This window comes from Sapajus apella, unplaced genomic scaffold, assembly GCF_009761245.1.
Source record: "Sapajus apella isolate SASKATOON/1434 unplaced genomic scaffold, GSC_monkey_1.0 scaffold2, whole genome shotgun sequence".
Lineage (NCBI taxonomy): Eukaryota > Metazoa > Chordata > Mammalia > Primates > Cebidae > Sapajus > Sapajus apella.
In genome coordinates, this window is record NW_022436942.1 from 34,068,694 (window position 1) to 34,140,782 (window position 72,089).

Here is a 72,089-nt window from a genome sequence, read left to right on the forward strand (position 1 = left end):
TGGTTTGTTTCCCCGAACCTTCTGGCAACCACTTTCTTCAGTTGTTCTTACTATCTGGTGAATACCTATTCCTAGGCTAAGTTGATAGAATTTTATTTATTTTTTCTTTTTCTTTCACAAATGAGAGGAATTAGATAGATAGAAAGACAGATAGATAGACAGATGATAGGTAGCTATAGACAAGATAGGTAGATAGATGATAGGACAGATGGATGATTGATAGATGGATAATAGATGATAGACAGATAGATAGGTGTTCAGTCACATGTTCAAGTAAAACCATATTCTACTCTTGTATTTTTGACTCGCCTTTCACAAATAACAAGAGAAGGGACCTAATACTTTTTTTCTTCTTTCCAAATGAGTGTAATTTTGAAATGAAAGGATCAAGAAGAATTTAATTTTTATTTATTTATTCATATTTATTGAGATAGGTTCTCACTCCTGTTGCCAAGGCTGGAGTGCAGTGGTACTTTCATGGCTCATTGCAGCCTCAACTTTCAGGACTCAGGTGATTCTCCCATATGAGGATAATTTTTTTGTTTTTTAGCACGGACGGGTTCTACAGTGTTGCCCAGGCTAGTTTCAAACTCCTGAGATCAAGCAATCAGCTTTCCTCAGTCTCCCAAAATGTTGAGATTACAGGCATGAGGCACTGCACCTGGCCACATTTAATATTTTGACATAGCTTTAGAAATGGTTTATTTCTATCTGATTCAGTCATTCACTTTCTTATTTGTTCGGTTCTCCTTCAGTTCACTGAATGAGCTTACTAGTGACACTATTTTTCAGATAGTGTATAAAAATAAAACTTATTTATTTCTTTTTATTTCTTCAACGTATTTCTTTAAGTTGAAGAAAGATTCTCTGTGAGACAGATTCTAATGTTTTAGATTATTTTGCTTTATGTCTTTATGAAAAATGACTGGATATGTTTAATTATTGGGCAACACGATGAAATTGTGACATGATTTGTTCTTCCAGACAAGCTTCTAATTTATCTTACATCTAATTTCAGTGTGTTTGTATTTTATTGCAAAAAAATTTTAAAAGACACAAATGCTTTTTGCTTTTATTTGTGTTTCATTTTAATTGTGCCATATGCTTCTTTCCCATTCAGAAATACAATTTCATTTTATTACTAACTTTCAAATGAGCTCATCATCTTTCCTTATACAAAGTGATAAGAAAAAGTCTTTCCTGAGAATAGAGTGGATTCCAAAAAGGGCACTCTATTTCCTAATCTGATGTGAGATGCAAATTACTAAATACACATAATATATGAATATGTAGCTCTTTGGATGGTACATTAAATATGTACATAATCATGCACTGTTCTCTGCTTTCTTCCATGTCAAGCATATGTTTTTTCCCTAATTGTCCTCCATAAAATGCAAATATTTCCCATTATAAAGCAACTGTTCTTTCCTTCTTTCAGAGAATATCTTTTTAGTATCATTCCCTTATATATACAGTGAAAGTATATACAGTAAAAGTAAAAGGCAGCTATTGCACATATATGAAAGGAAATAACAAGGATAAATGTCTCACTTGAGTCAATTGATTTTTATAACTATAGTTCATTTGTTTATAAATAACTCTGGACCATTTATAAAATCAAAAATATATTTACTCACATCTGGAAATGTGGTATTTCTAAAAACATTTGTAGCATAATAAGTTAGATAGCTTCTCTTTAAATATATGTGAAATGGATGCACAAATAATAGGATTTCTCTCTGTATCTTGTGTATGACTATAAAAAGAAATATCTGGATAAAAATATTGTTTAAAATAATTTTCATTTGTAAAATGTTATATATATGATCATATTAAAATATATCATATTAAAATACCCAGCTGCTTCTGCCTAATTCCAATATTGAAAATTAGAAAATACATAGTTTTAGGCTACAAAATGCCAAATAATATTTATATTTATTAAATACTTTTTTACAAACTATGATTTCATTTACACTTTTCACTATATTAAAAAAAAATTTTAATGTAGCAAATTTTGTAGTCAATGGAAAAAAATCTTTGTGCAGTTGCTCTGTCTATATACAGAATTGAATAATTTATGTATTGTGCCTCCTTTGTTTCTTGCTAAACTAACAGACTCTTAAGTGATATGTATTAAACAGGTCCCAGTGACCCAGCACTATGCAATAGGGTATACTAAATAAATATACACTATTTCTTATTTAGATAAGATAAAGCTTATCATTTAATGGGGAAGAAAAGAAACAAAAAGTGATGAGAAAGCGTTTTAAGTGCTCAGGAATTTAGTGCTTAATATAAATACACTAGCAATTCAGAAAAAAGAATGTTGTGAAACAGAAGTATAAGAGTCAGTCAAGGACATAATAGATGTTGTATTGAACTTACTACTCTTACCTTTATTTCTCTTATCTCCTCAACCTATTCACGTTATATCCATTCTTCATTATAAAAATCAACTCCAAGTTCATATTTGAAATCAATCTGGATTAGGTCTGTCCACTTCTCTTATCTGAGCTCCTGTTTTACTAAACATTTTAGTATTTATTGCCACATATACAATCATTTCCTGTGTGAACAATTATTTTATTTATATATGTATTTTAGCAGATATCCTCAATAATTTTCAGAAGGTCTTTTTTCCTTTTTCTTTTTCTTTTGAGGCAGGTCTAGCTCTGTCACCTAGGTTGGAGTGCAGTGGCACAATCTCAGCTCACTGCAACCTCTGCCTCCGGGGATCAGGTGATCCTTCCACCGCAGACTCCCAAGTACCTGGAATTGCAGGTATGCGCCACCACGCCAGGCTAATTTTTGTATTATTTGTAGAGATGGAGTTTCACCAAGTTACCGAGTTGGTCTTGAACTCCTGGGTGCAAGTGATCCTTCCGCTTGAGCCTCCCAAAATGCTAGGATGACAGGTGCAAACCACTGTGTCCTATTGAACTTTCATATATTAAAGATTGTTCTACATTTTACATTTCACCTTTGCCCTGCCTAGAAATTTGTGTCTATTTACTCTTCCACCAGCCAGTGACTATTTTCCATTTACTCTTTTTCATATACTTGTCAATAGTGGGAAGGAAGCATGGTTAATCCTTGCCAATTTTAAAGAAAAATAATATTTAGTTTTTGAAATTATTTTATTATTAACAAGGTTAAATATTCAGCCAATATGCTTATTAGTGGTTTCACTTTGTAGGAAAGTCTTTTAATGTATTTCACATATTTTTTACTCAATGTGTTTGTCTTTTCCTTAAAATTCAAATGTATTTAATTAATGTGTTTCTATAATTTCTTACTTTTTTAGTTTAATAATTATGATCTTTTAAAATTTAAACTTCTGTTAACATTCATGTAGTTTTTAATTGTATTCCCAGTGGAAAAAAAGTCACTGCTTTTTTAGGTATGCTTTTATTTTTTTTATTTTTCTTTGATAGTAGAACTATGTAATCAATGAGCATATATTAGGTGCTGGAAAAATATTTCTTGAACAAATATAGGAAATCAATGATCCTATTTGCTGATTACATCAACTAGCTAAAGGTCACATTTAATTGTTTCTTCCTATTGTTTTATGGAAATCTTGACCTAAGGAGTAAAAAATGTTTCAGCCTTCTTGGGACAATCCCAGTTGATAAAATATAGTGAGTTATTTGTTTTCATAACTCAAAAAGTAGTCATTATTAAATAAAAATGGCCATTTTCTGTACAAACAGAAGAATAAATATTAGACAACAATTTACATACATTGTGTGGTGATTTTCAAATTCAGGTAGAATCAAGGTCACCTCCCCTTGATATAGGGCTGGTCTTTACGACTGCAAGGAATAGGATGTGGTGAAAGTGATATTGTCTTCCAAGGATGGATTTTTTAAAAACCATGTAGTTTCAACCAATTCCTCTCAGAACATTTGTTCTGACTACCTTCAGCCTTTATGTAAAAGTCTGACAACATGGTGAGAGAGATACCTACCTGAGGATCCCTACCTGTTTGTGTTTTAGTGTCAGACATGTGACTGAAGAAGACTTAGAAATGACTCCAACCCCAGACCTTATCTGACTACAATCCTGTGAGAGACCCCACAGGAGAAATGCCCACAGCCCAGGCAAATCACAGAATTGTGAGCAAAATAAATGCTAGTTAATGTTCTAAGACGCTCACATGAGGTGTTTTTCCCTAGTAATAATCAGACCTGTGGCAAATGACTTCATAAGATAATACAATTTAAACATCATTATGTATTCTACTGAAATGTTTATGTGTGAAGGATCAAAGGCCATCTTATAACATATTGTTTTACTTGTATCAAAAGTAACCAAAAAGTAGACTTATACCCAATTCTGGAGGAAGGTAGGGAAAACTAAAACAACAGTACTTAAATTAAGCTTTTAAAGTTCTACAATTTATATTAAATTATCAAAAAATAACTACCAACTATACTTTTGTCATATTTTAAATACTTGGTCTCTTTCAAATGAGAATCTCATTTGAAGTAAATGCAGTTGGCTGTCTCTATTCATTGGTTCATCATCTGTGTATTCAATCAACTGCAGATTGAAAATATTCAGAAAAAAAATTTCACAAAGTTCCAAGCAAAACTTGAATTTTCTGTGAACTGAGTACTACAATGAGTTCACACAAATGAAGTGATATGTATGCACTGTGTTATGTATTATAAGTAATTTAGGGATGATATAAAATCTTCGTAATATATGTTGTTGATATGAAAATAATACACCCCTTTAAATGGAAGACTTGAGCATCCACAAATTTGGGTCTCCACCAGATGTCCTGAAACTAATCTTCTCATGAATATTGAGGGATGACTATATACAGAAATAGGCATACTCTTTCAAAAAAACAAATAGAAAATTTAATTGTCAAGAGCTAAAACCACATTCAATACAAATGAATATTCTTTAAATCAAATTTATATCGAAATAAAAATGAAACTAGTAATTATATAACTTTTTAATTATAAAAAGCCTTTGTCTTCCTTTTCTTTAATACACACACACACACACATATACACACACACACACACACAGATGAGAATAGAAAAGAAACTCAGCAAAATTCAAATATATCATATATTCCAGGCTTGGGTGTAACAAGGTAAAAATATCAACAAAAAAATAAGTAATTACTTTGACTCTTTCATAGTTTCTCCCATTCTCCTGATTTGTAAAATTGATCATGGTTTATAATTTAGTTTACATGTGGTTTTTCTCCTATTATTGTACAGTTCCTGACCACACAGGCCAAAAAGATTTGTGAGTATTTGCTAAAGAATGCCTTCCTGCAGTACAGTCATATTTGATCTGGTGTAAAAATATGACCTTATGTACAGCAGCATAAATGAAGAATTAATGGAAGATATTCATAATTAATGTTCTTTGTTTAATCTTACAATGAATCCATTGTCAATTATAACTCACTGCAGAAAGAATTGCAGTCAGGGAACTTTAAAAAGAAAGGAGAAGAAACAAAAGTAAGCATTTACTTTTCTTTATCCTTTTTCTCCTTATTACATTTACTTTTAATCAGCTTCTCTGCTTTGAAAACATTTAAAAATTGAATTCGAATTCATGGACCTATGAGAAAGACAATTTTGAAAGGGATAAAAATTCAAAATATATTTGGTAGGAAGAATCAAATGGTACAAAGTTCACTGATAGGATGGAACAGATGAAAAAATCCAGATAAGAATTTTTTAGGAGGGATGCAGTGGTTCATGCAGGTAATCTCAGCACTTTGGGAGGCTGAAATGGGTGGATCACCTGTAATCAAGAGTTCAAGACCAGCCTGAACAACATGGTAAAACCCTATCTCTGCTAAAAATGCAAAATTAGCTGGGCATGGTAGTGCATGCCTGTAATCCTAGTTATTTGGAGGCTAACTCAGGAGAATTGCTTGAACCTGGGAGGTGGAGGTTGCAATGAGCTCCAGCCTGGGCTACAAGAGCAAAACTCCATCACAAAAAAGAAAAAAATGAAAAGAGAAAAACAAAAAGGAAAAGAGAAAAATATAAAAAAGGAAAAGAGAAAAATATAAAAATAATAATTTTACATAATAATCAGCAAAAGGAGATAAATTTGATGAGGAAACCAATATTTTGTGGAATTTTTTAATCCTTCAAATTTTACCTCTTTCATGAATTCAAAACAACATAATCAAAACCATTGTCAACACCTGTCACACCAGGCATGCTACTTTCTCTACAGATGCAGGTTCTTCATTCCTCCCTAAATGATCTGCTTACATTCTTGTTGCTAAGAAATCACAAAGAAACTCGCATGCTTTCTCTTTAGGCCAATCAACTCTTTGCTGTTTCTCTAAATCCTGCATTTCAAATTCCAAGCCATGCAACCCTAATCTCATATATATATGTATATATTTAAAGATGGTGTTTCTCCATTATGGCCAGGCTGGTATTGGTGATCCACCCACCTCGGCCTCCCAAAGTACTAGAATTACAGGCGTGAGCCACCGCGCCTGGCTAAAATCTTATACTCCTTTTGATTATGCCATTTAATTCGGTCTTGCGTAGATAATTTTGTATTTTATGAGCACTTTCTAGGCTTTTTCTCATTTGTAAAATAAAAATAAAACAATCTTAAAGGATTTTAAATAAAACATAATACTTATATATGTATATAGTAAGTTCTATATCAATGTTATTTTTAACATAATATTAATCTTGTATAGCCATTTATATTTTGAGTATATGTCCTCCTTCAGCAAATATAAGTCATTGAAATTTTGTTGTGTTTCCAGCATATTTCTCATGGAATATGTTCAATGATAATTCACTGTCATTTTCCATGTCCAATTATATGTTCTCTATTTTTAAAGGATCTATTTGGTTGTATTTTGAACTTTGTCTCTCTTATCTCTCTATATTGTATCAAGGAATTGTGATACAAAAGATCGTCAAGCTGAATCTCTAAGTTGCACTTCAGCTTTGTAATAACCAACAAAGCAATTTCGTTAGCATCTAATTTTGTCTCCGTCTCTAAAATCATGTCTTATTGTTCAGTCTTTTACATGCTCAATTATAGAATAAGCAAAATCTCACGTATTACTGTTAGCTCCACAGAATTCTAGTTTAATCATTTGTAGCTAAATTCAGACTATAAGCATGTATTACCTTTCTTTCTTAGAAGGGGAGCTGGTAATTGATGTGGGGCCAAACAAAAAGCACAGTTTCACAGAAAGGATCTAAATTTGACAATTATACAGGGTATGTTATTTTTGATATATAGCTTTTTTTTGTCATGTAACTTCAGGAGAACTACTTAGGCTCCTCTGATTCTCACTTAACACATTATTGTAATATAATATTTCATATTTGATCATTATTGTGAAAACTACTGTGCTGAAGGACTTTTAATGGTATCTGAAACAACCTAGGCTCCCAAGATATGCATAAGTTTCCTGTCTTCACCTGGATAACTATTACAAAAACATATTGGCATTGCTTGTGATGGAATTTTTGGAATACAATAAGCCCAAGGAGATTTACACAGTGCTAAGTAACTAGATATAAAAATAATTGAATTGCTTTCATTCCCTCTTCATTCTAGGCACCTAGAAAGCAAGATGAATATCTTAACCAAGGAAACAATATGTACATGTTACTACATGAGTACATAAGGAACTTTGTCAAGAATTGGAAATGAACTCATAAACACCACACACAGTGTTAAAGCCAGCCCAAATAAATATAGAGTAGTTAAAAAACTAAAATCAGATTTTTTTCAGAGTCTTTATAATTTCTAACTTTTGTATGGCTGTATATTTTTAATCATAATGTTTTTTTTTTAGATGAAAGAAGAAAGATACATAGAAAGACTATTTGCTGAACTTGTTCCAATACTTTAATTTCAAGATGAGTCTAGGTATTTTAAATGGTTATGTGAAATAGGAAACATTTATATTATGTCTCAGAAATGTTTATAGCTTTGGAGGCAACTTACTTTTTTTTCTTAATATGGGAAAATGTTCAACTAAATTATGCTTTAAGTATTTGTGTACAAACACTAAAATCATATCTGGGACCTCATTCAAATTTCTTTGGCTACAGATATTCATTCAAGATAGTTTGGATGTTAGTGACTCATGCTTTATTGCTTTTTAAATGGTTATTTAATATAAGCTTCTTTCAATGTTTTTTGAATTCCCTATCTTCTTTACAGCTTAATCTTTATGTTTTATCAAGAATATTTATAAAGTACTGGTTATCCAAGGATTATTTCACAAAATCCATAAATTGTGTTCTTTAAAACTTTTACTTTTAAAACTTAAGAAAGTTTATGTGTATATGATTTTCTTAGACAATGCTTATGTTATTCTTTAGAGCAATTTGTAGATAAATTGATTTCCCTTTTATATAGATTCAGACCTGTTAAATACCATAGGTTGCATGTATTAGTTAAGAATTATTAAATAGTAAGTATTATTAAGTATAAAATTTTCTTCAGACTGTATTCCTGACTACATTACGAGGAAAAAAGGGAATTTGGAATCTGAATTCTGAATCTTCTTATAATTCCACTCTTTATTTCATATTGTTTTATTTAATATTGACATATTATCTCAAATCAGTTTAATCATAAAATTAATAAGGAAAAAATATCCAATGTTCATCATTTACAAATAAAACCAATTATTTATCCCAAGCCAGACATGCCACAGAAAAAGTAATAGCTAGGCTGGTTTGTATCCCTACTCAAGATTTTTAATTTCCATCACGCCTGGTATAGTAGTATATCAAATCAGTTTTTAAGAAGATAAAATACAAGTGCTGGGAGCTATACACTGAATGTTTGTGTCCCTCCAAATTTCATATGCTGAAATTCTAAATCCCAAGATGATGGTGTCAGAAGGTAGAGTTTTTGAAGATGATTAGTGCTTTTATGAAAGGAACTTCAGAGCTCCCTCGTCATTTGTACCCTGTGAAGTTACAGTGAGAAAATGATAGCCTATAAACCAAGAAATGGGCCCTCTCCTGACACGGAGTCTGTCAGTGCCTTAATCTAAGATTCCAGCCTCCACAACTGTGAGAAACACATTTCTGTCACTTATAAGTTACCCAGTCTGTGATATTTTGTTATAACAGCCTGAATGGAGTAAGATAACATAAAAATTTATGTGAAATAAAGGAGTAAATATTTGTGAAATAAAAGAAGGTGAGCCTGGCACACATAGTGTTGTATGTTTGGAGATTAAAATTAAAATATTTCTTCAAATAGATGTTGATTACTACTTTCCAGACAGTAAAGATAATTACTAAAAATGACTTAAAAAACAATTTTGATTAATACTTTAGAGGTCCCCGGGGCAGGGTGATTATGCTCTTGACTGCAATCATTTCTTTACTAGGGATTTATCTGTCAGCAGCAGTAGCTAAAGTGGGCAATTATCCCCATTAACCTCCACTAATGTTTATCATTATTGTTGTGCTAAAACATGGTTGAGGAACCCATTCAACTAAATATAAATATACATGGTCACCAATTTGACAATTTATTTACAGATAAAAGTAATGATTTATAGATTTTTCTTAATTCTTTAAATCAGTTTTAACAAAGCTTTTTAATAAAATGAATAAATTATTATAGGCAAATTTGAAGCCACTTCCAAATATTATGGATGTGACACATGTGCAAGTTCATTTTTTTCCCACAGTGTTCCTTATATCATTAATTACAGAAAATACTGCCTTTTTCTACTACTCGTATTACGGACTGACCTATGATACAATACTCTTTCCACAAAGTAATTGAGGGAGAATTTTAGAGAGCTAGTGTGGACATATAGTAATTGCTGCCTGTTTGTAGATAAGTTCCATACAGTCTGTATTGCTCACCATTGTATTCTCAGTGCATATTCCACTGCCTAGCACATAACTACAGCCCACTAAATATACGACAAATGAATTAATGAATGTTTTCCCTGTTCTCATCTGAGGCTCAAATTTTCCAAATAAATCTTCATTTTCCTGGGAGGTAGAAAAAATATTTTCTTTCACTAATCATTGTCATTTAGTTTTTAGTCCACTTTGGTAATGTTCATTCCCTAGAGCCACCTTTCTCCCTTTTCCCTTGCCTCATGCATTTGCCTGAAGACCTGTCTGTTTTTTTTTAGACAGAGTCTTGCCCTTTCGCAGTGGCACCATCTCGACTCACCTCACTGCAGCCTCCACCTCCCGGATTCAAGCGATTCCCCTGCCTCAGCCTCCAGAGTAGCTGGGACTACAGTTGAGTGCCACTATGTCTGGCTAATTTTTTGTATTTTCAGTAGAGATGGGGTTTCACTGTGTTAGCCAGGATGGTCTCCATTTCCTGACCTCATGATCTGCCCGCCTCACCCTCCCAAAGTGCTGGGATTACAAACGTGAGCCACCATGCTTGGTCAGACCTGCCTTTTGATAGGTAATCAGTGTCTGTTTCCAATCACTTAAACCTGTAATCTCTAATCTCTTTTTTATTGGCAACTCTCATTTATTATTGACAATGATAGAGGAGAAAAATACATTAAATTGATATACAAATCACATATACACAAGTCAAATGATTGTTTGCACCAAAAATCTTATTTGAGAAATTAACTGGGGTTTCTTCTCTTCCACATGTTTCCATTTATCTTGTTAGTAGTGTGACTGTGAAGGGAAAGGATAAGAAGCCCGACATAAAGAATTTACAGAAATATTGAGAGGTTGACTTTGATTACGATGTTAAGATGATCTTGACATTTTTGTTCACTCATGCATTTTCATCTATGTCTCATGTAACATTGTGGGAATTACAGTGGTTAGTTATCAAAAACACACAGATGCTCCATATAGACAGTGATACAAATAGTCCGTGTGGAGCTAAACCAACACACATCATCACTGAAACCTTGGCAATAAATGGAGGAAGATGAATACCATAAGATAATGAGATTACCTGTCACTGAGAAAAGCGTTATCAAAACTAAACTTACCAAATCCTTAAATGTTGTAATTATTTTTGTCAGATTTTTCATTTGTGATAAATAAGGAATACTAATCAGTAGTGCTATGGAAACAATACACTAACAGTTACAGTCTGGAAGAAGAGATAGCATCTGTCCCTAAAAAGAGGTAAATTCATTTTCAAATGGCTGTTTATAACTTTTACTCATTCTGGATTTGATTAATTTCTCTAAGAGCTCAGATGATGTTATAACACCTGGTACCAGAATTACTCTCAGGGCAGGTTATTCTTGGTTTGCCAAAACAATTTTTTACCCACTTGGGAGAGAAGTTGAAATCTGAAGACAATTTTGTCTTGGTAGAAACTTATTAAAAAATACAATAATTAAACTGGCTTGCAGGAGAAATCTAGAAGAATTTTGTTTTCTTCCTGTGAAGGAATGAGAAAAAAATCATTCAAAGTGATGTAGAAAAAAGAAAGGGATAATAAAGGAATCAGATGTGGAATGGGTTAGGGGAAATATAGAGAAAGCCCATTGAAGAAACATCAAGGTGGTATAATAGGAAAAACTTTCTTTTAAGCAAAGACACATACAATTCTGGGGCTGAACATCAGCAAAATGGTGGACTAGGACTCTCCATCCTTGTCCTACTGCATAAAAACCAACTTGAACAGCTATCTGAAACACACACCAAAATCCATCACAGAGCTAAGGAAACCATGTGAGAGACTACAGAACCTGAGTATAGCACAGAAATAAGAAAAAAAAAAATGCATCAAAGGGGCAGGAAAGACAGTTGTGCATTACTTGCATCACTCTTTTCTCACCTCCAGGCAGCACAGTATGGAGAGAGATACTTCTAATTGAGTGAAGGAGAACAAAGTAAGTACTAGACTTGTCTCAGATTCCACCACTGGGCCTACCACATTAGAACTCAGTGTTAGGCAGTACCCATGACCTCAGACTTCAGACCAATACCTACAGACTAAGCTTCTGGGCTGGTCCCAATGCCAAGCCAGATCCCACAAGTCCAGACTCCAGGTTTATTCAGTACACTTGGTCTCTGGGTCCACAAGGCCAAACCCAATGGCACCAGAGGACCCAGCCTCCACACTGACCCCATTGGATACAGGCTCTAGACTGACTCAGCATCAGGCCAGCCCCTGTGGTCCTTGGCTCCAGGCTTACCTCAAGTTCCAGCTCAGGAATCCCTGACATATGTCAACCCATATAGTCCCAGGCTTCAGGCCCATACCAGTGCCAGATAAACACCCCTGGTTTTATTTCCCAGTCAGGCAGCAGATTGGCACCTGCAGATACAGACTCTAGGCCTGCACAATGGTAGGCTAGTCCTTGCAGTTCCAAACTCCAGGCCAGCCCCTATAACCCCATTCTCCAGTGGAACCAGAGTACAGGCTTTCTCTAGAAGACCCAGGGTCTATGTTTGCCCCAGTGGACTCTAGCACCAGGATATCTCCCAGGAGCTCAGGCTCTAGGACTGACTCCTGTGGATCAGGTTCCAAATCCACCTCGACAACCCTAGAACTAAGGCCAGACTTTGCAGATTAACCAGCAACTAGACAATCAGCCTTTGTAAACCAAGGCTCTAGGCACCTATGGTGCCAGGCTCCACAGTAGCCCTTGTGGATCCGTTTTCCATGTGTGTCCCAGTAACAGGCTGGACCTAGGCTCCAGGCCAGTCTTCATGGCCTCAGACTCCAGAGGACCCAAAGTATAGTACTACTCCAGCAGATCTAGACTACAGGTCCACCCCAGTAGATCCTGGTGTCAGGGCAGCTACCAGAGACAGTCTGAAGTCCAATACTACCCCCACAGACTCAGTATCCAAGCCACATTAACCCCCATGGGCTCAGAACCTAGATCTGCCTGAATAGACTCAGGCTCCAGGACTACTTCAGCACTAGGTCAGCTTCTGTGAACTCGAGCTTCAGGTGTGACTCAGTGGACCCAAGCACCAGGACATTTCTAGCCTTTGACTCACCTCTATAGACTCAAGCTCAAGGTCAATCATAGAGCCAAGTTAACTGCTGCAGATTCAAGCTTTAGGACAGCCCCAGCAGATGAAGGCTCCAGGTCTACCCTCACATACTCTTGCACCAGGTCAATTTCAACAAACCTAATCAAAATATCCACTCCAGTGGGTCCAGGCTCCAAACTCAACCCAGTTTGCCCAGATAACAGGCCCACTCACCTGCTAACCCAAGCACTAACCTGCCAGCCTGAGGACCCCAGCAGCAAGCCAGCCCATGGACCACGCTAGGCAGCGTGCTCAGAATCTCTGGATGGGCTGGCTGGTAAAGGGCTTTCCCAGACACAGTCAATCTGCAGAGATGGAAATAGCTCAAAATTTCTACAATAAACAAACACTAATACTAAGCCACAAAAATCAAGAGCAATTAGGGAAACATAACACTAGCAGGGGAATAAAATAAAACACCAGTAACTGACCTTAAAGAAATGGATATTTATGAGCTCCCTGATTTAAAAAGAAATTCAACATATTTGGTTTAGTAAAGCTCAGTGAAATTCAAGACAATACAAAGAAGCAATTAAGCAAAATCAGAAAAATAATAAACAACCAAAATTAAAACAGCCAGATGCATTGAAATTGGAAAAAAAATAAAAAATAAAAAAACCCAAAAAACAAAAAAGCACCCACCAGAAATTCTAGAGCTGAAAAATAGAATAAAAGAAATGAAGAATGAACAGAGAATATCAACATCAGAACTGATCAAAGAGAAGAAAAAAGTCTGTGAAATCAAAGGCAGATTATTTGAATATATGCAGCCAGAAACAGAAATAATAATAATAAAAAGGAACAAGGAAAGCATACAGGATTTTTAGGATAGATCAAAAGAGCAAATATTTGAGTTATTGGAGACAAGGAGAAATGAGAAATAAAGAGAAGAAGGCTTATTTAAATAAATAATAGCAGAAAATTTTACAAATCTGGGAAAATATATTAATATCTAGATACAGAAAAGTCAGAAGTCTTCAATCATATTCAATAAAAAGAAGTTTAAACCAGAACAAATTATAATCAAACTGTCCAAAATCAAAAACAAAAAGAGAATCCTAAAAGCAAAAAAAGGGATAAGTAAATTACAAATCAGGGAGTTTTGATAAGGCTAGACAAGTAGTTCTCAGTAGAAACTTTATAGGCCCAGAGAGAGTGGAATAATATATTCAAAGTGCTAAAGGATATAAACCGTCACCAGGTATACACTAACAGAAAGATGTCCTTCAAAAACAAAGGAGAGATGAAGATGTTCCAAAACAAAAGCTAAAACTGTCACCAACAGGCCTGTCTTATAAGAAATGCTAAAGGGAATTCTTTAACCTGAAAGAATAGGATGCTATTAATAATTAGTGACACAATGAAAGTAGAAAATTCACTGATGAAGGTGAGTACCCAATCAAATTTAGAATATTCTAATATTATAATAATGACATATCTTTAGTATGAAGGCTAACAAACTACTAAAAATAATTACAGTCATACTAATTTGCTAAGGGACAAACAATATTTAAAAATATAAATTGTGACATCACAAATGTAAAATGTGAAGGGAGTGAAGTAACAGTGTTGAGTTTTCTTATTTAATCAAAGTTAAGTTGTTGTCAACTTAAAATTATTTGCCATAACTATGTTTTATATAAACCTTATGGTAACCACAAAGCAAAACCTATAGTAGATACACAAAAGATAAAAAGTAAGAAAGCAAAGTGTATACTAGAAAAAGCACCTAATTACAAAGGAAAACAGCAATAAGAGGAAGATAGAAACAAAGGTAGCAATCAGAAAATATTTAATGAAATGGCAACTGTGCGTCCTTACCTATCAATAACTACTTTGAATGTATATTAGTTACATTATTCAGTCAAAAGACACAGAGTGACTGAATGGATTACAATAAAAGGATCCAACTATATCCCGCCTGCAAGGACTCACTTCACCTTTAAGAACACACATAAACAAAAAGTAAAAGAATAGAAAAAGATGTTCTATGCCAATGAAAACATAAAGAGAGCAGGACTAGCTATAATTCTGCCAGATAAAATAGCAAAAAATTGTAAAACAAAATAAAGAAGGTCATTATATATAAGAATAAAGGGGGCAAAAAAGAGCACATAACAATTATAAATATATACTCATGTAACATTGAAGCACTTAAATATATAAAGCAAATATTTGTAGATTTGAAAGGAAAGATAAACTGTAATACAATAATGGCAGGGGACTTCAATACGCCACTTTCAGTAAAGGAGAGATTATCCAGACAGAAAATCAATAAGGAAACATTGATCTTAAATGACACTTTAGACCAAATGAACCTAAAGAACTTTCTATCCAACAACAGCAGAATATACAACCTTCTCAAGTGCAAAATAAATAAATAAATAAATCAGATCATGTCCTTTGTAGGAACATGGATAGAGCTGGAGGCCATTACCCTAGCAAACTAATGTGGAAACAGAAAACCAAATACTTCATGTTCTCACTCATAAGCTGGACCTAAATGATGAAAATACATGGACACACAGAGGGGAACAACAGACATTGAGGTCTACCAGAGCGTTCAGGATGGCAGGAGGATCAGGAAAAATAATTCATGTGTACTAGGCTTAGAAACTGGATGATGAAATAATCTGCAGCAACAAACCCCTATGACACAAGTTTGTCTATATAATATACCTGAATCTAAAATAAAAGTTTAAAAAAGGCACACATATCAAAAAACGTATCCCATGTTCAAAGATTAGAAGAGTTTATATTGTTAAAATGTTCATACTACCCAAAGCTATCTATAGATTTAATATAATCCCTATTAAAATCCCAACAATAGTTTTCAGAGAAATGGAAAAGACAATCTTAAAATTTGCATGAAATCACAAAAGATTCCAAATAGCAAAAGCAATCCTGAGCAATAAAACCAGAAGCTAAAGGCATTACACTACTTGACTTCAAAATATACTATAAAGCTGTAGTAATAAAAACAACATGGTACTGGCACAAAAACAGACATATAAGCCAATGGAACACAATAGAGAGCCTAGAAAGAAATCCAAGCATTTATCATCAAATGATATTTTGACAAAGATTCCAGGAACACAACACTATAAAAGAAGAGTCTCTTCAGTAATTTAGGTTGTGACAACTGTATGTCTACATGCAGAAGAATAAAATTAGACTCTCATACCAAATATAAACTCAAAATTGACCAGATATTTAAATGTAAGACGTGAAACTGTAAAAATACTAGAAGAAAACATGGGATATAAGCTTCATGGCATTAGTCTGGACAATGAGTTTTTGAATATGACCTCAAAAGTATAAGCCACAAAAGTAAACCAATAGGGCTATATTAAACCAAAAATTTTCTGCACAATAAAGGAAACAAATCAAAAAAGTGAAAAGACAATTTCCAGAATGGGAAAAAAAATTGTAAATCATGTATTTGATAAAAGATTAATATCCAAAACATATAAAGAACTTAACTCTATAACAAGAAAACAACCCTATTTAAAAATGGGCTAAAAGCCAGGCGTGGTGACTCATGCCTGTAATCCCAGCACTTTGGGAGGCCAAAGCAGGCGGATCATGAGGCCAAGAGACTGAGACCATCCTGGCCAACATGGTGAAATCCCGTCTCTACTAAAATACAAAAATCAGCTGGGCGTGGTGGCAGGTGCCTGTAGTCCCAGCCGCTCGGGAGGCTGAGTCAGGAGAATTGCTTGAAGCCGGGAGGAAGAGGTTGCAGTGAGCCAAGATTGGGCCACTGCACTCCAGCCTGGCACCTGGCAAAGGAGTGAGACTCTGTCTAAGAAAAAAAAAAAATGGGCTAAATACCTGAATAAGTATTTCTCAAAATAAGACATTTGAATGGCCAACAATTATATGAAAAACTGCTCCATATCACTAATAATCAGAGGAATAAAATTTAAACCACAATGAGATACAACCTCAGAACTGTTAAGATAGATTTTAACAAAATATGAAAGATAAATATTGACAAGGCTATGGAGAAAGAGAACACTTGCATACTGTTGATGGTAATGTCAATTATGAAAAAAATATGGAAATTTCTCAAAAATTAACAATTGAACTATCGTATAATTCAACAATTCTACTTCTGGGTATATATCCAAGGGAAATGAAATGAGGGTGTGCAAGAGACATCTGTACCTCCATGTTCATTGCATCACTATTTATGATAGCCAAGGTATGGAATCAACCTAAGTGGCCATCAGTGGGTGCATGGATAAAATATGTGGTATATATACAAATGAGATACTCTTCAGCCTTAAAATGGAAGGAATTTATGTGTATTCATTTGTAATAACATCAATAAACAGAGGACATCATGTTAGTTAGAATATGCCCAGCACAGAAAGACTTCATGATCTCACTTACATGTGGAATCTAAAAAAGTTGATCTCGTAGAAGCGGAGTAGAGTGATGGTTACCAAGGGCTAAAGAGTTTGGTGGGTTTAGGAGATGTTGTTCAAAGGATACAAAATTTCAATTAATTAAGAAGTCTATTGTACAACATAGTGATTATGGTTAATAAAATATATTCTTGAAAATCTCTGAGCAGGTTTTAAGTGTTATCTCTACAAAAAATTGTAAGTATGTTAGATAATGCATATGTTAATTAACTCAATTTAGTATTCCACATTGTTTATATATTTCAATACATCATGGTTTACATAATAAATATATATAATTTTATAATTAATTAAAAATTAATGAGTTTTAAAAAATATTCTGTTGGGGCATAATGAGAGCCTCTCCACATATAAACATCAATATTCAAATATTGATTTTATTTGTATGTTTTCTTGTTTTTGAGGTTGAAAGTCTCATGTCTTCATTGATGTAGTGTGCAACTGGGACATCAGGAATAGTCGTAGTAATTACTATTAATTACTAAATACTAATTTGCATTGACTAAACTATAAAAGGACAGGCCAAGAAAGTTGGAGAATATATAAGAAAACATGTATTTTAAATATTCAAATTTTATTTCACCGTTAATACTCAGACTTCTAAATATATAACTCAGAAAAGTTACAGAATACATCATTTTGCGCAATCTGATAATAATCAATTTTCTTAGTTGCCTTTCTAAAATAGGTATGACTTAGTTACAGAAAAGTAAAAGGAACATTTAACTGTTTGTCTAGATGTACACACACACACGTGCACTCACACACACACACACACACACACATAAATATACGTATACATATATGAAGAAAATTCCATTTTGGAGGAAAATTAGGTATTTGAGGAAATGATAACCCATACTTAAGAAATAAAAAAGTTTTCGTTAAAATCATATTTCAGTCAAAAAATTAATTTCGTTTTTTAAATATGGTCCATCATCTCTTCAACTACCTAATTTCCCCCCAAAATGGAATTTTTCAATAATTAACATATGTGTAAATGTATTTGTGTGTGTTTGCATGTGTAGTGTGTGTGTGTATACTTAGATAGATAAATGTTCCTTTTACTTTTCTGTTACTAAGTCATACCTATTTTAGAAAGGCAACTAAGAAAATTAATTTTCAATAGATTGCCCAAATAATGTATTCTATAACTTTTCTGAGTTATATCTTTAGTAGTCTGAGTATTGACCAAGTATGCTAAATATTGTTAGCACAGGTACTGAGTAAAAAATTTTATTGTTTCAAAAGGAAGATACATTGGTTTTCTCTTCTACTTTTTTGTTGAGAATTAACATGACTAAAATATGTCATATGATTTTATTCAACTTGTCTGACGCATTAGTAGTGGTTGAGAAATCAGTCTGAGAGCAGGATTAAATTGCCTGATTAGACCCCACTGGAAGAAAAACATGTTTGACTGTCTGAGTTCCCAGGAAGCAGGTTCTGAGAATTTAGTACTCGGAATGTTTACTAGGAAGGGTTTTGAGGATGAATAACTTAGGAAGGAAGGTGAAGATAGGATGGAACAAAGGGAGAAACTGAGTTATGATAAATTTCCAATCACTGTGGAAAGGGTGAAGGCTGAAATAACCTCCAGGATTTGTCCCATCTTGCCTCATGTGGCTGTGCCCTTATACCCAACCTTTATCAAGCATCAGACTTGGTCTGTCCCTGAAAGAGCTTTACCTTGGGCAAGGTGGCTTTCTATTTGCTACTGAGAAATGAAGGCTGTCCACTAACATCATTCCCAGTATTGGAGCCAATTCTCCCCATGAAAGGCAGGTTTGTGAAGATCCTGGACAACAAAATAAAAATATTTTTGTGAAGTTGTTTTGTTTTAATTTGGTTTTGTTTGTTTTTCAATTTTACCTCATTCCTATTGCAGTAAAATCACAATGTGAGATCTACCCCTTTCTCTCTCTCTCTTTTTTTTTTTTTTTAAATAGGGTCAGGCTCTGTCGTCCCAGCTGGTGTATGCACAGGGCTCACTGCAGCATCGACCTCCAAGACCCAAGTGATTCTCCTCCCTCAACCTCCTGAGTAGCTGAGACCACAGGCACGCAGCACCTTGCCCAGATGTATTTATTTTACTTATTTTTATTTTTTGTTGAGACGGGTTTTCACTGTATTGCCCAGGCTAGGCTCAAACTCATGGGCTCAAGCAGTCTTCCCACCTCAGTCTCCCAAAGAAATGAAATTACAGGCATGAGCTTTCGCACCCAGCCATGGTTAAATATTCTTAACAAATATTTAAGCACTGAATACAGTATTGCTAACTAAAGGCATAATGTTGCACAGTATATCTCTAGAACTTACTCATCTTGTATAACTGAAAGTTTACACCCATTGAACAGCAGCTTCTCACTCCTCATTTCCCCATGTGCCCAGACCCTGGCAACCATCATTCTAACTTCCCGCTTGGAATCATGCAAGTTTGTTGTTCTGTAACTGGCTTATTCCACTTAGCATAATGTCCTCCAGATTCATCCTTCTTGTTGCGTGTGGCAGGATTTCATTAGTTTTGAAAACTGAATAATATTTTTTGTATATTATACAATGTTCTCTTTATTCATTTGTCAATGGGCATTTAGTGTATAATCATATATTGACTATTGTAAACAGTGTGCAAAGAACACAGGAATACCAATATTTCCTTGAGAGAGTCATTCCATTTCCTTTGGATATATACTCAGAAGTAGAATTGCTGGATCACATGCTAGTTCTATTTTTAACTTTTGGAGGAAACTCCACACTATTTTTTCATAATGGCTGAACCATGTTTACATTTCTACCAATAACCAATAGTATAACAGTGTTCTAATTTCTTCACATTGTTGTTAGCACATATCCTTTGTCTTTTTGATAATAGCTATTCTAACAGGTATAATAAGTTGAGATCTCATGGTAGCTTTGATTTTCATTTCCTTGATTATTAGTGATTTGGAATTTCCTTCTATATACTGTTGTCCATGTGTATGTCCTCTTTGGAGATGCCTATCTATGTTTTTTTCCCCATTTTCTAACCAGGTTATTTGTTTATTTGCTATTAAATTGTTTGAGTTCCTTAATATTTTTATTATTAACCCCTTACCAGATGTATAATTTACAAATCTATTCTCTCAATTCCTAGATTGTCACCTTGCTTGGTTATTTTCTTTTCTGTGGAGATCTTTTTTTGTTTCTGTAATCCTATCTGTCTATTTTTACTTTTGTTGCTTGTGCTTTTGACGTCGTATTCAATAAATCATTACTAAAACAAATGTCATGAGGCTTTTCCCCCATGTTTTATTCTAGGAGTTTATAGTTTCAGGTCTTACTTTTAAATCTTTAATCTATTTGGAGTTTTTTTATGTGTGCATACGTTGTGTGTACAATGTAAAGACAGGGTACAATTTCATTATTTTGCATGTAATATCCATTTTTCCCAGTACCATTTATTGGAGAGTGGATATTATACCCTAATCAAGTGGGATTTATCCCTGAGATATAAGCATGGTTCAACATATGTAAATCAATTAATATGATATACCACATTAGCAGAATGAAGGATAAAATTCACATGATTCTCTCAATAGATGCAGAAAAGCATTTGACAAAATCTAACATATTTTCATGATAAAAACTCTCAATAAACAAGAATAGAAGGAATTTACCTGTGGGAAATTCTTGTTTATTAGGAATTTTTATTCTTTCTATTCTTGTTTATTAAGAGTTTTTAATCATGAAAATATGTTGGATTTTTCATAAGTGGCCTTTATACTCAATGGTGAAAACCTGAAAACTTTTCTTCAATATAAAGAACAAAACAATGATGCCTATTTTGCTACATCTATCCAACATACTACTAGAAATCTTACTTGGAGCAATTCAGCAAAGGAAAAGAAATATAAAGATTCCAAATCAGAAAGGAAGAAGTAAAATTATCTTAGTTTATAGATGACATAATCTTACATTTAAAAAATCCTAAAGAATTCTCACATACAAACACAAACTGTAGAATTGACAAATTCAGTAAAGTTGCAAGATACAAAATCAACATGCAAATATCAGTTGTATTTTTACATACTAATAATGAACTATCTGAAACTGAAATTAAGAAAAACAATCCAACTTATCGTAACATTGAAAATAATGAAATACTTAGAAATGAACTAACTCAAGGTGAAAAACTTAAACACAGAAGACTACAAAACATTGATGAAAGAGTTCAAGACACACGTAAATAGAAAGACAACCTGTGTTTATGATTTGGAGTGATTGCCATTATTAAAATGATCATACTACTCAAAGCTATCCATAGATTCAATTCAATTCCTATAAAAATCCCATGGCATGTTTTATAGAAATAAAAAGCAATCATAAAATTTAAAATTTATATGGAACTATAAATAAACCTCTAATAGGCAAAGTAATCCAAAGAAAGAACAAAGCTGAAAGCAACACACTTCTCAATTTCAAAACATATAATCTTCAGTAATTAACACTATATGATATTGGCATAAACATGAACATGCAGACCAATAGAACAGAACACAAAGCCCAGAAGTAAACCTATGAATATATGGTCAATAGATCTTTAACAAGGATGCCAAGAGCACACAATGGGGAAAATATAGTCTCTTCAAACAAATGTTGTTGAAAAAACCAGATGTCCAGGTGTAAAGTAATATAACCATTTCCATGCTGCATCAAGTTGGTCATTTTATTAAAAAAATTACTGTCATTTGCATAGATATCAATGACATTTACCTCTTGTGCAGTGTGACAATGTCTATTTTTCACAGTTGTTTGATGATGATTTTTTAAGCTGAAAACGTAGCAATTTGTCGTGGTAATCCATTTCCAAATATTCTAGCAAATTGTAGATGTCGAAGAGACTGTCTTAAAGAATTTCGGAGCTGAGTTGTCTTTTCCCTAACACTAGCAATGACCATTTCAACTCCGATGCCTAGAGTTATGATGTTCACTTGCTCACAATTTACTCCATTCTCCTGCATACTTCTCACTCACAACACAATTGATGCTTACATTTCCTCTACCATCCCCCAAGGCTCTACTCTCTCCATGACTGGGTACAGATCTGGTACTGAGGAACTTCTACATTGTTTCAAAAGTCTGTGGAAATTCTATCTGAGCAACTAGAACATTATTTCCATTAGGAATCATGTGTCTTTTACTTCTTCCATCCTCCCTAATGCTCACTTAATCATTGACTTTCAATTGTATGTAATATAATGATAAATTGAATATGAAAAAATTACGATCTTCAAATAAAATCCTAGGCCTATGTCTACCACCAAGTGTAAAATTTGCCATTTCTGATTGTATAAATATGTCTTAACCTTAAAGAATCAAGGGCTCCAGGGGATCCGTAAGTTCTGGTATTGAGAAGAGTCAAGAAAGGCATATCTCATTAAGGGCCCAGTGAAAAGGTGAGAGCATCATTATCATATTGCAAATTTAGAACCTAATGTAAAGTTGAATTTTAAAAACAGAGTCATGGCTGGGCGCGGGAGCTCACACCTGTAATCCCAGCACTTTGGAAGGCCAAGGCAGGGGGATTGCTTGGGCCTGGGAGGCAGGGGTTGCAGTGAGCCATGATTGATCATGCCACTACACTCCAGCCTTGGCAACAGAGTGAGATGCTGAAAAGAAAGAAAGAAAGAGAAAGAGAGAGAGAAAGAGAAAGAAAGAAGGAGAAAGAAAGAAAGAAAGAAAGAAAGAAAGAAAGAAAGAAAGAAGGAAAGAAAGAAAGAGAGAAGAAAGAAAGAGAGAGAGAGAGAGACAGGGAAGGAGGGAGGAAAAGAAAGGAAGGACGGAAAGAGGTAGGGGAGAGCAAAAGGAAGGAAGGAAGGAAGGAAGGAAGGAAGGAAGGACGGACGGACCAGGGTCAAGAGTTTGAAGGTAAATAATGAAACCAGGTTTTCAGAGGCAATGGATCATTTAAACCTAGGATTTAGACAAGACACGACCCAAAATAATGTCTGTAAAGAACAACCATAGTATAATGATACTACAGTCCTAAAACTTAACAGCCCAAAACATGCCATTTTGGTGACTGCAAAATTCTATATTCAGCCATTTTTCAGTACAAATTAGTTCTATATTTTTCTATGAGAAATTCAACGATTATGCTTGTGAGGTGGAACTAATATTACTAAATGTCTTCCATATGCTTAACACTTTATACATGGCATTTCAATGAATTATTTCATTAGCTTTATGGCATAGGGTTTATTAACTCAATTTTAAAGAGAAAAAAACAGATTCAGGGAGGTAAAGCAATTTACCAACACTAAGAAGATCGGCAATGAAAACTTTGACCAACTCGAAACTACGCTTCATTTCCACTACCGTAGGGTGTCTATCTATGAAGGATATTATCTCAAAGGACAAAGTATATTGATCTTTGTTTATTGCCAGGCAGATACCCACCCACACAAGTCATGGGTGCTTCAGGTCCCATGTCTCAATGTGTATGTGTTTGTTTATTTATTCTAATCTGAGACTGAAATACTAATTTCTATTTTTTTGCTTTGGAATGCCTCTTCTCAGCATTGGTGTTGTGTGTCCTCTACAGTGCACTGTGTTACAGGGTGCCTGATGCTTCTTGATTCTTCAGGCATATATAAAAATGAGAACAATAAGTATGGCCAAACAAATAATTAATGTTAAAACAAACCATTATGAGACTTAATATGACCTGAATATACTGGACAACAGTTTAAACAAATATTTTTAGAAGAACCAAGAGCAAGCTGGGCAGCTACCTCTTCTAACTCCTTCTTTCATGTTAGCGCCTTTTATTGTCCCCCAGCTGATTTTGTATTCAGCTATAAAGTCACAGGTATTCAGCCATTATCTAGGTATTCCCCAGCCCCTGAATTGCCTTAGAGATGCCTGTTAGATCTGTCATAACATGAACACAGATAGAATGTAGGTAATAAATCGAGATTGAAATTGGTTAAAAATAGCACTCTTGTGCTGCAATAATGTCAGCTCATTTCTTTCTCAGCAACTATAGATTACAATTCCCTGAAAATACAATAAAAAATAAATGTCATTCTGTAGAAACTTTGGGAAATGGCTAAATCTTCACAAAGCAAATGTTTCTAAAGAAACCCTGTGGGCACAGTCAGCCTTATAGAAAAGAAAACAATTTGATCCAGATTCTTTTTATAGATGCTCACCATAGGAAAGGGATTATTCCTGCTACCACATGCTCACCTGGGATCAGAGAAGACTAGAATTTGCTAACAGGCTCTGTTACAGATGGATATATTTCTTTCTTGCATTTTTACAATGAGACTGTTTTTATATGGTGGAAATACTCCAAATGTAAACAAAGAAAAATTAAGCTGAAAACTGCTAATGCTAAGTTTAGGGCTTGCGGAAAATATCAGCTAGTGAAGAACAGCTGCCAGAATAAGACACTTGTGCTCATAGAGATGATTTTTCTTACAAATTTGAAAGAAATTATAATGATGAATCATAAGCCCTGCTATAAATAAATTATGACCGCAAATTGCCAGATACAGAAATATTCTCATTAAACTCCATTGTCTTTGAAGACAAAATTGCCTCATTTATTATTTCAGTAGACTCAAGCCAATTTAGAACAATTAAAGCCTGAATTATCAAACATGCTTGATATGCACTGAAAATACATTAGAAGAGAAACAGGTGCTGTTTCAATCTAATATGATCAATCACTATCTACTATAAGAAGCATGCCACTTTATTGTGGAAGAAATTTAGAGTGTCTCATTGAATGAATGCCAATTTCCAATCAGCCAAGGACAATGTGGGATCAGTCTATGCCAACTAGTTCATGCAATCATTTATTAATTAATTCATTTATTCAATCAATCCTTCCACATGTGTATACAGATTACATGCCAGGCAACTGGTCAAGCATGGTGGAAAACCAAAAAGATTAGAGAAACATTGTAATTTAAACTCATGTGTGTTCTCCAGGAGAGCAGAAATGGCATTTAAACTCATGTGTATTCTCTAGGAGAGTAGAAATGGTACTCCAATAAAGGCAATGTAAGGGTGAAATTGAGTTGCACATGTAGTGTCTAGAAGTTGGTAGGAAGAAAACTATATTCTGATTGGAGAGGACAGGGAAATCTATGAGACATTAAACATGAGGTTAACTGGCATCCGATAACTATATGATTACTACATATAGATATTAAGGAAGAATACTTCATGTGGAATAAAGAGTGAGACACTGGGCAAAGAGGGTGTAATAGTGAAGAGTTTAGAGCAGATGGAGCATTAAAGAAAGTTGTGGTAGATAAGGCTAAAAAAATCGGAGCAAGATTGGAAGTTTGTCTAACAAGATTGTCTAGCAATATCCTTTGTCTCTTCTGACTTTGGTTACTTGAAACTTCTCTCATATTGGTACTATTCACTTATGCCAGAAATGTCTCACGTAAATTACACATTTCAGGAAATTATATTTTTAAACATTTTATTATATATTTTCTATATTATTAATATTTATTTATATGGTATTCTGCCTCTGACATTCTCCAGATTTACTTTGCCATTTTTCTTAGACTGACATCTAAGTACACTAATTTTCAGATTTACATTACAAAACATTTACATTAATTTTATGTCAAAAATTAGAAAAATTAAATGAGATCGGTAACATAGAAATAGACACATTACACACAAAACTGACACAAGTAGAAATAAAAAGGCTTAATAATTCTAGAACCATTTAAGAAGTTTTAGTATGTATAACCAAACAAATAAAACAATTAACAAATGCACCTCCTGGTCAGATGTTTTATCAGTAAGTTCTATCAAACTTTCAAAGAATAAATGTTTTTCACAATATGTTAAAATATGTCAGAGAAAAAGAAAATTGCAAAGATTTTGTAATTTATTATATAAACTCAACCCAATCTTAATCAAAACCTGATAAGAACAATATAAGAAAAATATATGCCAGCAAATGCAGCAGTATATGCAAATATGCTACATCATGTTCAGTTGTGTTTATCACAGATATTTGAGGTTGATATCGTGTTCTACATTGAATAAATGAAATGTATTGCATTAACAAATTAATGAGAAAAATATCATATTGAAAAGTTATATAGTAAAATTCATAATCCATTCATAATACAATTTCCTGATAAACTGGAAATGCCATTTAACTTCCTCAATCTGATAAAGGCATGCACAAAATCTTACAGCAAAAATAAAAATTAAATGTTGGATTATTTTCTTTCTTAGAGTTAGGTATAAGTCAAGTATTTTTGCTTTTACCATTTCTGTTTAACATGTTACTGAAGAACTGAGATTTTCTAATACGCACAAAAAAAGATTGACAAGAAATAAAAAATTCTGTAATTGTGTAAGTAGTATTTCAAAAGAAGATATATATATATATATATATATATATATATACACATACATATATGTGTACTTTATCAGGCATGCAAGATTTTATATTCATATCTAAAACTTAACTGGCCCAATGATTTAGAAATAAAAGGAAAATCACCATTTAAGATAGCAGAAAAATATCATGTATCTAGAAATAATGAAACATTTACATTAAATATATATACTTTGTTGACATAGAAGATATCAATAAATGGGGAATTATGCTATGTCAACGAATTAACGTATTCAATGTTTAATGGGATGAGACATTTTTTTCAAATTGCTTTATAATCACAGAATCTGTGAAATGTGTAGAGTTGGTGGTGGTGGGGATTTATACATTTATAGGGAATTCAGAGGACAAAATAGATAGAAGTCCTGCTTGAAGTCCAGTAGAAAAGAGAATCTGAAGAGAAAACTTAATTACTAATGCTCAATTGGGAGTGTGATTTTCAGGGGAAAAAATAAGGAAATAAAGATTTGAAGCAGAAAAATAAAAGGGGAGCAATTATATTATGTTGCATTCTCAAGATGTCCACTGCTTCACAAGGAGACAGTCACTTGGCCACACAGGATGTTTGAAGAGGTTGTAAAGAAACACTACACCTCAGAAGTCCATGCAAGATTGCAATGGAGAAGGACTTCATCAGCTGAGTCCCATCTCTGATGTGTTATTGACCAAGTTTGGTGTTATAATGAGTTACCCTGGCCTCTTTGGCAGCTGATGGGAAAGTCTTACTTCATATCTTGTCACACTGCACTCACACCAAAATGAAGAATAGTGGGAGAAGCCAGGGACTCCAGGTGTTGATCTTAGTGAAGAATGTAGCTGGCTCTCACAGGGTCTGTCTACTGCTTTGGAGTCAGGCTGGAACAAGCATCTCGGTGCCCAGGAGACAGGTGTACCTGATAGAATCCAAGGTAGCATTGAAGATGCTTATAACAAAGTGGGAATGTTTTACCAGATAGCAAGATTTAATATCGAGCTCTAGTGGTTACCATCTAATGGCATTGGGAGAGAAAGTAGGCCAAAGGAACAAAACAGAAGGCCCTGAAGTAAAACCAGGCATATATTGGAATTATTTACGACAAACAATTCTGTAGTATTGGCAATGCTCATTGTATTGATATTGGTATCAGTTACAATAGTATTGATTTTACTTGTTACACTCTATCTGTAAAATTGATTTTACTTGGTAAATTGTGTTTGCATACTATAATCAGTAAAAAATTAATATGAAATAAATGCAACTGTTTCTGTCAAACATATACATTGTCTTTCTACTTCCAAATTTAAAAAATAAATTTGTCTATACTTTAAAAATATCCTTCAGGGATTTTTATTAGGTTTGCTTTGAATCTATAGGTCAGCGTAGAAAAAACAAAAGCAAGTCTTCCAATTCATGAACCCATTTCTTTCTTTCCATTTATTTGGTTTGTTTTTGATTTCTTTCTTAGGTGTTTTACATTTTTCACAATACAGATTCTATAAATATATTATTCAATATGTGCTTCAGTATTTCACCTTCTGATGTCACTGTAAATATTATTATTTTATAATTTTAAATTTCAAATGTTCATTGCTAGTATGTAGATATATAATTGATGTCTGTAAATTAAACTTGCATCCTGTCACCATGCTAAACTCACTTATTAATTCTAGGAACTTCTTTTGCAAATACTATGTCATTTTTCTAAGTATGCAATCACGCAGTTTGTGAATAGAGACAGATTTATTTTTTCTGTTCTCATTTGTTTTCCAACAATCCCCGGGAAAACATAATTTTTATTATTTTAAGTTCAAATGTGTTGGTTTCAGCATTAGATTAAAAGAAACTAAAAATATCTTTTAAAGATTATCTTAAGAGTATTTAATTTATCACAAATACCAGGTGCTATACCTCTAAGTACAGTATCACCTCTAAGCCTGTTATCTCGGACCCTCTACGACAATCTAGGTAACACAATTCTCCAGTACTTAATTTCCTGGACTGGCTAGCAGCTCATCTTTGCTTGTATGCCATATCATCTTGATAGTTTTCACTATTTTTTATTTTTAACTTGCCCACTATCTTTTATCCTCACTATATAGATGGTGACCAACCACCGTTTTCCCAGACAATTCCTGTTTTATCCTTGATAGTCCTAAGTCTTTGAAAACAAAACAAAACGAAACAAACCAACCTCAGTCCCACACAAACTGGGACTTTGGTCATCCTTGAAATAGAATAATATGTATCTTAAGAAAATACTGTTCCTACTATGAAAAATCACATCTAATATTTCTAGAAATACTATTGCAAACATTTTAAAGTGTAGTGAATATGAAACACTGCTCATCAGTCTTAACTGTTTTAACACTTTAAAATCAGATTTCAACTATTTTAGAGGTCTCCCTCTGTAATTTGGATATATTACCACATTTAAACATCATTTCTATAAACACTTTAGATAAAACAAAAATATTATCATTTATATGACAACCTTATTTATATACAAACACAAATATTTAGTGCATCCTTCACCTGGTAATACAGAAAATTTTCATTTTTCTTCACAAAAATCTCTGTACACTGCCCTGGAAATAGCTACACAAGTTATCATAGAAAGAGCTGGCATTCAGACAAATGTATCTGCCATTTATCACATCTCATTGAGAAATGAGCTTCATTAAACCCTACTGACTTTGCCTTCTGATATGTTCCATCATGTTTACCTCCTTCTTCCTGCTGTGAGAAACAACTAAACAGTATGTTCACTTTTAAGGCTCCCAGAACACTCAGCAAGAAGTAGAAATCTAAGGTCTTCTGTAGTACTAATTTTGATTTATGTAATGGAGAGAGATTTTTTAATACTAGATTAACTACTTCTCACTACAGGGTGTAGAAGATGCCTTTGTTCAGAAATGACATTATCAACTATGACAAGAAATAGGGAAAAGATTCTATAAATGATTCAGTGGAATATGTGATAATATAAAAATAAGGTAATAATATATTACTAAGTGAAAAAAAACAGATTATAAAACAATATATAAATTGTGTTCTTGCTTTTTAAAGTGTACTAAGTCTGGGAGAAAATTCACCTAAATGTTGGGTGATGTGATATAACTGGAGATTTTTACTAACTTTATTTTGCTTCTCTATTTTAAAATGTTCTGTAATTCATACACATTTTATATAAAAATCACTCAACTAACCAAATTATAAAAATTACTAGTTTCTGCATATTTGTATGACTAATATAAAAGCAATATTGTGTCATCTAAATTTCACCGGACAGCCAACCCGGTGACTAACAAGTTCTGGCTGTAGCACTTACTATGTAACAATGTATTCAACCTTCATCAGCTTTAGATTTTTCCTTTGCAGAATGGAATCAAAATGTCTCATATGGCTTCTGGAAATATGAAATGAGATTATATTCACAAAGATACTTCAAAAACTTAGCTGATATATAAATATCCAATTGTGTTTTAAAATAATAGTTATGCTAGCCTGGGCACTGTGGCTCACTCCTGTAATCTCAGCAGTTTGGGAGGCCGAGGCAGGTGGATCATTTGAGGTCAGGGGTTCTAGAGCAGCCTGATGACACATGCCTGTAATCCCAGCTACAGAGACTGAGGCAGGAGAACCCCTTAAGCCCTGGAGGCAGAGGTTGCATTAAGCCGAGATTCGCCATCTTTGCCTGGGTGACAGAGTAAGACTCCATCTCAATAAATAAATAAATAGAAAAAAATTAATAATATTGTGATTTTACAGTTTTTAAGCTCTAGTTAATGTTCTTAGGCTAAGATTTTAAGCTTACCGCTGGTTGGTTTCCGTATTTGAAAGAAAAAAATTAAACTATGTTAAAATACAGAAAATTTTATATAAACTGTCTTTAGTCAGATCCTTAGTGGATCGTAATATGTTCTCTATAACATGTAATTGTATGCTTTTTGAAAAATGTAAGTGATATTTTCAAATAATTATTTTTCCTAGCATTAATAGATTTTCTATATTGATTATATAAGTAAATAAATGTCTCTAAGATCTATATGGTTTTTAAACAAAAATCAGATCAATTTAGAAATTTTTATACAACAGGTTAGAAAAAAAGTCTAGAAATTTGATATATATTCTCCAAGTTTTAAAAACTTATTGTCTTAAAAGCCAACTATACAATTTTCCCACATTTGTGTTCTTTGGAACTACTGGTAGAGATTGAGATAGCTGTGTCATTTGTCTAATGTTTATGTGTTCAGCTCTGAGTGGAGATGCAATGCAGATTTGGTTCATAAATATTTAGGAAAACTGTTTTTGAGAATTTGATCATGAGAACACTGAATACCTAAATATTTTAAATTCAGGTTGATTTCACTGCTTATAGCCATAATGTCTTCACCTTGTGTCTATTTCAGCTTGTAATATTCTACATTTATAGCAAAAATTTTATCTTTCTCTGATCTTATATTTAGATTTCCCTAGTTATTTAATTGGTCACTAACATGTGTTTGCATTCACAGACCCAAAGTATTTTACTAAGTGTGAGAACATAAAGTAACAGAATATTAGGTATCTGCCATTAATAAGTCACAACTCTATAAAACTGTTAGATTTCCCCATATAGTTAAGGGGAAAATATCCTAGAGATTTTCTTTTCTTTTCTTTTCTCTTTTTGGCAGTCTATTGTTATCAATTCAGTACTTTGTAAAACTTCAGGCCTCATCTTCTCTCCCATTATTCACCTTTCTACAGAATACACATATAGCCCTGGTTGTGTTAGGTCTAATTTAGGTTCTCCACTTACTCATCTGGCACTAATTCTAAATCCCTTATGCAGAAGAAAGCTGTGCCAAATAGAGGTATTGGAAGATGCTAAAGTCCCAAGAAGAGTTTAAATGTGGTCTGTAAGCCTCGTTCACTAAAGGCAATTTTTAGCAGTATTTTCTTAGATATCCACCAATTAACAAATATTGAGGGCTGTGTTGTCTTGTGTCTTGATGTTTATACAAATGTAAATCAGCTCAATAACTGAAGTAAACTCTTTCCACGTTGTAAAGAGTTCTTTCTGATTAAGGTCATGTTACTAACACAAGGTAAAGCAATACACGTCAGATTTCTTTGGGGCAAACAGTAAAGTGTTTCACCCAACTACCTGTATCTCTTAATATTTAGCAGAATTTTTATGATACAAAGTACATTTACACACTGTCCTGAAATCCTTCACCTGCACTAATTTTTACCCTTTGGTAATGCGCCATTTGATTCTCTGTCATGCTTAAAATAGAATTGCAATGAAAAGGAACAAACATGGTCAGAGTTAATGAGCTACTACTTGGGTATTTAGCGTAAAGAGACTTCAAGACTTAAGGGAATAAAAGAAAATACACATAAAAACTTTTAATAGCAACATAATTTTACTTGTTCACAAATATTTTCTTGTTCATAGAAAGTTTTTTGGATGCCACATTATTGCTTCTTTGAAAATAAAACCCTTTCTCTTTTTCCTGGACCTGTCTCATAGTCTATTTCCTTGCAGTACTATGTGTTCACCCCTCTTCATATTGGAATGTATGTCTTTCAGTAACATCAATAGAATACATATACAAGACTCATTATAGATCCAGAAAGTAAAAAATATCAACATTCACAGCTGTATTTCCTGTGCCTAGAACAATGCCTGGCACCTAGCTGAATAATGGGCTAATCACAATGCATTTGACTTGAAAAATCAAATATCACCTCTTGTACTTGAGTGATATTACATAAATCGTTCAAATTCAATAAATGTATTTTCTGTGAAAGTGAAGCTTACAAATATCTTGTATGTTTAGTTTTTCATCAACATGTGCTCATACTTTTTATTGTAATTTTTAATTTAAGTGTTCCCTTGGGTTGTGCCTGCTCAGCTTTATTCATTGCCTGTTCCACTGGAAATATTGGGTTTTATGAATTAATCATATTATTCATAAAGTTTTGCATAGTTTTAATAGATTCTTCTAAAATCAGTACAGTTTCCTTTTGCAATTCAACTCTCAAGTCTGACCTACTCTATCTAAAAAAATCCTTTCTGAGTGCCCCATTCAAAATCACTTTTCTAAGCTATTTTGGCAAAATCTTATCACTTCATGGAATAAGTAGGCAAGTCAGGGACATTTTTCTCACTGTTAAACCTTCGCGATGAGGGCTTATACATAATATTAATAATCTCTTTGCAAAGAAAGACCTCGATATAAAATGAACAGTTTTTAAATATAAATTAAATTTGTTTAAAACTTTAAAAATAGTTAAAATATTAATCTTTTGTCAGCTTTATAAATCATTATTTAATCATTTAACTCACAGAATTTGTGCAAATTTGGCTAACACTATGTCCTACGCATTTTATAAAATACAAAACATGCATGTATCAGAATTATTTGAACCATGTGTAAACAATGGAAAAATCCCCTTTCAACTGTTAGAGGCTGGTATCTTCTGTGTTCTACACAAAGGCAGCCAGGTCTTAAGACCCAGGTCCAGGAAATAATCACGTCTTTACTGACCCCCGAGTTTCAACGTCTAAAAATGTACCCTTTGAGACTCTTAGTTAACAGTTTCTATGACATTCATCTTTTACTCCTGATAGGGATAAGTTATAACATGCAATAAAGTCTGTGTTACATGCCATAGGTATACACAGATCTCATGGTATCTGTAGGGAACCAGACCTAATCACCCGTGGGTACCCCGAGTTCAGCGGGACAAAAAAATGAGAAAAAAGATTAAAAAAGAAAGTGGGACCAGGGGGCCATCACTTTATTACTTTGGAGGAGACAGTGAAGGCCCCAAACTCTGATGATCCACACTATTTATTGATTACAATCACTTTGATCTACAGGGTAGGGGTGGAGTGATGGTGGGGAGAGGGTGACGTGATGGTGGAGTGAATCAGTGAGCCAGAGCTGAATCAGTGAGCTGGAACAGGTGTGTCATCCTAAGAATTGATTACAGCGGCAGTTTGGGAGTTTCACAAAACAAGAACATGTGGTTATCTTTAGCTTATTATCTACGTACAGCTGGTGGAACGCGGACCTTACAAGAAGCCTACAAATCTGGCTACATCATAGTGCTACGAAGGGGTTTTAAGTCCTTGAGCACAGTGTTTATGGTAACAGAGCCTGGGTCACCCTGCACTGGAACATGAGGCATGGAGAGGCCTTCCTCCTCAGAGGCCTCCTGCAGCCTTCTGCTGTTTTTTGTTCCTTGTTTATGTGTTACTCATAACCAATTTATGTAGGCACTCTGCAAGTCCTTTCTCCTTTGCTGCTTTTCCCTACAGGTATCTTTTCATATTTTGTTGTAGAGAGAGAGACCAGGAAGATAAAGAATATTTATACATGATGGGATTTAAAGAATGCCAATAAAAGTGCCAGAGCATCCATAGAAGGAAAAGCTTAAGTCTAATGGGCAATATCATAGGGTCATCTGAGCCTAGCAATGAAGAACAGGCCTGGAAATGATTAATGAACACTGTAGGAGGTATGCCAGAAGAATCTCAAGTTTAGAAGGAGGAAGTGGTGCAAATAAAATCACAGAGGTGTGAAAGAATCACAGACCACATTTAAAAAAAGAAAAAAAAAAACAAGTTGTCCAATTTAAAGAAAACAGCACAGGAGAAGCTGAAAAATAAAGTAACCAAATCATATTCAACAGTGTGTGCCTTCTGTAAATCAGAAGAAAAAATAACTGTTTGGGTATTGCATATAAGTATCTCTTTACTAAGACATCCACAAGTTAATGCAAGAAATGTTGTGAAGGGGAAAAAAAAGGCCTGTATATGAAACAGGTCAGATGATTGCATTGTATTTGGAAAAGCCTTCATTCATAAGCCTTCATTCTGGAAAGTTTCATTCAGCTTGAAGTAAGAGACAAGGTGGAAAGCAACAAAGACTGGAAGGTATGAAAACAAGCTTGTGCACTGCCAGAGAGTGAAGACATGTATGTAAATGCCGAAAGGGGTTAAAACAGAGGAAGACTGGATATGTTAGAATAATTGCACCAATTCTGTACATACTCAACCATCCAGTATAATCAGAAGTACAGAAATAGGATTATATCAGGAAAAATCATTTGCAAATGACAGTACGCAAGAAGCATCCTGTCACTTGTATAAATAAGGTTTGTCAGTTTCAAACATTGATTCCTCTGACAGATTATTAAATAAACCAACAAATAATACAATTAAAGACAAAAGGGGACATAATATGTTTAATAGTATATAAAATAGCTATTGGCAAAAATGAAAGTGCAACTCAACTAATTAAATGCAGGTACAATTACCCTAAATCCCCTACTAGATGAAAGAATAGATAATTTTCAGGTCAGAATGGCATTAAGATAAAACCCAGGCCCAACTACACATACCAGAGCCATATTCATAAGCACGATGCCTGACTCTCAGCTTTCCAAACCTAGTTTTTTCTAAAACTAGTGAACAGGAGTGTCAGTGAGTTAGAGAAGTTCTTCCCTATGCTATCATTACATAAATTTATGTAAAACTGCTCTTTGCATGAACTAAATTACTAAAAGAGAAAAATCTCAGAATGCCACAATTAAGAATAAAATTCTAAAAGTACATATACTATAAAATGTTCAATCAATATAAAATGAAAATTAAACATTTTTACATATGTAAATATGTGTTCAACTTTGTAAAAATTTGAGGTTTATGGTGGGGACTTATTTAAACACTGAAAATTAGAAAAGGAAAAATATGTTTATCTGCAGGAACTTGTTCAGCTTTACTGGTATTTAATTTTCAAATTATGCTAACAATAGAATCTACCTATAAACCACTAAAGCATTAATACAATAAACTATCACTAAAGAAGGGAAAAGAAAAGGACACTTTCAAGAATAAAAATAACTCTAAATTGTATAATAATTGTGTAAGAAACAAATTTTCCAACTACTCTACATTGTAGAGGCAATTCTAGAAATGGTAACATCAAGGTAAATTCATAATGCCCGATAATATGCATTTTTACCCAGTACTTATTTTGTTTAATAAATCCCTTAAAATGAATATCAACCGATATATTTCATATATTATATAGAGGTGTATTTCTTTGAAAAAAATTGCCATAAATATAGTAGTATGATTACTTATATGAGGTGGAATATTTTTGGTTTCATAAGCTAAACATTAAAAATGTCCAGTTAATAGTTGCTCTTTTAATATTTAAAATTTATATATTTCCTCCATATTGAAACAAATTCTTAACTAGTGAAATTGAATTTGGGGGGATATACTAGTACAAGGAGAGAAGGAAGAGCATAGGAGTTGTTACATTTCAATAAAGGACATGCAGGTAACCAACATCTGCAAAGATGTTTTGGATTATCAGTAATTCTGTAAACACCAGCCAATTTATTGTTTTTTTTAACTTGCAGATTGAGATATATTGCAACACAATTTGTGTTCTTATGCAAACTGTGTACATTTATCATAAACAGACAATATAGAAGTCTAAATGAACTCTGTGATGCCAGACCACCTGGGTTTAAGTCCTGGCTCTGCAAATAACAAGCTGTGTAACCTTAGGCACGATGCCCTGCCAAACCATATCAGTGTCGAGACAAATGGAAAAATGTGTATCCCCATACATACTTACCTAAATATCCTCTTTTATTTTGAACCACGTGGACAAAGTTAATACAAGCTCACTAAATGTATTCACTAAGAAGTTAATACAAGCTCACTAAATATGTTATAAAATATATTTTTTTAAAAAGGCACTACAGGGTACTTACTATGACTAGAGCTTGCAGGCCTGGAAGTTGTGGTTGAGTCAGTGAGTGAGTGTTGAGTGAATGTAAAGGCCTAGGACATGACTGTACACTACTGAAGACTTTATGAACACTGTACACTTAGGTTACACTAAATTTGTTTACATTTTTCTTTCTTCAATAATAAACTAAACTTAGCCTGCAGTAACTATTTTACATTATAAACTTTTCAAAGTTGTTTAACATTTTGACTTTTGTAATAACTAGCTTAAAACACAAATATTATACTGCAGTATAAAAATATTTTCTTCCTTTATGTACTTATTATAAAAGCTGTTTTGGTAATTTTTAATATTTTTATAACATTTTTGTCAAAAATTAGGATGCCAACATACACATTAGCATAGTCATACACAGGGTCATAATTATCAATATCATAATTTTCCACCTCCATACTGTGTCCCACTGAAAGGTCTTCAGAAGCAGTAATACTTATGGAGCTCATCTCCTATGACAACAGTGCCTTCTTCTAGAATACCTCCTGAAGGATAGCCTGAGGCTGTTTTATAACTAAATTTTTTTAGTAAATAGATGTATACTCTAACCTAATGATAAAAAGTGGAATATAGTAAATACATAAAGTGGTATTATAGCCACTATTATCAAATATGATATACTGTACATGACTGTATGTGCTGTACTTTTATGCAACTGGAAATGCAATAGATTTGTTTACATCCACATATATGGATATGGCCTCTCCAGGTTTCTGATTAAATCCCCAGTTCCTCTATCTGTTATTCTTGAACATAGTGTTCACTGCTGCTGTCACAGGTCCTGGACCAACAGCAAAATGTTTGGGGACTTGCTGTCTCCTTCCCTCCCCTTGCTCGCACCCACAATGGATGTGAAATGCCCTCTCATGTTAGTACCCTGCTTGCTTTTCCTCCTAGATGCTGAGGAAGTAGGTGGCCATCGAAAATGACTGTGTTCAACAGACAAGTGTTCTTGCTATTTCCACCACATCTGCAGTGACTTCCTCCACTGAAGTATTGAACCTTTTAAAGTCATCCATGAGGGTTGGAATCAACTTCTTCCAAACTCCTCATAGGAGTAATATTTTGACCTCCTCCCATAAATGACAGATTTTCTGAATGTCATCTAAAATGGCAATTTTTTTCCCAAAGGTTTTCAACTTCCTTTACCTAGATCCATCAGAGGAATCACTGTAGCAGTTACAGCTTTAATAAATGTATTTTAAAAATGATTCTTGAAAGTCAAAATTACTCCTTAACTGCGGGCTACAGAAGAGCTGTTGTGTTAGCATCTTTTTTTAATATATATTTTTAAAACAAAATCAACACTTCACTAATTAAAACATTTCATAACAGAAAGCAACTTGGAAAACAGAAATCTCAGCTCCAGGGCAAAAGCAAACACTTGAGGATGAAGGTGGGCCAGAATCAAAGGCCAAAAGCAGGTTAAGTGCTAGGTGGTAATGGAGTCATGGGGAGGGGAGACTTCAAAACTATGCAGAATGTTGGTTAATGGCTAGAACTTTGGGAGACCTCGCAGGTAACCACAGGGCAAGCAGTCCATTCACAAAGTGGGTACATGTTGATTCCTTCTGTGAGTCTTTGAGGATGCTTGCAGAAGGTCACAGCTCAGGCGGTGCTGGGGGATGAGCTGTGCTATTTCTGCCTGCTCTTCTTGGGGGAAAGGGCTTGGAGCATAAAACTCTGGCATCAAGGCACGCCTAAGGCTAGCAGGGCTAGGAGTGGAGACAGATCTCAGGCCCAAAAACTCAGGGGAAGAGGAAAAGGAACTCTGCCCAGGAATCTTGGTTGGGGAGGAGGAGGGACTTGTGCCAGGAGACCTACTTGAGGAGGGGGAGGAGGAGGGGGAGCTCTCATCCCACTGCTGAGGGATGGGAAGGAAGTACCTCCCAGGGGGTGAGGGTGAGGAGGCACGCATATGGACTGCATGCCAAACAGGTGGGGAAGGACTGCTTGGCACCTCAGGATCAGGAGGGCCTGAGCTGCTCTGAAAGGCAAGCCTTCGTAAGCCAGCCCCACAGGAAGGATTCTCATTAGCTGGCCCAGACAGAGAGAGGCGGCTGAGAAGGGCTGAACTTCGCCGGGTGGAATGGCTCCGGCTCCGGCTCTGGAGGCCAGTACCTGGCATCATGCTGGTGCTGCAACAAGCTGGGGTTGACCTTGCTGTGCGGCCGCGAAGGGTACGTCCTCGCGGAGGACTTGGCCCGGATGTGCGGCCTCAGAGGGCAGGGCCTGACCCGGAAGCAACTCTGAGGAAAGCGTGGCTGCAGTGATTAGGGCCTTGCGCAGATGCACAGCCTGGGGGAGCAGGGCTTGGCACAGGTGCACGGCCTCGGCGAGCAGGGTCAAGCACAGATGCATGGCCTTGGCGAGCAGGGTCTGGTGCAGATGTACGGCCTCCATGAGCAGCGTTTGGCGCAGATTCAGGGCTTAGGAGAGCAGGGTCTAGATGAATGGCACCTGGTGGAAAAACAAGGCCTGGCGGGGCGGTGCAGCGTCGGAAGACAGGGCCTGGGCCAGATGCACGTCTGTGGAGAGCAGAGGCTGGCAGGGCGATGTGGCTTTGGCTAGCAGGCTTTGCCTCAGAGGCAAGGCTTAGGAGTGCAGGGCCTGGCTGGGTTGCCTGACTCGAAGTAGAAGCCTGGGAACGGCGACGGCTACTGGGCTGGGACCCTGGAGAAGATGGCGGCAAAAGCCCAGGTAACAGACGCTGCCTTGGAGGCTTCTGAGCCCAGGCAGCCTGGTCGCGGCAGGGCTGCTTCCTACGACATTTGTTCCAGGGGCTCTTGGTCCCGGCGGGGTGCTCGTCAGCGTGGCCAATGGCCTTTGGGGGTGGCTCCACAGCAGCCCGGCTGCCCCCCTCAAGCACCTCACATCCAAGGTCTTCTTGAGGACTGCAGCAGGCCTGGAGGTCAGAATGCCTCTCCGCACGAACAGCCATGATGGGCAGCCCCGGGTTCTCATCGGTGGTGAAAATGGCGGCACCGGGGGTAGCTGCAGCAAAAGAACTGACTCTGCTGCTGCTCAGGGCGACGCCGCCCAAGGGAGACGCGTGGCTGGAGACCGTGGGAACGGAGGCAGCAGGATCTTGATTCCCAGTCCTGCCGGCATACCCTGAGGCAGGGGCGGCTTTGTTGTTTGGTCCTCCCAGTACCTTGTCCTCCTGGTGCTTCTGCTCCGTTTCCATGTTGGACTGGGTGACCGTAATGCCAAGTTCTCCCCTAGAAAGCAAGGAGCGCGGCTGTTACTCCTTGTACGTTTTCTGCATGGCCACCTACGGCGAGGGGGACCCCACCAACAGTGCCCAGGACTTCTACGATTGGTTCCAGGAAACGGACGTGGATCTCTCTGGGGTCAAGTTCGAGGTATTTGGTCTTGGGAACAAGACCTATGAGCACTTCAATGCCATGAGCAAGTACGTGGACAAGCGGCTGGAGCAGCTGGGCGCCCAGCACATCTTTGAGCTGGGCTTGGGCGACGACGATGGGAACTTGGAAGTGGACTTAATCCCCTGGCGAGAGCATTTCTGGCCAGCCGTGTGCGAGCACTTTGGGGTGGAAGCTACTGGTGAGGAATCCAGCATTCGCCAGTATGAGGTTGTGGTCCACAGTGACATAGACGCGGCCAAGGTGTACGTGGGGGAGACTGGCTGGCTGAAGAGCCACGGGAACCAGAAGACCCCCTTTGATGCCAAGAATCCGTTCCTGGCTGTAGTCACCACCAACCGGAAGCTGAACCGGGGAACCGAGCACCACCTCATGCACCTGGAATTGGTCATCTCGGACTCCAAAATCAGGTATGAATCTGTGCACCACATGGCCGTGTACATTTTTTTTTTTTTCTCACGAGGAAAATGATGATCCTCCCACCCCAGCCAAAATAATTCACACACACTTCAGGTGATCTCTGCTGGAAAGCAAGGCCTCTAGAGAGGATATCACTTTTAAGGTCTCATCAGTCAGTTGCACCTGAGAGTGAATAAGTTTATCAGATTCTTCCTGAGAACTGGTTTTTCAGAGAAAGGGTAAGTGGTTGCACATAAAAAGGCGCTTAGCTCCTGGCCAGAGCAGGCCAGGGAAGGGAGGGGAGAACAAAGCAGAGAGACGGGGCACGTGGAAGATACACGGCAGCTCCTTCCCAGTCTGGCCAAAGGGCCTCGATGGCTGGGCACAGGTCCCAGGGACCAAGATAGGTGGGCCCAGGCCTCGGTGATGGAGACATTATAGACACTCAGAGGCACTTGCTGCAAGCCAATGAGACAGGTGACTCCGGAGTTCTTGAAGACGCCCTGCCCCATTCTGGATGGGAACAGGAAGGAGCAGATGCTTCTGGCCAGGACATAGGCCCCATAGTGCTGATGTGCACCTGTGCTGTGTCCTGGGCAGAGGACTGCAGTGTAGTGACACAATCATAGCTCACTGCAACCTTGAACTCCTGGGTTCAAGTGATTTTCCTGCCCCAGTCTCCCTGTCAGCTGGGACTACATACGTGTACCACCATGCTTGCCTTTTTTTTTTTTTTTTTTTTTTTTTTTAAATAAGTCCTCACTATGTTGCCCAAGTTGTTCTCAAAATCCTGGCCTCAAGCAGTTTCCTCACCTCAGCCTCCCAAAACGTTGGGATTACAGGCATGAGACACCACACCTATCCTGGAGTAGCACTTTTACTTTCCAACAAGAATTTTCCCTTTGCATTCACAACTTGACTGCTTTGACAAGAAGCCTAACTTTCAGCCCATCCTGACTTTCAACATGCCTTCCTCACTAAGCTTAGTCATTTCTAGCTTTTGATTTAAAGTGACAGCCATGTGGCTCTTCCTTTCACTTGAACAGAGTCATTGTAGAGTTATTAATTGCCCCCCCTTTTTTAAAATTGTTGTTTTAATATTTGCTACTACCACCAAGATCTGCACCTGCCGTGGTTCTACTCAGGTCCATGTTCTATTAAGGGTCACTGCAGTGGCCCTTCTACTCATCTTGGTATAGCATCTTTAAGCTTGGGAGGCCTGGGCACTATTCCGCCCTTCCTGCTCTAGTCCCTCTATCAGCAATGGCTGCATATTGGCTCAACTTCTCAGCATCCATTTTCAGGGGCAGTGGAGTATTCAGATGAGTTGTTACACATTCCTTAGTGGATTCTGACTTCCATGGTCACTATACTTTTGTATAATCAACTATCTTAATTCAGTATTGTTGTGTCACAGGGAATAGGGAAACCTGAAGTTAAGGAAAGACATGGAGCAATCTAGTCTGTGAGCAATCAGAACACACACAACATTTATCAATTAAGTTTGCTGCCTTATATGGGCATGTTTTGTGGTGCCACAAAACTATTAAAATAGTAACATCAAAATCACTGATCACAAATCACCATAACAGATAAAATGGCAATGGAAGTTTAAAATATTATAAGAATTACCAAAATGCAAAGACCTATGAACTTGTTTGAGTCATGGTTGTCAAAAACCTTCAATTTGTTAAATATGCAATATGTGCATGGTGAAATAAAGCAAAGCACAATAAAAACAAATATGCCTGTATACACTATGTATATCCCCACATATAATATGCATCTATATATAATAAATGTACATATGTGTTATATACCTACAAATATACATGGTGAATATATATCCCTGAATTGCCAAATCTGTTTTCACATCATTGTGAACCCTCATAAACATGCCCAGCAGGGAGTCATGGTGGCTGTGTAGACCCAGAAACAGAGTTCATTAAAAACAACTGTTCCATTTGCAAATAATACTGGGTCATAAGACAAATAAATAATAACAACCTGCCCATATTTAAAATTTTGACATCTTCTCATGGATTTTTTTTTAATTTTTATTTTTAAAATTCATTGCATTAAATATTATTTACCTTGATTACTGAGTTTTTGGCACCTCTCCTAAAAAATTAACTCATTTATTTTAAAATTATTGTCATTGTATATATTTATGGGGTACAACATGATTTTTTCGTACATGTATACCTAATGGAATAGTTACATCAAAGCAAATAACATATTCTTCACCTTATAAACATCATTTCTGTGGTTAGAACATTTAAAATCTACTTTCTTAGCACTTTTCAAGTATGTAGCACATTATTATTAACTATAGTCACTCTGCTCTATAACAAAATAAATGTCCAGAACTTAATCATTTTGTTTAACTGAATCTTTGTGTATTTTGACCAATCCCTCTTTGCCCTCAGCCCCGGTAACCATATCCTACTCTTTTGAGTTCAACTTTTTCATATTCTACGTAAAAGTGAGATCATAGAGTATTTTTTTTTCTGTGCCTAGCTTATTTTACTTAGCATAATATCCTCCAGTTCCATCCATAGTATCTCAAATAGCAAGATTCAATTTGTTCTAATGCTGAATCTGTTCCATTTTTTGTACACATCCCATTTTCTTTATCCATTTTATCCATAAGGAGATACTTAGTTACTTGCCATATCTTGGCTATGAATTAATAATAATTTGCTGTTATAAATAATTCTGCAATGAACATGAGGCTGTATATACCTCTGTGACATAACTGATTTCATTTTCTTGGGATACATACCCAGAAGTGGAATTGCTAGATTATGTGGTAGTTCTATTTTTAATTTATGAGAAACCTCCATACTGCTTTTCATAATGGCTGAACTAATTTACATTCCCACAAACAGTGTGCAAGGGTTCCCCTTTCTCTACATCCTTGCCAATATTTTTGTATTTTAATAAATGCTTTTCTCACAGGTGTGAAGTGGTATCTCATTATGGTTTTAATTTGCATTCCCCTGATGATTAGTGATGTGGAACATTTTTTCATAAACCTATTGGCCTTTTGATTCTCTTCTTTTGAAAAATATTTATTCAGGTTCTGTGCCAATTTTTTAATCAGTTTGTTTTCTTGCTATTGAGTTATTTGAGTTCTTTATATATTTTTATATTAACCCTTTATCAGATATATGGTTGATATCATTAGAATATTTGTCCCCATCCAAATATCATATTGATATGTAGTCCCCAATGTTGGAGTTGGACCCTGGTGGCAGGTGTTTGGATCATTGGGCAGAATCTCTTATGAATGGCTTGGGCTATCCTTTTGGTGATAAGTGAGCTCTAGCTCTGAGTTCAGATGAGATCTAGTCATTTAAAAGTGTGCAACAGCTCCTGGCCACTCTTTTTCTCACTTGCTACTGCCTTTAGTTGTTCCTGCTCCTTTGCCTTCCACCATGATTGTATGCTTCCTGAGGCCTCCCCAGAGGCCAGCCAGATACCAGCACCAGACTTCCTATAAAGCTTGCAGAACTGTGAGCCAATTAAATCCCCTTTCTTTATAAATTACCCAGTCTCAGATATTTCTTTAGAGCAATGCAAACTAATACAATGGTTTACAAATACTTTCCCCTCTTATGCAGGTTATCTCATTAATAGGTTGTTGATTGTTTCCTTTGCTGCACAGAAGCTCTTTAGTTTGATATAATCCCATTGTTTTAATTTTCCTTTTGTTGTCTGTGCTTTTATGAACATATTCAATAAATCTTTGCCAAGACCAAAATCATGGAGATTTTCCTCTACATTTTTGTCTGGAATTTTTATAATTTTAGGTCTTACATTTTTTAATTGATTTTTTATATGGGGTGAGTTTCATCCTTTTGCATGTGGTTATCTAGTTTACCCACCACCATTTATTAAAGAGACTGTTCTTTCCCCATTGTATGTTGTTGGCACTTTATCAGAGATCAGTTGACCTTAGAATGTGGGTTTACTTCTGGGTTCTCAATTCTTTTCTATTTGTCTGTTTTTGTGCCACTACCATGTTGTTTTGATTATTATAGCTTTCTAGTTGATTTTGAGATCAGTTGGTGTGATATCTCCAGCTTTGTTTTTTTGGAAAACATTTTTGAGCATGGAGGGTCTTTTCTGGCTCCATAGAAATTTTAGAATTGCTCTTTCTATTTCTGCCCAAAAGTGATACTGGGACTTTTTTGGATTGCACTGAACTTAGAGGTCACTTTGGGTTTCATAAAAATTTTTGCACTAGATTTAAGTGCTTCACCTTCCTTACCTTCATCTTGGCCCTAATAAGTTATATACTGCTCTGTGCCTTCGTTTCTCCACCTAAAACTGCATCGTTTCTTATAAAGCACTTAGAACAGTATCTGCCGGCACACGTTAAGTACATAAAAGATGTTATTGTTATTATTATCATTGCCATTAACCTTTTTATCTTACATATACTATAGTTTTTAGAAAATATAATTTTTCTAAGTAATATCTTCCTGGACATCTACATCCACTAGAGAAATGGCTTGAGGTAGTGTGAACCACAAAGCAAAGATTAGGATTTCACTGGTTTAATAAGAAAATATACCCATTCTTAACATGTCATTATCATGGCTAAGAAACAGATTTTAGAATATTTGATTTTCATTAAGGCTCCTTAGCCATAGAGCCTGGCAATAATCAGTTTCTCCTTTTGATAACATTCTTTGAATTTGTTCCTTTTCAATATTCTTAAAGAATATGTTGACTCAATTATTATTTCTATGATGTAAAGATGCTGGAGAAAGGGGTGTGAAAGCAAGAAAATGACAGACTGAAAGAAGGTAGTCAAGGTCTGGTGCTTCTTCTAAGCAAGAAGCACCTAACTACCCCTTGCTCCCCCTGGGAGCCCAGCTTAGTGATGTCAGAGCCTGACCATGCCTCTATGATAGGAATTAGAATTCAAGTCCCTTCCCTATTGGGAAAACAGGCTCTCTGTACTTGTGATTATCAGCATGACAGGAACACTTTGTGTTATGTCAATAAGATGTTATTTTTCCAACAGCTTCAACAGGGAAATATATTATTCTTAAAAACTTAGACGTAAATGAAAGTGCTATTTATGTTTTCTGGCAGACCTTATTTCTCTATTTATTTGCACTTTGAGTAGCAGAGTTCCCTTTCATGAATATTCTAATCAGATTGAAGATATCATCCATAGCAGAGAGTTCCCACAAATGGAAGTATCAGGTATAGCAGAGCAACAAATATCTGCCTTTGGCACCAGGTAAAAGTTCTGTTTTTCACCAGTAGTTCCAATGCATCTTGGGTACTCATATCAAGAACCTCAGACAATTTTAAACAGAGAAGAGGTGTCATGTTTTGCCTCCACATTTGCTGTTATATCAGGCTGAGTTTCATAGTTTCTGGCTGTTCTCTCAGTAATTAGTTCATTTAAATATATGAAAAATGTAAATTAGGATTCTACTGTTTCTAAAAGAATGAGCTAACTTTGTGAATGACTGACTAAATGAATGATCCACTGACAGAAAGAGTACAAAATATCTGACATGTTTTCTTATTTTTGACACCCCCCCCCCAGTTAATCTTCCATGCCAATAAAACTTGCTCAGTGAAAAAGACAGTTTTTTTCACTGGTAAAAATAAAATTAACCTAAAATGTCACTGGAACATTTTTGAACTGGGGAAAGCATGCCAGCTTGAAGAAACTTTTTTCTGTCGAATATTTGGTTAGGAGAAATGACAGAACCAGCCAATACTGAAAAGTTCCACATTTAAAAATAATAGAATAAATGTTCTAAAAATATGAAAGTGTATCAGTTACCTTTAAATAATCATTAAACAATTAGCCATTTATATTACAGTCACTCAGTACAGATCTTAAAGAATATACGCCCTATTGATAATGCTTAATACTGTTTCTTGGACTGTGGCAGATAATGACTTGAGATTTCAAAGCATAAGAAATTCTATAGAAGACTATACATGTTTTATCTTCCTTACTCATTTAAGGTAAAAAGAAAAAATGTACACACTGCTTTCCATGTGACCAAAATACACTTTGAGGATTCGGTGATAATTATATCATAATTATGTCCTCATTTGAACTGTAGTCCAAAGGAAGGGACATCTAGGCCATCACAGGGCCACTGAATAAGTGCTGTGTTAGACCTAAGGAAAACCTAGCCTTGGAATGAGAAGATAAGGAAAGCTTTTTTGGTATATGTGGTGTCTAGAAGAATCATAACAAATGAGGAGTTAATTATAATTCTTCATAAGTAGATAAGAATATCCTTAAAAATTTCAAACTGTGTAAAATATGCCAAATTGTGGTACCTGTTATAATTAACAGATCCTTTTAAGAAAAATGAATCCAAACCACTTCTCTATGTTACAGTTTGTGACTGAAGGGTAACCATTTCTTGGGCTCTTACCTTGTCACCTGCCTAGCCTTAAAGGTTGACCTCTATAATAGCAATATAATAAGTAAATCATATTAGTGCTCTTTAAAAAAGTAAAAGATTGAAAGTTTTGGCTGAAGTCCAAAGAATGCCTTGAGAATGTCAGAGGTAGATAGAAGATACAGATAATTTGAGGTTCTAAGGAAACAGGTAATGGCAGTAGACTCTCCCTGTAGATACCATGTTGAAGATGTGGCAGTCAAGAGTAATAGGGAAGTAACTACATTAGAGGAAGAGAAGCAGATTGGAAAAACAATTCCTAAGCCAAAGGCATAAAAAAGGAAGAAAAATCCTGGTTCCAAGATCTTAGCTATGGGTCTAGTTTCAGCCTCCATAAGACCTCTCCCTTTAAATCTTTCACATTTCTTGAATCCCTGCCTTTCTTACTGATCACTGAAGTAGTTTTCCATCATTTAAAATAATATGTGTGTCTGTCCCTAGCAGTCAAATAGAACTAACTGCAACAGAAGTTATCAATCTTGTTTATAGTCCACAGAAAAATGTTTTAAGATCCCAAAATTATTCATAACAATTTAGTAAAAATACTTCTCAAGGAAGAGAGGGGAACATTAAACCAGTAAATATGTGGGACAAGACTACGTAACTTAAATATTAAGTAAAATTATTGGTATTCAATTGTATTTATAAAGAGAAGAGGAAACACGTCTCTTGCTAACATCCTGCTGTGCACACTGACATTTAAATGGATGTGGAAGAGCCGCGTGTCTGCATTGAGTTCCTGCTCACTAATCAAAACCGCTGTGCATCACCTCAGAAAATGGCTCTGCAGTCCTTCAGGCCAATCTACATAACTTTATCAGTTTTCACGGTTAAGTGACTCAGAGCAGATCCTTTCCCTAGTCATTTTAGAGTCTTCATTGAGTTTCTCTTTTTAGTAGACATAGTCAGGCCCACTCTGTGATGCTTCATTATTCAGTATAAGAAAACAGTGATCAAGCAACTCATGTGTTGGGCCTCTCCATAGGCTATCTTATTTAATCTTAACAGTTTCTCGGTGAACTTAGGTTACCCTTTCTCAGCAGATAAGAATACTGAGATCAGAAATTTGCCCAAAGGTCACACCATTGGGATTTGAGCTCAAGTTTGTCTGACTCCAGATCACCTATTACATGCCGTCATCCAAACCCATGAAGATATTTTCTGTTCTCACTCTTGGTTTGACCCCCAACTGAATATTTTACCTGAAACACTAGAGACAAGGGCACCAAGAACTTCAGATGCCACAGAGGTTCAGACGGGTACAACCATGATACTGAAGAAGAAACAGTTAAAAAACAGACTAGATAATGGCTAACTGTTCTCAGTAGACTCTTCTGGTATGATTTGTCTATTGTTTTTTATAGAAATTCTCATCTAAGAAGTTAATATTCATAATCTAACAGAAGTCATTGGCCAGTCACAAGTTAAAAAACGCATATCTTACTTAACATTCAGCCTTTTCCTTTCCTTTTTTAAGTAGAGGGGAAAAAGAATAGGGAAGTTTTTCTCCTCCACTTTTCCCATTTTACATGGACAATATCCTTATGTTTGTTTCTCATTATCCACAAAGTTGGGCTGGGGGCAGCCAGGGGCGAGATGATTAATCTTGTTCCAGCCTATCTTGAAATCCCACTGTTCTAGTTAGTTATTGCTGTGTAAAAAAAGTTTCAAAGCTTAGTTACATTTTTTTAAAAATCCACTTTATTAGGCTTACAATTCTGTGGGTCAAGAATTTTGTCAGGGTTCAGTGAAGACGGCTTGTCTTTGTGCTGTGATGTCTGGGCTTCAGCCAGGGTAGTTCAGTTGTCAGAATATGGTGGAAAACCATGTGTCTTGGACTCAATACTCTTCCATGTGGCATCTGCTGGGTCTGGAATGTCCAGAATGGCTTCTTTACATTCGTAACTAATGTCTAGACTTGGATGTCAAAACAACTGGCAGTTAATCAGTATTGTTTTCTCTAAAAAAAAATGATCATCCTCACATTTCACATGGCTGTTTTGGATTTCCTCATAGCATGGAGGTCTCAGGGTGGTCAGACTGCTGATGTGGTATCACTTTTCAAGAGACAAGAAGTAAAATCTAGTAAGTTCTTAAGGTCTGAGTGCAAAAATGCGTGAGGTATCATTTCTTTTTCCTGTTAGGCAAAGCAGTCACAGAACACACTCAGGTACGAAGAGAGATCCCATGGACTATACCTCTCACTGGGAGGGACATAAAAAATGCATCTACCACACCTTATCTCCTGCATCTTTCCTCTCCATTCCACCTGTGTCACTATTAGCATGAAGTCTTTATTTAATGAATACTGTTAATTATTTTTTAAAGACCTACTCTGTGCTACCTACTGTGCTTATGTAATAAGGAAGCAAATAACATGCATAATAGTGGTTCTACTCCCTACTAACTTGCTGTGAAAAAAAAAAAAACTTAGTAACTAAGCAATTCAATTCTTCTCTGATCCATTTTTGTCAGTTGTAATAAATGTATGTCACAGAGATGTTTTGACCATCAACGTGAAATAAGACAGGTAAATTGCCTAACACAGTACCTGAAACAGACAGTGAAGAGTCAAATTTCCCTTTCCTCAATTAAGATAATTGTGGTTAATGTATGTAGTTTAGATATGCATGTAAGTGTTTTAAGGGAAGAGAAAAAATGAAAGTAAAATTCTATTCTGTCAATGCCAGTAGCATAACAGAAATAGAGTATTTCATGCTCCATTCCTGGGAATAGTGGAGTAGTGATGGATTGGTTTATTTTGGGACATTGAGAACCTAGCAAGTCTACCATCATTTAACAGGGGAAACAAAGAAGCAACTTGGGAAAATTACTCAAATAGTAATAATTAGTTAGGCCTAATGCACTGCTTTGTCCTATACATGGTTCTCTTCTCATTTATGGAAGTCTTATATTATAGCAATGTTTGATCATAAATGAGTACAAACATTTAAACATTTTTACACAATATTATTACCATTTAAAAAATAAGGCTTCCATTAAATTCACTTTTGTTTTACATTCTATATACTTATCATAGCATTTTGCACACTGTAAGTACTCAATAATTAATTGATCAAACAAATCAAGGGGTAATAGTAACAGTAGAGAATAATATAGGGATTTTGAATTTTTAGTATATGTTCAGTACAATGCTTGTTCCTTTTAACAATAGGTACTATAATGTAACCAAGTTAATTAATATTTTAAAAATTTAGGTGTATTAGAAATTTCTCTCTTAAAGGGAAAAAAGAGGTTAAATCTAGACATGTCTAAACAGAGGTCAGTTGACAATATGCTAGGAATATTAAGAAGGAATCCCTTCCATTGTTGGGCATGCACTAGCTGTAATTATATACAAAAATAACAATGCATTAAGTGCTGGAAAAATAATCCTGGCTTGTAAATATCTAAAATAAATTACGTGAAAAATTATCCTTTTATTTAACTAAAACGTAGTTGACTTATCAAAAACAAGATGATTAATGTACAAGAAACTGCTAAAAGCCTTGAAATAACTATATTCCAATTACAGAAATATGATCATGACTTTAAAATACAAATAGAGTTGCATATAATCAAAGGATGTTATGGCAGTGTTTTCTATTTGAATCCACATTTTCAGAAACCAGGTCAACTGTGCCTAGGAGCTTTTCTATTAAGTCCAAAGGAACTTACTTAAATCTGTCATTGTTAGTTTTCATTAGTGAAAAATGCCTTAATCTGCTGTTCACTTACCTTTAGATAAACTATCCACATGCTGCCAAAACTATATATATTGAAATTTATATATATAGAAATATCTATAATCCTAAACAGAAGATTAATGTACACCTTTGAAAAACAATAACAAAATGGAAACAAAAGTTTATGAAACATTTTATGTGACCATGATACCTAACAAATCAAACACTATGATTACTAAGTGCAAACTCCATTTAATAATACAAGAAAAGTGTCTTTTATTGATAATACACATAATTTGGTTTCCTTGGCTATATAGAACAAAATTCAACCATTATACTCCCTTCTAGACATCAAGAAGAAAAATAATGTGGCCTGAAATTGATTCCTGAAAGGCAAAAGGGAAACCTAACATCTGAATGAACAACAAAAAAATTAAAATAAAAAATGTATAAACATTGGTGTTATAACAAAGATGGACTGAATTGTGAGCCACTATCCACTTAGTGGCTAAAACCATTTGAACCCTATGTTCTTAAAATGGAGACAATCATTCCACTGAATTGCAAGCTAATTTAGAGATTATAATGTAATAAAATAAGTGAGATATAACTATGTAAAATATTGATTATGTTGTTGGAAAAACTAGACCAATATATGTAAAAAAATTTTTAAATGTAGAATAGTTTGTTATTCAGTGCTAAACTATCTGGTACAGATTTTAGGTGTCTAGAAATTCAAGGAAAGGAAGGATTAATGTAGCATAACATGATTTTTCAAGACTGCAGAGGTTTGAACACTGAGTCCTAAAGGATAATTAGGATTTGGAAAGGAAGAAAGATTAAAAGAAATGCTTTTATGCATTTTCTCGATGGAAAGACTATATGGGAAAAAAAGAAGGTAAATAATTTTATTGTGTACAATGTGTTGGTTTTCTTATCAGTAAACTAGCAATCAATTGAATAAAATTGTTTTGAAAATTTAAAGTAATAATGTGCATAAAGAATTCATATTAAGCCTGACACATTAGCTGAAGAACTTAAATAAAATACTTTTTAAACGTACACCTATAAACTTAAAAAGGAAAGCTTAACAAGAGTTTGTCAGTTAAAAATTAAATTAATACACGCAAACAGAGTTAACTGATTGCTACACACTGAAAAAGCAAATATGTGTTCTATTAGGTAGCTTAGTTTCTGTTCCTGGAAGTGACAGAAACTATTTGGTTACTTATTAAGGGGAATAGGAAGCAATTTCTTACTGTGTGGAAGTTGATGAGATGAATTCCTACTAACTCTTCTTTCAATTTTTCATTCTTCAAGTTAGCATGGCTCTATAATGGATTAACTTGAGGTTTCTGAAAAAGATGAACCATCCTTTATCTCTAGACTATAATAAGAAAACTGTAATTCTTATTGTTATGAACTTCCTCAGAAACTTGCAAATTTTTTGCTGAACTTTGACTATGTGTGTATATGCATGTGTAGGAGTGAGTGTGTGAGTTGTGGTTTTTTTAAGAATACTGATTGTCTGAATGGGCTGAATATACTTTTCGCAGAAAGAAATTTACTAACTTTATTTTTATACTTACAAAAGAGAAGTTTTTCCAATAAAAGCTTAGTGTATATTATTATAGTGTCAAGTAATTAATAATCCACTATGGAAAAGATCTTAAACAATACTTTTGTTAAATTAATTTGAAATGTATATAAAAAGAATGTTCTAGACTAAAAAAATCTACATTTTTTTTCTTTAAAGGGCCAGATGGTAAATATTTTAGGCTCTGTGGGCCATATGGGCTCTGTTGCAGCTACTGAACTCAGCCATAGCCAGTTGTAGAAAACACACAGATGAATGGGTATAGTAATGTTACAATAAAGCCTTACTTACAAAAGCAGGTTATAAACAGGACGAATTTGGTACACAAGCCTTAGTTAAGCAACTCCTGTTCTAGGAGCACAGTTGAAAATATTTCTTACATAAATTAAATGGCTTCTCAGCTTCATAGTTTTAAAAGTTGTCTACAAAATCCCCAAGGATTTTTGAGGAGAGGTGTTCTCTTTAGACACTTGCATACCAAGGCCGCAGGGTTATTTCTGTGATAAGCTAAGACTCCATTTTTAGAAGTAAATGCTTATCTAAGTCTGCAGAAACTTCTTTAGAAACATGACTCTCACAATTAGACAACATGAAGAAAGAAAAACACAGCTGGATAAGATACTCTGGACTAGTAATCAATAGAATTGCTGGTTATATCCTGTGAGGACAATAGATCTTAATTTAGTTTCATTCTCTTTTCCTCTTTTCACACTATATAGTATATATTAAATATGTCATTGCTCAGAATCACATAGTAGACATATATTTTTTGAGGATGATTTAATTGTTATAATTTAAACCTTTCATATGTCAAACAATCTTTAAAGCTCCCTTATCCTACATTTTTTTTGTCATGAGAATTTATAATATCTCTTTCTGTCCCTCCTGACAGAGAACCACAGGCTACCAGGATCTTAGTAAAAGCTTTCTCAGTGTGATGAGGTAGAATTTTTATTTGAACTAAAAATAAGGTCTCATTGAATAGAGCATATTGAATAGGATAAAGAAAATCTTTCTCTCACTTCTGGACAAGAAAAATATTTTAATGTTATATACTTCTGTCATTTGAAATTATATTATTGCATCTTAGAAATATATTAACCAATTGTCTGCTCTTGACACAAAGATTTTTTCCAATTATTTGCTATTTCTAATAATGTTATGATGAATATTTAAGAACGAATCTGTGAGTACTTAGGAAAATTCCTGGAAAATATGTCCAACTAGTATTTTGAGGTTTTTTTCTCAAAACTTTGGGTCAATCTGGGATATTATTGTTTTAATTAAATTTGCCATTTTGATATGCAATAGTAGTATAATTCAATGTTGTTTTAACCTATAGTTTATAAAGTTTAAACATTTTGATGTTTATTTGCCATTTGTATTTAATCATTTAAAATTTATTATTTCAACCAATATTTGTCATTGTCTACTTTTGCTAGATACATTAGAGGATATTTGAGAATACAAGATTTATGTCCTCTAAGAACTTAACTTATGATATATATGTGTCTGTCAATCAGTTAATGGACCTTTACTGAAGGTTTTCAAGGCACTGAGTATATAGAAATGAAGTAAACAGAAAAAGACTTTGTCCCAAAGAGAAAGGAGAAAGATATTAACTAAATATGTTAATTTATAATACATGTTTTAGATATTAATTATTTGAAAAAACAAAAGAAATAGGACAGAGACTTATAAGGAAGTTTAGAGGAGGAATCTTGTTTACTTACATGGGCCTAATGAGGTAGCATTGAAGTTAAGACCTCAGTGACAAAAGGAAAGTCATGGTGTTCAAATCTATCTGGAGGGTCTTTAAACCTGAAGTAAAAGCAGTTATAAAAGGTCGTGATATAGGAATGAATTCACTGTCCCAGAGGATCGAGAAAACAATCAATGAAGCTAGAGTATGAAGAATAAAGCTGTGAGTAGAGGGAAATGAAATCATGCAGGATCATGCAGGATTGTAAGCAGCCTCAACTTGATAGGCCTATAGTTATAATGATGTATTTGGGGAACAAGCAGATTTTCTTAATAACCAAAATGAGTGGTACATCTGTGATGAGACTGAAGAATGAAGGGAACCAATTTCCCTGAGAACAGATGTGACTGAGACACCTTTCTGAGGGGTTGGAGTTGATGAGAGTAAAGGTAGAGGTTCAAGTGGCATAAGAATTAGCTTATGGGTACAGAATATGAGCATCTTTGATCAGGTCTTCAAACAAAAGTTATGTAACCTTCAAATAATTCACAAAAGCAATAATCATCTGATGGTGATACCAGGACTCTCGTTTTGTGGTGAAAACATCTACAACCCTTAGTACCAAAAACAATTTAGGCTTTTCTTCATTCGTTATTTACTAAAAGTCACTGAAGCATTTAGCAGACAATGCTGAGTGCTAGAATTATAAAACGAAGAAGAGCTAATCCCCTTCCTCAAGAAATTTATTGTTGGATAGAAAGAGGCAGAATATATATTTTTAATTTGTATGTAGATTAAGTACAACTAATTATGTGTAATTTTGTAAAGTATTAATCACCTTTGTTTATTCTAAGATCAATGTTCTCAATTTTAGTATTTCAAAAACTCCAAAATACTGTGATTTTTACTAAGTCAGTACAGAATTCTGCATTGCATTCTGGGCTAGTTAATAGCATCAAGAAGCTAATGAAGTGTGTATTTATGAAAGGGACCTTTGTGCAATAGGAATTCTAAGACAAATCTTAAACACACCTGAATAAGGGCCTAGGTTCTTCAGCCCATTCCCTCTCCTTACAATGCAAATGTCCCCTTACGTTATTTAAGGATGGCTTGGTTGATCTCTATTCAGAGCAAACTAAGTAAAGTTGTTGGACTAAGTAAACGTATGTTGGACATGTCAGAAGTCATCAGGTTTTGTCATGCACTCATTTTATGACAGGTCCAGGCCACAGACACGAAGTTTGGCAAAAATCTTATAAATTATAGCTGTGCTGAAGCCTACAGCAATGATTCTTAACTCAGTCTCACCTTCCACATATTCTTGCAAAAATAAAAATGATACAGTGACATAACACAGGAATGTAAAATGCAGTTTCTTCAAAGTCTAAGTACCAAGCATCCAATAGTAGTCTTAGATTTTTTAAGAATCTGTTTTATTTTCCTTCCCAACAAACCTAAAACTGTCACTATCCATAGAAAACCATGTTATATTATGTAAATGCTTTTCTTTAACAGCCTTAATTTTGTAGTCCCAGCACAGTTTTTATTTCACAAATTTTTATCCCAAAAAGATGTGACACCAAGTCATTCTTTGTCTCATTATGAGTAATGATTTCATAATCTTGAGATTCTAAATGAAAATGTTTTGCATTATTTAGTCTAATTTGTAAGAGGGCAAGTAGGAAAGGACTATCATTATTCAGGAGACTAATTTATTTCTCTACACCACTAATTCAGAAAAATCTTTCTATGTTAACTGTTTAGGTCAACCAAGAGACTCTTTTCAGATGTTTGATTACAATGACACTAAAGATGTTAATATAAATCTAATCTCAACCTGGAAGAAAAATCTTTTTTGATAAAGGCCTTTAGGTTTTACCCTAGACAGTGTGACATAAGAATCTGTGTTTAACTGGTAGATTAAACTTTCACCCTTAGATAAGAATTTATGTTAATTTGTATAGCTTCATTTAAAAGATCATTATGGTTTGTTTGCAATTATAGTTTGCAAATAAAAAAACTCTAATTTTTTAGCTATTTTTAAAATTACCAGTTTTCTTCATCTTTTTAAATTATCAGTCATATATTTTAATTAAGCTTCAAAAATTATATATTCTTTCTATAAAAAGTATGCCAATAAATGACTAACTTTAGTCTACCAAGAAAGATGAATTTCTCTTTTCATCACCTATTGTTACAGGATGCCTTCTATAGACAAAGATTTTTAAATCATCCAGTTCCAAAACTCCTTAAGAAAAAAAGCATTTCAGTTAAAATAAACAATCTTTGAAATCTAGTACTGAAAGCACAGCTATTTAGTGAGTATTGTGTGAATAAATGTGAAATAATATAAGTAGTTCTAATTTTCCAGTATTGTTAACCAACAGCCTCCATTCTTCCATTCTTGATTTTGAGATAATGGCTTCCATATAAATAGTATCCTCAGTCAGGGGAACAGTTTAAATGGGTACAACAGTATTCTCATAAATGGCATTGAAGAGAACAAATTATGTGTTCATTCTGAAGGATTGTATGCCGAAACAATAGTATAGACTTGGATTTGATCTGCTTCAAAATGAAAAAAACCTTCCAAAGAAAAATACTTCCAAATAGCTTCACCTTTTTTGATGCAGCCACATAAATAAAAACAGTAGTATGGAAAACAATTTAATTTTAAAAAGAAAATAATTATTTTGCACTTTGGTTATGTTAGGGAAACTGCCACTTTGCTGGTAACAACCAACCTGGATAAAATATGAAACAGTGCTTTAAACATTCTGGAGAAAAGAGGAAACACATGAGGAAACCATGATACTCAGGCTGTCTTTCTGTCTAAAGCCACATTCTAGAATATAAGGCATACAATGGGAATCCAAGCAGAGCATGGTTGTATCACTAAATTTAGGATATACAGAATCAATTATGAGGAGGCTGAGGCAGCTATTGTGCAAAGTAGAGAAATGGAGAGGAGAGAAATGTGCAGAGAAGAAAGTTCCAGAAGTTTGCATAGGGGTTCCTTGAGTCTTTGAAAGAATAATAAGCTGTGTATGCTGAAGGTTAAGTTCACTGAAGCACAGCAAAAAAGTACCATGGAACTGTAAACTGAATACTCCCAAAGCTCTCAGAGGATGGAAAGATGCTCGGGTTTTAAGTAGCTAGAAAGGAAAAACTCTAATAAACATCTAAGTGTTCATTAGAAACCCAGAAATTATGCCTTAGCAATAAAGTAGTATTAGAAGTTATAGCTATTCTATATGTATCCTAACAAAGGTTAAAATTCTCAAAAAAGCAAGTTGATCCACAATTAGCTTAAAACAAGAACATCCCAAATCTTTCAAGAAAAATAAAATCCAGACATTAATGTTTACATTAATGACTTAATGTTTACAATATCCAGCAAGTAATAAAACCTTATTAGTAGACTAAAAGCAGGAAAATGTGATCGGTAGCCAGACCAGTCAACTAATAGAAACAGACTCACAAGTGACTAAGATGGTTTAAGTAACAGAAAAGGATTTTTAATGATAAAAAAATTGCTTAATAATATAAAGAAGAAAATGCATATAATGAGAAGCAAAAAATATTTTAAAAGACCCAAATGGAACTTCTGAAGATGAAAAATGTAATATCTAAAAAAAAGAAAGATAGATTTAATATCAAATTATACACTACAGAGGAAAGAAAATACTATCCAAACCAAAAATTAGAGAAAAAAGACTTAAAGAAATCAATGGAGCCTCAGTGACATGTAGGACGATATCAAGCAGTTTAAAATACAAATGGTGGGAGAGGAGAGAGATAAAGAAATACTGAAAGAAATAATAGACAAAAAAGTTTTATATTTAGACGAACAAGAGTTAGAATTCTGTCAACCTCAGAAACAATACAAACCAGAAAAAAAAATCATTATTAAATGCTGCAGAAAAGCAATCTGTCAAATTAGAATTCCATACCTAAAACGATATAGGCTTAAATGAAAGTGAGACCAGGCATGATCACTCACACCTATAATCCCAGAACTTTGGGAAGCTGAGGTGGATGATCCCCTGAGCCCAGGAGTTCGAGACTAGCCTGGAAACACAATAGGATATCTCTTTACAAAAATTTAAAAATTAGCTGGATGTGGTGGTGCTTACCTGCAGTCTTACCTACTCTAGAGGCTGAGGCAAGAGAAAGGCTTGAGGATAGGAGGTCAAGGCTGCAGTAAGCTGTAGTTGTGCTACTGTACTCCAGTGTAGGAAACCTTGTTAAAAGATAGAAGAAAGAAAGGAAAAGAAAGAAAGAGAGAAAGGAAGGAAGGGAAGGTGAGGAAGTAAGGAAGGAAAAGTAAAGAAGGAGAAGGATGAGGAGGGAGAGGAGGAGGTGGAGAAGGAGAGGAAGGAGGAGGGAAAGAGGAAGGGGAGAAGGAAGGAAGGAAAGAAAAGAAAGTAAAGAAGAAGGAGGAGGTTGAGGAGGGAGAGGAGGAGGAGAAGGAGAGGTAGAGAAAGGAAAGGGGAAGGATGGAAGGAAGGAAGGGGAAGGAAGGGAGGGAGGGACAGAAGGAGAAAGAAAGAAAAAAGAGGGAAAAAATACAATACAATGAAATAAACTTCACAAAAAGAACAAAAAAGGAAAAAAATTGAGAGTATTTCTAGCTAAAAGACTTGAACTGTAACATATTTTAAAAGAATTCTTCTGGCAGAAGAAACATAGTTCTGCATTTTTAAAAAAAAGCAGGACTACATAAAGGAACTGAGAGTATCAAAAATGGTAATTATGTTGGTATGTTAATAAATAAAGATTTTTGTTGTCTAAAATTTATTTAAAATATAAACATTTGTTACTTTGTACAGATACTCAGTTACTTCAAAAGTTATTAACTGGAAATTGGAAATAGATTGTTTAGTTTGGAAAAGTTAAGCCTTCAGTATCAGAAGGACCAAGCAAAATCTGACTTCATTGAGTCAATCAGGAATATTCGAATTGGAGAAAAAGTAAAAGAAAAAAAATAAGACATTGGAATTTGAAAACTTTTTAAACTGAAATTCAAGGCTCTCTATAACATGGCCTGAAACTAAATAGTTATTCCTATTTCCCAACATGTTATAGAGGATCCAAGGCAGTCGAACTGCCTTCTGTATTTTTTTTTTATGATTATAGTTTCTCAGAATTTCTTGATGCTGTCTGTCACGACCTCAAATGAAACTTTCCCTAACTCAATTTTAATTATTTCTGTTTAGCCCAAACATACTCATTATTTGAAGTCTTTCTCAAAAGTAACTTCCTCCATGGAGCCTTTCTTAATTCTCCTTGACAAAAATAATAATTTCTTGCTTTGAACCTCCATGATACATTGCATGAAACATTTCCCACACGACTTGAGTTTAGTGTAGGTTGTTTATGTGCGTAGGTCCTATTCATGATTAACTATAAGCAAAGGTCGTACTTGTTTACTATGATATCATCTATATCATACAAGATAAAAGGATTGAACATTTGCTGAGAACCTACTATGTATCTTTATGAAGTTAATAATTTGAAAAATGCTCATATTCATCATAACTGAAAGAAACAGTTATTACTATGTCTTTTTTTAAATGATTAACTTTCCCATTTAGAAAAAAAAGTTCAGCTCGTATACAATTTTACATAAGCACACTTTGAGGCTGAAGCAAACTGACTATCAATGTGAAAATAAAATATAAAAGCTGTTCTTGTGGTTATTTCTAAACAGAGCTAACATTAGAATTGTCTAAATCATCACAATCATCTATTTTGGAAAGATAGGATTCATCAAATGAGTCTTTGGCCAACAAGTGTTCTAGAATGATGCTAACATCACATGTAGGAATGCTGCATTTTCTAGCATTTGACATTTTCAATGATTGAGATATATATTTTGTAAATGGAAATACCACTACTAAAAACAGAATGCTATAAGTAGAATGTCTTTTGTTTCCAAAGTCGATATACTAGAGTGATGCAAAAATAATAATAAAAGCAAGATATTTCGTGTCAAAATTATCTTGGGGTCAATGCTGCAGCCACAAGCACTGCTGGCAAGTATTCTCAGGGCACACTGGAAAAAGGTAAAATTAAAACTGTGTAACTTATCCAAGATCACATAAACAGTAACAGCAAACCTACAAGAATAAGCCAGAGTTCTATTAATATCCAAAGCATATATTTGTTTAACTAAATACATAGGTAATTGTTAAATGTAAATAGAAACTGAAGTCGAAACCAGTAAGTTGCTAAAGTATTACATGTTTCAAAAAAAGAAAGATAGAGAAGGGAGTGAGACAATGAAAGATAGAAACAGAGAGATAGGGAGGGAAGGAGGGAGAGAAGGAGGGAAGGAAGGAAGGAAGGTGGGAGAGAGAGAAGAAAGGGAAGGAAGGAGCTAGCATGTATTTGAAGCAGAAATTCTAAGTATTTTGGTTTAGAACACTGCATACAGAACACCCAAGGAAGTACAAGAGAATAAATCAGAGTAAATTTCAGTACATTATAAAGAGAGCTATCTTTAGAACCATAGCAAAATTACTAATAAAAATGATTATCTTGAAGGGATAAAATTGCTAACTTGGAATTCTTAGAGTTACAGGAAGTAACTTCAATAAAGCATGTCTTGAATTGCTGTTGGCAACTCTGAAAGTAATTTTATATACCTTATAATGCCTGAACAAGGAAATACATTTATTTCAAGGAGATCAGGGTTCTTTAATATGTGTTGCTTATGTATATAACTAAAGATATAGTCTAGGAACCAAAATGATGATGATGATGACATAATTTTTTATATATCATTATTTAATAAAGTTCCTTGGTTATACCCAAATGTGTCAAGAACACTGCTATGAAGCTTCAAAGAATATTGTGGTCTTGCTCAATGACAGTGATTTTTGAGATGAATAAGGCCATGGCCTCTACCTGGATGGGGAACCTACGGTTTGTGACAGGTGTCTCGCATACATACATACAAGGTAAATCTAATTACAAATATCTCTGAATTTTGTGAAAGAACAATAAAAAATTAGTGGTTTCACTTATATATATGTCGTTTTAATGAATATATTTCATGACCTAATGAAATAGTTATATAACTATTAACATAATTCAAAAAGTAGAATGGACAGTTGTTACCAACTTCCATTTTTATAACTGTTATGGATGTGCAACTCACTCATCACTGGCACTTTGTAAAAATTGTGTGATGTGTTTAAGCCTATAGAATTAATATCTAAAAGATGTATACATCTTGTGAAAATACATATTTAAATCTGTCTCTGAAAAATATTCAGGGAGTTTTACTGACATGCAATGTTAGTATATTAAAAAAGTTTTAGAACAGGCACAGTGGTTCATGTCTATAACCTAGCACTTTGGGAGGCCAAGACTGTCAGATTACTTGAGGTCAGCAGTTTGAGCTGACTCAAACATGGTGTCCTACCCCTACCATCTTGTACGCATTGTTGAGAACATTCAGGTCTTTGACTTTAAACTGAGTGATGAGGAGATGGCAACCATACTCAGCTTCAACAGAAACTGGAGGGCCTGTAACATACAGCATTCCGTTCATTTGGAGGAACATCCCTTCAATGCTGAATATTGAGGTTGACTCTCCTGGTGACATTACATAGGGGATTCTCTCTCTTCGCTGAAGTGTGACTATCTCCACTCAAGTCCTATTTTAGCCAAGCTTATCTGAGGTCACAGTGAAGTTGGTCCTGTTGTAGGCCAGAATCGAGGTGCTGTTTTAGATATTTATTTCTGTATGTTCAACTAGGATCAGAATATCACAGAAAAGCATGGCTTGAATGAACAAGTGACAATGTTTTCCACTTATGTGATCTCAACAAATGTTTGTCAAGCAACAGAAATTCTGCCAGCACTGAGGGTGTAAAGACAGATAATAAAAAATAATTATCATAGCACTGAGGGTGTAAAGACAAACAATAAAAAATAATTATCATTAAAAAAAAAGTAACGACTCAAAGTAAGGTAAGTGAACAAATACATTTTACCCAGTAGGAGCTCAACCAGAGAGACCCCCCCACCCAGGTGGCACTGAAGGAAATCAGATGCAGACACCCAAATAGAACAGCAAAGTGAGTCTATTGGCTGGTGAAGGGCCGGGGGGTTTGTGGGGGGTGGGGGACAACAGTCTTCCAAACTGAGAGCCTCAGGGGCTAAAGCATTCCAGGCTGAAGGCCCTGAGTAGATTCTGATCCACTTATTTATTCTCTCTGAACAAGTGATTATTATTAACAAACAGATGTTCTGTATTTTCTCATAACGCAAAAATATACCAAGTAGGCAGCTGCTACCCACTTACCACTGATTACAGACAAACTAAAAGGTATTCTCCGCAAGGGAGCCACAGGGGCAGGGGCAGATAGCTCAAATAATTGTTTTAACTGGTGTATGATATTTATACATTGTCCTGCCACTTTGGAATGGTTTTCCGCTTGCGGGTGGAGGGCGGGAGGGGGCATTGGCTAGGTTTTCCTTGCCATTGTTCTTCCTAGAAAACAATATGTTCTGTCATACACTCAGCATTCAATACTCATAAACTTAATATTTCTCAACAACATTTTGTTATTGAGGACAAATTAATGGGCAGGCTAGGAAAAGCAATAATTATGGATGCAAAAGGGAATGCTGGAGTAAAATACAAGTCAACTTTTTCATTTGGTATTTTGTAACTAACTAGCTGTAGCACTTAAGGGTAAAACCAATCTGATAAAGCCTAGGATTTAGCAGTATATTTTATGGAGCTTGGATCTGGAACTTTGGGATTATTCCATATTTTGAAAAAGTGTAATTACATGTAAATCACTACAGGTGGTATAGTAGGTGTCAGGTCAGGATTAAACAACTAAATGAGTATTAAAAATATAATTAAGGGCAACATAAAATGTGTTGGTTATTTTTGTTTGTTTGTTGGAGTGTTCTAAATCAATAGTCCAGGTCATGTAAAATAAAGTTACTGGGAAAGACTCCAAATGACATTCTCGTTTTCTATTCCTGGATTGGAAATGTTGAAGCTGAGCTATGTATTTAATCATGTCTGCTTCTTTCCATGAATAAGAGAGTAGCATAAAGAATGCAGCTTTCTTGGAGTTAATGAAAAAGCAGAACAATCAAAGAAAGCAACCCTGTCAGGGGGCAGCTCAGGTTCCTCGGATCTAAGCAGGAAACAGTAAGCAACTACAGTGTCACCATCCCCAGTTTCAGGAAACACAGCATATTACCAATGACCCCAAGGATGATAATACAGGCCCTCCAGGTGACATAAGTCCTTGTGTAAAGAAAATATAACCTTGCCTTCAGTAAAATAGTCTGTTTTTTTGATTAGCCTTTTAACTATTTGATACATACTATACCTACTGAGATGTGGTTATAAAAGCAACAAATTCTGGATTTTCTGAGTCAGTGCCAAATTAAAAGACTTTGGCCCATTAGTTGGTGTGATCACCCTAGAGTTAGATTGAGAAAATAAAGTCCACTTCCACCTGACATCATTGGGTATTAAAACATTCCAACCACAATTCAGACAAGAGCAGAGAAAAGAAAAGGTTTTCCTAGAATTTCTAAGTCTCACCTAAATTTCAACTTCTTAAAATAAAGGATTCAGGATTTGAAACATCAAAGAAATCTGGTATCAAAGAACCTAGCAGAAAATACAGGGGTGTTTTGTTTTGTTTTGTTTTGCTTTTGCTTGTTTAGTTTTAGGTAAGGGAAATTTGAAGGTGATAGATTAAGCTTAGACACATCTGTGGAATGTCTGGCGTGAGACTGGTGTAGCTATCCATCTAAATTACTAGAATGATCTTGTTCCTCATCTTTGGAGCAGTCAGAAATGATCCTAAAATGACCATCAGGATTTAGATAGATATAGTATAGATGCACTGCTCTTATTTCCTCCATCGCTTGCTATATTGTATACAGCGACTATGTGTGTGTATAAACCTTCTCAGAATCTCCCCCACTACACTGCAAACTTCTTTAAAGTAGGAATGCAATTTTAAATATTTGATGATATAAAACATGACATGGAATCGTCACATAATAAATGCATGATTATTACATTAATATATTTATACTTCATGAATGAATATTATTCTCAAGACAAGAAAAGTAAAAAAAACAAAAAAAAAAACAAAAAAAATCAGTTACATTGGTTTTAGCTAACATTCATTAATACCTTGGTAAAGAAGATAAAATCAAATGGAAAGAAAGTTGAGTTGGGCTAATTCATTTTTCTAGCTTGCGTGTAAGAAGCAGTGGGGGCATAGATTTGGAATGTTTGCCTAGCAACTTTTTTTACCAATAAATTTTCAGGATTTGTGTGTGTGTGTGTGTGTGTGTGTGTGTGTGTGTGTGTGTGTGTGTAAACAGATTCTGAATCTGTTGCTCAGGCTGGAGCACAGTGGTGTGATCACAGCTCACTGCAACCTCTTCCTCCTGGGTTCAAGTGATTCTCATGCCTCAGTCTCCCAACCAGCTGGAATTACATGCATGCACTACCACACACAGCTAATTTTTGAATGTTTAGTAGAGACAGGGTTTACCATCTTGGCCAGGCTAGCATCAAACTCCTGGTCTCAAGTGATCCACCTGCCTCCCCCACCAAAAGTGCTGAGATTATAGGCATGAGCCACTGCACCTCGCCCAAATAAGGAAAGGTCTTGAAAACAAACTTGAAAAAAATGATTCTAAAACATTGTTGTACAGAACGTAGTTTTTAACTCAGATCCGTTGGTTTTTGATTATTTAATTCAATTTCTTAATATGATTCACAGCTAGTTGTGGCTTACTTGGCTGGCCTTTGAACATCATAGAACAAGCAATATTCTCCATTTGCTTTAGTACAAGCAAAACTTTGCATAGCCACACACAATGATAAAGAGATAAAGCTGTCAACTTTCTAAAGGAACACTGAACAGAAAAGCATATATAAAATACACAGAGAAAGGACCTATTTGTCTGAAACCAGGTTAAGTTATGGGGAAAAGCCATATGAAGAAAAGATAGTCACTCTTGATGATCTTGGCACTTGATGATGCTGGGACCTTATTGTATCCAATGTAATTAGTTGTTACTTCTCCACTCAAAAGCTGAGAAATTTGTATTGCCTTTACCAAGTCATGGCCTTCAGACTGGCTGTTTCTGACAGACTTCTTTACCCAGGGATAATAAATATTAGCGCTGGTGGCATTTTAAACAGTGACTGATTTATCAACAATTACAATTTGGGATATGTCATAAACAAAATGTTTAATTCTATACTTCTTGAAAAAATGGAAGCTCAGATAGCACTGGGTGATGTCACTTGGAGCTTAGTATTAGCCACTTCCCTTAGACAAGAGAGACATGTACCCAATATATACAATCCCAGTCACTCCTAAATGATAAAACACTTATCATGTAATAACTATTTTCAGTAACACAAAAGGTAGAGGTGGGTTAAAGCAGTGGTGTGCCAGAGCCAGCTTGTACTGACTGGCTCAGGAGAAACTGTGTGTGCATTTCTTCCCAATTTCAAGGTCAATGGCATCATGCTGGCAGCTTGAATTCAGCAATAATGAGCATACTTGCATGACAGAAATCTGAAAATATTGTCAATCAAATTTTCCATCCAAGCTTAGGTAGTATCTGTTAAACATTAACCAGCACAGTGCTGGATTAAGGTAAAATGTAGAACACATACCCACATGAAAGGGACAGCTGTGTTTAACAAAGCCACTTTGTTAAGTGCCTTATAAAACAAAATCATAATCCACAATAAAAATATATTGACTCTATCATGATCAACCTCTACTTGTCTTTTAAACATGATAGCAAATGATCCATTTGAACCATACTGAACTATTTGTCATTTCTAAGATGGGACAACTTTATTTTCCTCTTGATTTCTTTATAATTATTGTACCCCTTTTCTGGAATAACCTTGACATCTTGTTAATCCAGTCAATGCCTGCTTGTCTTCTATGATTTCAACTCAGGTATGTTATCTTCTACTGAGATACTTCTTTAACTGCTGTAAAGGCACATTTCTGTGCCCCATATCTGTGCTTCCTAGCATGAAGCATGTTCTAATAGTGTACAATATTTGGCAATTGCCTGTTTTTCTCTTCCCTCTGCTGGACATTGTGCTACTTGAGAATATAGCTTTCCCTTTTATTTATTTATTTTGGTTATGTCCTTCTGTCACAGGATTCTACCAGCCTGGATCCTATGCCTGCCAAGTTTTTGAGACATTATATACCTATGCTTTGAGACATTATATACTTGCTTGTTATAGCCATGAGCGCTTTCTGTTTCTTGACTGAAATGTGGCTCCCAAGCCTGAAACATCAGGGAGAAAGTGTAGTGAAGGAAAGAAAAGCAGAGAAGAGAACCAAGAGCCAGTATGGTTCACCAAGGTCATAAGGCTCTTGATTACTGACTGAATCAGGACTATAGTCCAATGCTATTAGCAACAAATTATTCCTTATGCTGGGTCTCAGCTGCTTTCCTTTTTTTTTTTTTTTAATGCAAGTAATCAAACTTTTTATCCCTAATACTAAACATTCTAGAACAGGTATTATTTATATACTTATTGAAGGCACAGTTTTTCAGTAACAATCCTAGATAGCTAGTGTCACTATTTAACACCTTTAATCTCTAATTATGATGAGTCCATTTTGACCTTTTCTGGGGTTCCTCAGAGACTCCCTATTATCATCTTATCATTAAGATTTATTAGTATAATTTCATTTACAAACCGCCTTGTTCATTTTATTTTGGAGCACATGTTCAAACTGGCATCTTCTCCAGCTGCAATCAATGTACATAATAATGCCACAGCTCCTTGATTAGTTTAAGAACATTTTTTTTTTTGTCTACAAATAGGAAGACATTTTAACGTTTATGATGATGGCACATTTCCAGTGATGCTGCATAATTCACCTGCAGTTCTTAGTGTCTTGGTTGTCTCATATTGATCGTTAAAAATAAACTTCTTGATATTGCAAACTAAGAAGTGGTTCTAAAGAAAAGAAGGTTAAAACCACGGATGGTGCAATATAGATGCCCGATATTTTATTACAATAACTCTGAGTATTACAATGAATGTAATGAAGAAAAACTTAAAGTGTTGGCCTTAAGAAGTTAGATAACCTCTGGCAGGTGTTTCTTACAGTGACTGTTGTTGATTTCCGATTCCAGATTGTTGTTTTTCCTCTTTTGCTGTTCTGAACTTGAAAAAAAAAGTCTTGGAAATTCTTATAAATAACTTTCATGATCTCTAAGAACAATTTATTGCTTAAAGATGAATGTTTTCAAGATAATTGTTATATAGATTTGGTTATGAGAAATTAATAAAAATTGCTCCAAATAAATTTAATATATGTCATTTATATGAAGTCTTTATCAACTTCTAAAATATTGCTTTAAGTATTTTTATTTATATTAAAATATATAGTTTGTCTTTATTGGAAATATTTCCCTAATTTTGTTTCCATATAATTACTTTTATTATTGTAATTTTTGTTTTAACATTTACTTAGCACTCATTGATCAAGTGCATGTAACAAAGCAAAGTTTCTCTAAATCTCCATTGAATTTGGCTGTGCTCTATTCCTGCCTTTCTAGCTTCTGAGACAAAAGTGTCTAAAAATTTTAATTGTAGTTATTCTGAAAATGGGGTAACTTTTAAAAGTTCTTTCACATAAAAATCCTAAATAAAACACATAAATAAACTCTCAGAAAACCCCCTCAAGTTTTTAGCACTTTTAAAAATTTATTTCCTTGATATAAATTGTTAGTTTTAGGTAGATTAAAACAACCTGTTAGAAAGTGTCGTCAGGTGTGGTGGCTTACCCCTGTAATTTCAGCATTGTGGGAGGCCGTAGTGGGCAGATCACATTAGGTCAGAAGTTTGAGACCAGCCTAGCCAACATGGTAAAACCCTGTATCTACTAAAAATATAAAAACTAGCTAGGCATGGTAGCAGGTGTCTGTAATCCCAGCTGCTCAGTAGGCTGAGGCAAGAGAATTGCTTGAACCTGAGAAGATGAATGTTTTCAAGATAATGGTTATATAGATTTGGTTATGAGAAATTAATAAGTCAAGGTGGTGCCACCACACTCCAGCCTGGGTGACAACAAGACTCCATCTCAAAAAAAGAGAGAAAATTGAATAGACTGACTTTACATATAATTGCACTGTTCTATTTAAAGATATTTTAAATAATTTTTAGCAGAATTTTCACCACAGCATGTCCATGATATATCAGGAAGGAGAAATGAGGTAAGTGTTCCTCAAAGTGACAGTTATAAGTGACTAAGACATAGGAAGATGAATCACTTGGTCATCATATTGATCTGAATTCTGGAAGGACATAGATCACAAATTTGAAGGAGAAAGCAATGTATTTCTGCAAATGGATAGTCCTTAAAGTCCCTAAAATGCTTCTTCTGGAAATAAATGGGGCACAAAAGAGGATGCTTTACTCTAAAGCAGTCTCTCCTTCAATCTTGGCAGATTTCCAAGTTTTCGAGACTTGACCATCATCTTAGATCAGAGTGGCTTTAAGGGGACAGTCAATGGGATATTCACTGGATGTAAAATCAGAGGATTTTGGTTTGAAAGCAAGTCTTTTCTCTTACCGACTTTTTGACTTTGAGCAAATCACATAACATCTCAAAGTATTAATGGTCATATTATCTCTGAATGACCTATGTATATACATATAAGTCAAGAATGTAAGCAGTGAATTGCTTTACTGCCATATTCTATGAAACAACCAGTTGTTAGGTGATATTCATTCATTTATTCATTCAACTACAGTGTTATGTTTTAAGTAATCTACCAAGTAGAGGATACTGATATCCATAAAATACAATCCCCTAATTCCAAGACACGTATAGTCCAGAAAGGGTTTTAGACTCAACTCATTGTGGTTCACAGATGTAGTTTGTCTGCTAGCATGTTTATTTAAAGTTGGAATTGGAAGGCCTTTTAATACCATCTCCAGTTAGTCTTATGCTCAACCTCTCCTTTTCTTGCATTAACCTGCTTTAGTCAAACAAAGGCCACATAATGTAGGTACTCTCTTTAGTCAAATAAATTTCCCAGTGAATATGCTTTGTTTATGTTTCAGTTTGATACTAAAGCACTATTCGAGAAAGTGTTTCTCCATGCAAGCTGTTGGAATAACATCCATAAGAATTCAGCCATTCTTATTTGTATATTTGTTCAAAATGTTCCTTTTCCCCCATGTTACTTCTAGAATCATGTATATGCGTAAATGTTTCTTAGATTTACTTTGCTACATTATAGTTTTGCCAAAAGATATCCCGGCCAAACAGAATATGCTTTTCTTACCTCATTCTGAGGCTTCTACTTCCCACAAACTAAACATGTAAATTAGATCCTATTAGGTTGGTGCAAAAGTAATTGTGGTTTATGCCATGTAAGCAACCTATGTTAGTGGACTATTCCAGTCTTGACTAGTTGCTCTCTTTTCTGAATTTCTGTAATATTCTGAATGCCTATATCACCCATTTGGGAATGTAACTACATTTGGAGACATTTCTTTAGCTATTTCATGTCAGCATATCTTTTTAAAATGTTATTTTTTGAAAACAGAAATTGGGTCTTAAATTCTCTTGCTTCTAGACCTTCTCCCAATGAAATCTTGGTGAAATAAATTAACAAATGAGTGAAAGATGACACAGCTCAATATGTGACTTCCAAAACATAGATCTAGTTATATTTATGGTATAATAATATAAAATGCAAACTAGCATATATATAGTAAAAATTATTCTGCTTATTTCATCTTTAAACAGAAGCATATAAAGATAACACACACACACACACACACACACACACACACACACACACACACAGAGAGACATATATATATCTCAAGACCCAAACCAATTTTCTAGTAATCAACTTAGTGACTTACACTAATAATTAGAATAATATTATCTGTGGTGCTATATTACACATTTGCTTCCATAGAGCACTATCCTTATGTTCTCATGTACTTGATAACCTCTTGATTTTATATATATAAAGTAATTTTCATTGGGCTGTGTCTCTATATAGCCATGCTTATACTTTTCTGCAAATAAAGCCTATTGTGAGAAATGGTATGAAAACCCAAAGAATATTACCTTCATAGTTTCAAATAATGCCTAGCTATGTAGTCTGCTGCCCTCTGAGTTTCCATCTAATTCCTAGGAGACCGCAGTCCATTACTTTGATGTGCATGATTTTTGGACTACATTTTACCATACTTAGGTAGGTCAGTTTTCCTTTGCGGTTTTATACTGTGCAGGACTGACCTTTTTTTTTTTATTTTTGCACATTTATTTTCCTTATATTTTCTTTAATGACCCACTGCATGCTGTCCATTCTCAGAGTGACTTCCAAGCAGAAAAATATAGATTTGGGATGTATGTCTTATAACTACCCCCCAATGAAGTGATCTTTTATGTGTGAACTAAAAGTTATCAGAAAGCAAAGATTGTTATTGAAAGAGGACTAGACTTCAAATTAGAAGACCAAAAGGATCATAAGAAGGCATTCAGTTTTGTCAATTAATAACTATATGACTTCAGTTGAGTTTGGTAGAGTTTTGAACTTAATTTCCTTATCCATGTAATGGGATAATAATAATAATGCTAGCACCTTCTATGGGAAGTTGGTACAATTAAATGAAATTTTTAAATGAAGAGGTTTGCAAATATTTAGCATTACAAAAAATGTACATAGTACAACTCCTAGACATGAAGAACAATGACCAAAGCCTTATATTTGGCACCATCTGTTCTTAGAAATCCCCAGGATGAGCCACACAGAATAAGAGTTGAGTGTACTGACTGACCTATAGGACTATGCAAAGTCAAAATGCAGTTCTTCATAGACAAAAAAGCCAAGTTAGAACATGTAAGCACAAAGTAAATTTGAAAATAAGTTGAAACTTAGAAAACTCTGTAATATGTACTCCCAAAATTAAAATTTTTAATGTGTGTGTGTGTGTGTGTGTGTGTGTGTGTGTAAAATATGTGTTATACAAGAAAATTCCATGCAGAAAAAGCCACAGATGAGATGTGAAAAATAATATAATGGTGATTGTTATAATTCTAACAGTGTCCAAAATTCAGGAAGTTTGTTTAAACAGAAATAGAACAAATAATCACCAGAGAGTGAAGAGCTATGCATGTAGCAGTCAAGTTGCATAGATGAGAAGCTGGCATTCATGGGAATTTAAGTAAAAATTCAGTCTACTCATGCTGATATTAGAATTGACTGAAAAAGGGTCAGTTATTAGAATGATTGGTTAATCAATGAAAAAGTATATAGAAAAGGTGTGTTCTTAATTTTGTTGTTGTGTTGTTTTTTAAAATATAATTCAGTGGTCAAAAACAGTGATGACTGAAAGGTAAATAATATAACCAAAATCTCTTGAACAAACCACGAGATGGATTTGATATTTGGTCATCTTTTACCCTTTATTTACTACAATCTCAAAATTCAAGTTGCTACTTCCAAATTGCCAGATGAGTTTAAAGAATGACATTAATAGACTAATATACTAATATATAGGTGATCAGCAGACATAAGTGCTATGTCAGAAAGCTGTGACACTATTTAGCTTCTAAACTTGGCATTTACTTTTTTGGGTATGCCAAGGAAATTATTCTGAGAAGGTAATAGCTGAATTGAATATAAGGAAGAAAGTTAGAAGTGGTAGGGAGGATAAAATAAGGATGAAGCATTCAGGCACAAGAACAGCCTGAATATAGCTCTTATAGCCTCATAAAAAGGTCAGTAAGACTAGAGCACTAAGCAGCAGGAAGAAGGGAGAAATATTCAGCTGCAACATTAAGTAGGATCAGCCCTGAAGACCTTGTGTGTAGGCCCTGTCAAATATTTTTGTTTTATGAGTAGTGGCACATATGTGGGTTTTGTAGCAAGAGGTGACATATCTAAACCTACATTCCATAAAATACTGTGGTTGCAGCGTGAAGGAGAGATTTAATGGTGAAATATTGGATACAGGGAGAATGGTTGGGGATTATTGCAGCAGACAGCAGACCACACAGCATGGACAAGGGTAATAGAAATGGAGATGGAGAGAAGACTGACTTAAGAAATACTTAGGAAATAAAGTCAATTCACAGTACTGAACTCCATGTTGGAGGAAAGGAGAAAGCAATGTCAT

At 34.9% G+C, this 72,089-nt stretch overlaps 1 protein-coding gene across 1 annotated transcript; it reads right to left on the reverse strand.

Annotated features, from left to right (window-relative positions):
* Positions 1-38,257: 38,257 nt before the first annotated feature.
* Positions 38,258-39,924, reverse strand: LOC116554820 (EZH inhibitory protein-like). Its single transcript, XM_032282976.1, is given in 4 exon segments — positions 38,258-38,295; positions 38,298-38,873; positions 38,955-39,877; positions 39,914-39,924. Coding segments are annotated over 4 exon segments (1,548 nt in total).
* Positions 39,925-72,089: the final 32,165 nt, after the last annotated feature.